The 72,089-nt window shown below is 38.4% G+C and overlaps 1 protein-coding gene across 2 annotated transcripts; it reads right to left on the bottom strand.

The window, feature by feature from the left end:
- Positions 1-55,083: 55,083 nt before the first annotated feature.
- On the bottom strand, positions 55,084-69,579 carry PCDH18 (protocadherin 18). 2 transcript variants are annotated; one of them, XM_061384180.1, is made up of 4 exons: positions 66,549-69,579; positions 65,646-65,734; positions 65,393-65,556; positions 55,084-57,311 (listed from the first exon to the last, which is right to left on the bottom strand). In XM_061384180.1, the coding sequence occupies exons 1-4, from the start codon at positions 69,033-69,035 to the stop codon at positions 56,644-56,646; spliced, it is 3,408 nt and encodes a 1,135-aa protein (XP_061240164.1). In that variant the 5' UTR covers positions 69,036-69,579; the 3' UTR covers positions 55,084-56,643. The 2 variants fall into 2 exon arrangements, with proteins under 2 accessions (XP_061240164.1, XP_061240165.1); XM_061384181.1 differs by having other exon boundaries at positions 65,646-65,731; positions 66,549-69,578.
- Between the last annotated feature and the right edge of the window lie 2,510 nt (positions 69,580-72,089).

The following is a 72,089-nucleotide window of genomic DNA, read 5'->3' as shown; positions in this document are numbered from 1 at the left end:
GACCCCACGGACTGCAGCCTTCCAGGCTCCTCCATCCATGGGATTTTCCAGGCAAGAGTGCTAGATTGGGGTGTCGTTGCCTTCTCCATAATGGTGCCAAGTGCAGGTTAAATATCAAGTGAGATTGGAAATAAAAAGTGCCATTGGATTTAGGAACGTTGAACTTACTGTAATGGAAGATGATTTCTTTGTTTTTATTATGCCCAGGGATTTAGGTTTCAGTTCAGTTCAGTTGCTCAGTCATGTCCGACTCTTTGTGACCCTATGAATCGCAGCACGCCAGGCCTCCCTGTCCATCACCAACTCTCAGAGTTCACTCAGACTCACGTCCATCGAGTCAGTGATGCCATCCAGCCATCTCATCCTCTGTCTTCCCCTTCTCCTCCTGCCTCCAATCCGTCCCAGCATTAGTCTTTTCCAATGAGTCAACTCTTTGCATGAGGTGGCCAAAGTACTGGAGCTTGAGCTTTAGCATCATTCCTTCCAAAGAACACCCAGGACTGATCTCCTTTAGAATGGACTGGTTGGATCTCCTTGCAGTCCAAGGGGACTCTCAAGAGTCTTCTCCAGCCCCACAGTTCAAAAGCATCAATTCCTCGGCGCTCAGCTTTCTTCACTGTCCAACTCTCACATCCATGCATGACCACTGGAAAAACCATATCCTTGACTAGATTTAGGTTTGGGTCTTGTTAAAAGACAAATAGACGCATATTAAAAATTTAAGTGTTTATGTCAGCAAACTTTGATTTCTACCAGGCAGGGCCAAACTGGAGGTGGTTCGCAGCTCTCCACCAACAGGAGTTAGGGGCAAGGTGTTTTAGAGAATATGCAAAAGCAAAGGGGAAATTTTTGATTGGTTATTGCTTAAGTGGTTGCATGACTTGGGAAAACCTAGTGCACTACTTGTGATTTCTTGTTCTTCTCACCCTTGAGGCTTTTTCAGGAAATGACTCTGGTTCAGGTTTCATTGCTTACTCAGGGTTCCAGGGTTCCAAACTACTAGAGCCACCTCTGTGTAATGGCCTCCTTGTTTGATTACTTCAACAGTTCTGCTTCTGATCTAATGTGTTTCTTCCACACTTATATTTCCTTGTTCAGTAACAGTGGACTATCACCACTGAACTTTGTAGAAACTTATAAGGGCATTCCTTTTTAAAAAGTTTTTAAACCTTACAAGAAAGAGTGAAAATAAAAGGCATTTGGTATCAACAAAAGCAAATCAGTTTCTCTTGAGAGCTTGGATTTTTCCTGTGTTATGCCAGTGAGAAAGGTGATTATTTTCAAGGGTGACTAGCTATTTACTACTGTCGAAAGGGAATGTTACCTGCTATTCCAGTCAATGAAGAATTTTTTTCTTCAGAAAAAATTTTTCAGAAGAACTGGAACCAGTCATTCCAGTTCTCCACAGATCCAGCCACCAGGCCCTGCAGCCTCCCACTTCCCCAGAAGGGGACCTGAGGGGAATTCAGCATGGAGAAAAACAGGAAACTTTCTGTGCTTGGATGCTGGCCCTGGATAGTTAAGATTCGTGTCTCAGGAGTAATTTCAGTGAGCCCAGGCTCTTGCATCTTCTCATACATAGAAAAGTCTTTCCTCATTAACTTGACACATCTGCTCCTTGTGATTAGCAACACTCTTTTGATGTTGGACTACATGTCTCCCCACCACCACTCCAACAAAACGCTCCTGTATATCCTGGCTCCTCCCGTAACTCTGCAGAGCAGTACCTCAGAGCTATCTGGGAGGCTTTCTCCCAGGCTACAGTCCTCAGTTAGATACCTGAATGAAACTTAAGTTGCTACTTTAACGTTGTGGATTTTTCTTTAGTCACACTACTTAGAGAGATGACTCAAAAACTTTCATCATATGCAATAAGATGACTGAAATTTAACTCTAGAACTTTAGGCCAAGGACAGTAAATTGAGCAAAGTTCATTTGTTCTCATTTATTTTCTCAGTTAACTGAGAAATAATTTAAATATAGTTGCTGCTGCTGCTGCTGCTAAGTCGCTTCAGTCGTGTCCGACTCTATGCGACCCCATAGACAGCAGCCCACCAGGCTCCCCTGTCCCTGGGATTCTCCAGGCAAGAACACTGGAGTGGGTTGCCATTTCCTCCTCCAATGCATGAAAGTGAAAAGTGAAAGTGAAGTCACTCAGTCATATCCGACTCTTAGTGACCCCATGGACTGCAGCCTACCAGGCTCCTCCGCCCATGGGATTTTCCAGGCAAGAGTATTGGAGTGGGTTGCCATTGCCTTCTCCTAAATATATTAAATATAAGTTAAATAATTTAATTCTCAGAGTTTGAGAATTTAATTTTCTCAGAATTATAACTCCTGATATGAAATGCAGCCCCATGACCAAGTAGATACATTAAATTCAAACTGATATCCATGCTTTCTGGGAATTCCAGTTTTTAAAGGTTTTATAATACTTTCACTTGATTCTGTTGTTTGGTTCTAATAAATATTTTCTGAAAAGAAATCCCGTATCTCTTATCTACAGAGACTATCATTTATTTCTTTACTCTATGAGCTAATATGTAATCAAGTTAGCAACTTTTTATGTCTTTTAAATCTTATTTTCCTTGTTTGTACAATTGCTTAACAAAGCCAGAGGTCCCCCCCTCCCCATTTTACTTCTATGAAGAAAAGTACCCCAAAATCATAAGTAAATTCAGATTTTGGTTGCAAGGACATTTTAACATCTGAATTGTACTTACAAACCTTTGAATATATTCTCATGGCCAATCATTGTCCTATGGGCAAGTAGTAGCTATTAGGATTTGTGAGTAAATAAAGGTATCAAGAACATTGTATAATAGTGAGAAGTTTCTGATTTCAGACTAGTTTGACCTTGTATCATCTACAGAATGTCACACGTTAAGAAATAAACTGCTGAAGTAGAAGACAACAAAAAGAGAGAACGTGAATTTAATCAGTGAGACATTTTACTGCCTTGAGGAACTAAACTATCTCATTCTACATGAACTGAATGATATTTATAAAAGTGCTGCTCCTTTGGTCTTATGCTGCCTCTCCTCATCAGCTTCCCAAGGCGTGCGGAAGCTGCTGCTTGTGCTGTTGCTCAGCTGCTCCGTTGCTCTTATTGTTCCAAAGAAGTTGCTGTCATGTGTATTAAATGTCACAGACATTAACTCAAACTAACGCATTCTTACTAGTTAGTTTCTAGTTTAATGAGACTTGTGAAGGACAAGCAGAGCTCTTCCCAAGTTTAATGTATTAAGTGCTAAAAGCTTAGAGTGAGAGCATATTCAAATCTGTCATGTGAAAGCACCAATATGGTAACACTTATGCCCCTATACTATAGGTGTAGAACCTATATAATTAGAAATGGAACATTAACATAATGTCAACTTAATTATCTAGTATTCAATAAATAACACAATTTTGAGCTATATTATAATTTTTTTCATATTTGTATAAAGGGGATATTACTTCAAGTTGAAAAAAAAAAAGATAAAGGAAAGAAATACCTGCTGTGTAAGTTGTTAAAAATGGTATTTTGGATAAATTTCTTCACTTTTGTCTTTCTTATCCTTCCTTTTCCACTGTATACTAACTCTGAATTTCTTAATCTATGTAGTTTCTTTTAACAGCCGAAGCCTCCTGGTCCACTTACTGTTGTTTTTCAGCAAATTCTTACAGGGTACTGTTCGTCAGATCTCCTCCTAGGCTCTGTTGACACAGCAGTGGACAAGAACAAGCATTGCCTGTGCCTTTGTGGTACTTAGAATCAGGTTGTAAAGAAAGAGCCAAATAACCTCTGAAATAAGCTACAAATTGTAGTTTTGCAGTTGTTGTAGAGGAAAGATACATAACAGAAACTTGGTAAGACCAAAGAAGTCAGGTAACGTGGATCAGCTGCACTAAGGAATCTGCTCAGAAGGAAAGCATATCAGATGGAACAGATGCGCAAAGGAATAAACATAAGAAACATAAATAATTTTGCTGTGACTGGAGCAGGAAAAAAAAAAAGAGCAAAAATCACACTAAAGAAGTGATTAAGCATAGACAGGGTACTATTTTGGGGGGGTGAGGTTAAGGATATTGTTTTTATGCTAAGAGTAATCGCAAGGCTTTGAACTGTGTTGAGCATGTGATAAAATTTTGAAAGGATTTTGACTACCTCGTGGAGAGTGGACAACATTAAGTACGAATAAACCATTGGATGTTAGTTTTGTGTTATCTAGGTGAAATGTAATGGTAACTAATCAGGGTGATGGAGAGCTCTTTAAGAGATATAAGGGAGTGGTGATGGATTAGATAGAAAAGCTTTCAGTAAATATCAGTGGTTCTCAAGTTAAACACTTGTTTTTTTGGCTCTGTTATTTAGTGAGATAAATAAGTCTAGCTTTATAAGGTTGAGTACCGTGGTTGGATTGTCTATGTATTTAGTTTGTTTAGCATCAAGGAAAAGTAACTGTTCTCAGGAACAGGGGTCAGAAACCTATAACCAAATCCAGACCACTGCCTGTTTTCATAAATATAAGTTATTGTATCTCAGCATCATCCATCCATTCATTTATGCATCATCTGTGGCTATTTTTACATAGTGTTAAAGTTGGTAATTTCAACAAAGATAATATGGCCCACAAAGCATATAACATTTACTGCCTGGCCTTTACAGAAAAAGTTTACCAGATCCTGCTCTAGAAGATGGAAATGGTTTTATCATATTTTAATTTTTATTGTTATACATCCTATTAATGTTTTTGACCAAAAAGTTTATTTCTCCTTCTAATAATCAGCATTAATTAATTTGTTTGTTCATGTCAAAGTTAATTCTTAAATTTCCACTACTTGGAGCACGGGCTGTACTGGGGCCCTGCTCCTATTAATACTTTAAGGCAACTCACAGTTGCATCCAGTCAGTGTGAAAGCACTGCATGCTGTGGCAGCTTCCTTTACAGAGCATCTTTGCCCAAAGAATATTCCCCCAAAGCAAAACAAATACACAAAGAGTCCACTTTTTGTATAATTTTTAATACTTTAGGAAATTACTCAAGCATAACAATTTTATTTTTTTCCTTCAGTATCTTGTGTTTTGGTAGTATGTCTTTCTCTACCTTGTAAGATAGACTGAGGCATAAAATACGCCAACGGTCACACAGCCTGACAGAGCCAAGATTCTAACCCGCAGTGTGTGTTAAGAAGCCATTATCTTGAACTCAATCTATTTCATGTACTAAAAGACCACTGTAGTAAAATTCTAAATAAAGATTTAGCCATGTATAAGAAATCACTGCAGATGGTGATTGCAGCCATGAAATTAAAAGACGCTGACTCCTTGGAAGGAAAGTTATGACCAACCTAGATAGCATATTCAAAAGCAGAGACATTGCTTTGCCAACAAAGGTCCGTCTAGTCAAGGCTCTGGTTTTCCAGTGGTCATGTATGGATGTGAGAGTTGGACTGTGAAGAAAGCTGAGCACTGAAGAATTGATGCTTTTGAACTATGGTGTTGGAGAAAACTCTTGAGAGTCCCTTGGACTGCAAGGATATCCAGCCAGTCCATCCTAAAGGAGATCAGTCCTGGGTGTTCATTGGAAGGACTGATGCTGAGGCTGAAACTCCAATGCTTTGGCCACCTCATGCGAAGAGTTGCCTCATTGGAAAAGACTCTGATGCTGGGAGGGATTGGGGGCAGGAGGAAAAGGGGACGACAGAGGATGAGATGGCTGGATGGCATCACTGACTCGATGGACGTGAGTCTGGGTGAACTCCAGGAGTTGGTGATGGACAGGGAGGCCTGGTGTGCTGCGATTCATGGGGTCGCAAAGAGTCGGACACAACTGAGCGACTGAACTGAACTGAACTGAAGCCTTGTAACCCTGTTGCCTCATTCGGTCCAAATAATGATAATTAGGATTATAACTAGAAAATACTTTAAAATCTAGTACATATTGTGTTGGCCAAAAAGTTTTTTTGGCTTTCACTTCTCCTAGAAACAAAGATTTTTGTTGAAGGTGTAAACCATTAAAACTGTTTTTGAATTCTCTATAGCAAAGATTGGGGCTTCCCTGGTGGCTCAGACAGTAAAGAATTTGCCTGTAATGCAGGAGACCTGGGTTTCATCTCTGGGTCAGAAAGATCTCCTGGAGAAATGAATGGCTACCTACTTGAGTATCCTTGACTGGAGAATTCCATGGACGGAGGAACCTGGCGGACTATGGTTCATGGGTTCACAAAGAGTCAGACAGGACCAAGTGACTAACACTTTTACTTTCATAGCAAAGATCGCATTTCTAAAGTAAGGTTATTGAATGTTTATGGAATGAAAAAATTAGCTGAGTCCTTTATTGATGACAACTCTTCCAGTCTGGCTTCTTAAATAGTCGAAGGGGTGAACTAAATTACCTTTCATGTAGTAGTACCTTTCAGTAAACCTTTATGACTGCGGTACTGTGTCTCTGGGGTACAAAAGTGTATCAAACACAGGGAAGCCTGATGTGTGAATAATAATGTTTGGGAGATATTCAGCGTCATCTTCTTGTATAAACAAAACATGTAATTGAATACAATCATATTAACAAACAGCCACTTACTCTAAAAACAACTGGAAGGAAATACAACAAAATATTAATTTGGTGCATTGTTTATTCTTATCTAATTTCTTTGTCTTCCAAATGCGTATTTGTGAAAATGCATTGACTTTTCAATAAAATACACTTTATATAAAAAGATTAAAAATATTATTTTTCAAGATTTGTACACATTAAATTTAAACATAAACATTGCATATCTATGACATTGTTAGAAAAGAAAATGATCAATTTGTAAATTATAAAGAAAATGTACTTTCAAGGTTAGTAGCTAGAGGCCAAAAAAAAAAGAAGTTAGCAGAACCCAAATCTTCTGATTTTTAACCCATGGATCCAATGATACTGGGGCTTCACAGGTGGTTCAGTGATAATCTGCCTGCGAATACAGAAGGTGTGGGTCTGATCCCTGGTTTGGGAAGATCCCCTGGAGAAGCGAATTGCTACCCATTCCAGTATTCTTGCCTGAGAAATCCCATGAACAGAGGAGCCTGGTGGGCTGAGGTCCACTGGGTCGCAAAAAGTCAGACACAACTTAGCGACTAAACGACAGTAACAACAGCAACCAATGATATTAGCTCTCCCTAATAGTATAGCATAGTGTCGTTTATGCTCACCAGCCTATTAGTGACAAAAACCATTAATAAGCATGAAAATGTGTTCACGAAAAAGCATTGTCATCCCTCACTTGCACCTTAATTGGAGTATTAAATGATAGTACAAAGAGCATCCTCACAAAGGTCTGGAGTAAACTGGATGTCTTTAATTTCTCTCTTGTTATTCCTAAGCATTGTCATAGCTTCTTCATCTTTGAAAGTGAGGTTAAAATCTTTTACATTACTCACTAAATATTAATTTGTGTTTCTAACAATAGTAGCTAAATTTTGCAGAATGTTTCCTATGAGACAGGCACCTTATATCTATTAAAATTATCTGTTTAAAGTGGGATCCTTGTTTATGGGTGAGAACATTGAGGATCAGAGAGATTAAATAACTAGGTCAAGGTCTTACAATTAGTAAGAGCATAGCTGGGAATCACACCCAGTCTCATTTTGAGTTCAAGCGCCTAACAACTATAGATAACATCCTCCTTTTCTCACAGAAACTTGCTTTGACTTTTCATCTCACTGATCTGCTAACCCTAATACTTTGGTTTCACTAACGTCACTCCAGTTTCTTTTCTATCAAAAAATGTCTTTAGGCTTTCAGATGCATAGAGATTCATAAATTCATCCAATCTTCCGCTTTTGATTACAAGTATTTCTATTTGACTTAGCTACAAAGATTTCTCACAAATGATTTTGTAGCAAAACTCTGTTATTTGTTTGCTGATAATTCAATTTGAAACAAAGCAAAGAAGAAGGAAAGTTTTTTTGTTTTTATTTTTTGACTTATTAATCCTTACCAAGTACATCCTTCTAGAAAGCTGCAGGGTACTATAAACCAGGTCATTTTGACTAAACATAAATACAGCACAAATTGGATGTCCCCTCAGGCCTTTGAACTGACTTGAAGCTAAGACTATACCCGAACCTTGGGTTTTATCTATGCCTGTTCTTGGAACAGAGCCAAATTCTCAGCAGAAACACACATTTGCAGGAATAGGACAGCTGCCGTAGGTTTTGAAACTAGGAGCACTAGCACTTTCTAAAAGCTGAAAAATACAGACCATCTCTGAACTTTAATTACTTGACTTCTGCAATGGCACATGAAGAAACTCCCGATGTCTTTGCCTAAACTATTTATTGCTGTGGGGTAGGATGGTGGGAAAAACTTTGGAGCTTGACTGGCTGTGCAGTCTTGGCTTGCCACTTAGTTGTAGCATATCACTGACATTTTATTCTAAGTTTTATCATACCTTAATGGATTTTTGTGAGTGTTCTTGAAATAGAGAGGAACATCAAAAAATAGTTTCATGGCAGCTGTTATGTTGAAGCTAACCACTTTGCATTACCAGCACCCTGAAGTGTGTCCCTTTAGATATTAATTTATTTCATAAAATTTAAAACATCTTTCTCCTTCTGTAGTTATCTTTTGTTTTCCAGTGGTAACAGTTTTCCTCTGTAGCTATCTATTTAATGACAATCATTTTGCCCAAACTTTGTATGGCAGGATCATATTTTAAAGCAAATAAAGCACTCAGATTTGTAGAACATTCATGAAATAATCTTAAAATGTATTTAAGCTGAAATGATATGGTCTCAAGTACCAAATTCCTAAATAAACGTAAATGATTTTGAAGTTCAATGAGAGGAAAGTGTTTCCCAAGTCTCATGAAAATAAATGCATAAAAGCAGTTCAATTGGGAAAGACAAAATAGATTTGCTCTTTAAAGTATACCAGTGGAAAGAGGCATCTTGCCAGATGATGTCTTCTGAATTCAGGTACATTTATTGATTTTTTCGAAGATTAGCTTATCTTATTGAATCTTGCAATTGTATCCTGTTATATCATATACTGTCCCAGTTTGATGGCATCATGGCTGTGTTCCCTTTCCTTAGGAAAGGATGAATAGGCTGAAGGGGATTGTCATTGTTACGTGTCCAGAAGTGGAGAGAGTACCATGTCCTGCTTCAAGGATGTAAACATAGCTCTCAGGCCTGCCTGCTAATAATACAACTTAAAAAATGACAAATATCAACTTTAGAAGAATACTGAAGGAATGAATTTGAAGTAACCGACAGAAAGCTATTTTCTTTTTCTGGATTCTTTCTTATTTAACAATAAGGTGCTTAACATGCTCTCCTAAGTAACCTGAAGGTCTTTCAAATTAGTCTAATAATTTACAGCCAATTAATAACTTAAGATACCTGAACTGTTATTGATTAAAAACATTGGCTTCCACCTGTGCTGAGTATTCTGGGGTTAACAGAACTTTCCAGCATATACAGAAGACATTCACAGCTGAAACTCTGGAACATAGAAAAAGACCTTCAAAGTCTGATGGATGATATGCCAACCCAAGGCCCTTGTAGCAGCAGACTAGCTCACAGACTGAGGGATAAATCAAAGCATTAATCGGTCTTGTCAGTAAAGCAGGTGTTTTGATGGCCTTTATGGTGCATTTTCATGCAAAAGGGTGGTGAGATACAGGAATCACAGGGGATTGCAAATAAATGGCACTGACAGCATTGATCCCACCAGACGAGGGGGCCCAAACCAGCCTGTCTTTTCATATTATGAAATACACCTAATAGCAGTGCCTCCTTAAGCTCTAATTCTTCAGTAGCCTATTTGTGAGCTCAGGATTTTCTTTCTCTTTCTTTTTCTTGTCTTTTCTCCTTTTTTGTTTGTTTCTTTCTTTTTTTAAATCATATGCCAAAAACCTTTCTTTTCTTTTCATGATAAACCATTGCAGCAGCCATAGCAGGTTTAGAATGTTAAAGAACCAGGGTGCACATGACTTGACAAAAGATTTTTGTTCTTAAAAGATTTCAAGACAGGATATGCAAACTGTGTAATCTGGTTCCAAGATGGAAGGGGAAGTGGGGGAGGAGGAGAGGCAAATCTGCTCTTCTACTTCAAAATTCAATGATAAAAGAATATATTATCCCAAAGATCCAGGAACATAGACAACTCTCAATACATGCTGCTACTGCTGCTGCTAAGTCACTTCAGTCGTGTCCGACTTTGTGCGACCCCATAGATGGCAGCCTGCCAGGCTCTGCCATCCCTGGGATTCTCCAGGCAAGAACACCGGAGTGGGTTGCCATTTCCTTCTCCAATGCATAAAAGTGAAAGGTTAAAGTGAAGTCGCTCAGTTGTGTCCAACTCTTAGCGACCCCATGGACTGCAGCCTACCAGGTTCCTCCATCCACAGGATTTTCCAGGCAAGAGTACTGGAGTGGGGTGCCATTGCCTTCTCTGCTCAGTACATGAGCTCATTAGAAATTATGTATCTTAAACTATGGCTAAATTTGGAGAAATAATTTAAAACTTAGAAAATTTCAGGTACATTTATGGTCAGTTTGGCATCTTATAGAAAGGCAATTTTGATTTAACATTTTGGGATTTTGCTAGATTTAAGTGACCAGTTATTGATATAGTAATAAGTTGAAAAACATAATTAAAATTACATTTGTAAATTCTCTGGTAGGTTTCATCATTTTTCTTCTGTAGAGTAGTATGTGTGAAGCCTGGGAAGCTTCATAGAGTAGTATGTGAAGCGAAAGTCTCTCAGTTGTGTCTGACTCTTTGTGACCCCATGGACTTTATAGCCCATGGAATTTTCCAGGCCAGGAAACTGGAGTGGGTGGCTATTCCCTTCTCCAGGAGATCTTCCCAACCCAGGGATTGAATCCAGGTCTCCCGCATTGCAGGCAAATTCTTTAACAGTTGAGATACGAGGGAAGCCCATAGAGTAGTATACTTTTGGATAAATCTCAAAATTACTTGTCAACTTATTAATAGGCAAGTATTGAGTAGTTATTATGTGTGTCGTAGGGATTAGTCTAAGTACTTTATATGTGCATTATTCATAAGCGCATGTGGAAAATAATATTATCTCCATAAGAAAACATAAACACGGAGAGGATTAGTAATTTTGTCCTAGGTCCTACAGCTTTGAGACTGGAATTTAAACATAGGGGAGCATTGAAACATGTATAATATCATGTATGAAATGAGTCACCAGTCCAGGTTCGATGCAGGATACTGGATGCTTGGGGCTGGTGCACTGGGACAGCCCAGGGGGATGTTATGGGGAGGGAGGAGGGAGGAGGGTTCAGGATGGGGAACACATGTATATCTGTGGCGGATTCATTTCGATATTTGGCAAAACCAATACAATATTGTAAAGTTTAAAAATAAAATAAAATTAAAAAAAAAAAAAATAAAATAAACATAGTCCATCTCCAGAGCCCTGATGCTCCTTCATAACACTCTTCTGCCTCTAGAAAATAACTCATAAGATCCCTTGTTCTCAATACTAATATTAATATTTTGGATTGTTACACTAAATATGTAGATCTTTTGCAATTCAGATTTTTTATTTAACAAAAACTGAATTTCTTAAGTCAAATTATGTTTTCCACATGATTTTACACAAAACTTTTAGTTCATAATATGGAATAAAATCTTACTGGAGAGTTCATACTATCTTTTCTAATAACTCTGAAGAAAATACAATAATTTCTTAATTTTCCTGAGTACTCTAGAACCTAGGATTTAGGAACAGGAAATGGCTGTTGGTGACAAAGAAGCTGAAAGGTAGCTTGGAGAAAACATTACCTCAACCTACAATCTGATATAAAGTTTGTTTAATTTCTATGTTATGAAACTAGCAAGAACTATCTTCTTGCTATCTCCAGAAAGAACTGGAGAATATTTGTTTGCAGACCTCTAGAATGATAAATTTCCAAGGAAACGAAATTGGTCACATCACCTGGAAAGTGCATTAGCACCATGCAGACAATCTGCATGAGGAATCTGCCCAAAGCCAGGAATTTGTTTGTTGACTGTAGATTCCCAGAGGAAGAGTAGAGTGGCCTAACACGAATGCTTTGTGACATCAGGTTAAGAATACCCCATACATCCATCACCACAAAAGGGAGATAGAATTCTTCAGTAAGAGTGATTCATTTTAATGATAGCATTTCCTGGGTTATTCACCTTTCTTTACAATCTGAGGTTAACTCTCTTTGATTGTCACATTATTTTTAGAGTTGTAAATATAATATATACAATCTTAGAGCAATTATAGCTTATTGGCCTGGTTACATTTTGTCTCCTTTGGAAAGAATTCTTAATATGAACATTCAAAGTTAGATCTTAAAGGCTCTCTGTTGAAATTGCATGCTAATTAAAATTAAATACGGAATTTGTATATTAAGAGCATATGAACTTGTGCATTTCTCTGAGAATATAATCTATTAATTGCATTATATTTTCAGAGAATGCATGTTTCCAAAAAAACTAAGAAAGCCTAGTGCAATGATTTTGTAAAATTCTGCTCTTCTTCATTCTGTGTTGCCAGCAAACATGATGCTTTAAGAAGAGACTGCAGTTGTTGTTAATATTGATTTTTTTTCCTTACTGATGAATAAAATGTATGCTATTTTTTTTTACTGTGATAACATATATGTGACATTTTACTGTTTTAACCATGTTTAAGTGTACAGTTCAGTGACTTTAAGTACATTCACATTGTTTTGTAACCATCACTACTATCCATCTTCAAAACTGTTTCATATCCCAAGAGATTGTTGTTTTTTAAAAACATCAATAGCATTCCCAATTCTAAGTATGGAAGAAATTAACTTTATTATTTTGGTTAAGACTATGATTTCCTAATTGATTTTAGAGACCATTCTCCCTCCAAGTGTATTATACTTCTATCTGAATTACTTCTGAGATTGTTATTAGATGCCTCAACATGAACATATATCATTTAAAAATTTTCAATTTAAGCTCAGATTAAAATAATATAAATCAAAAGTAGATATTTTTCTAATAACGTTAAGTAAGTCAGCAATGTGACTATGATTTCAACAGAAATCAATCCCTTAATTAAAAACCAAAGGTGAGAGTATGTTAATTTTAAAAACATAAAACTTTAATTTGTATTGTTGAAAAACATGTTACCCTATTTCTTTACTTTGTAAAATTTTGTACTATGTTAATAACCAATCTAATTGAATTACAGACTGGATCCTAATTTAAAAACAAAAGAAGTTCTTTTTTTCACTGATGACAATTAGTATAGAAAATGTACAAGTATGAATAAAAGGGGAAATAAAGGGAAAAAAACATAAGCTTATCCATAGGATCTCAAATTATGCTTTAAGGATGGCACCCCACTCCAGTACTCTTGCCTGGAAGATCCCATGGACGGAGGACCCTGGTAGGCTGTAGTCCATGGGGTCGATAAGAGTCAGACACGACTGAAGGGACCTAGCAACAGCAGCAGCAGCAACAGTTAAAAAAATGTTTGTATAAAAACTGTGTCAACTTTTCTGGTAACTTCATGTTTTATGTGAAAAAATTAAAATTCATATTGTGTATTTATGTTAAAAACTTTTTAATGTTAAATTATTTTGAACAGGGATCAACACCATCCCCATGGAAAAGAAATGCAAAAAAGCAAAATGGCTGTCTGGGGAGGCCTTACAAAAAGGTGTGAAAAGAAGAGAAGCAAAAAGCAAAGGAGAAAAGGAAAGATATAAACATCTGAATGCAGAGTTCCAAAGAATGGCAAGAAGAGATAAGAAAGCCTTCTTCAGCGATCAAGGCAAAGAAATAGAGGAAAACAACAGAATGGGAAAGACTAGAGATCTCTTCAAGAAAATCAGAGATACCAAAGAAACATTTCATGCAAAGATGAGCTCGATAAAGGACAGAAATGGTATGGACCTAACAGAAGCAGAAGATATTAAGAAGACATGGCAAGAATACACAGAAGAACTGTACAAAAAAGATCTTCATGACCAAGATAATCACGATGGTGTGATCACTGACCTAGAGCCAGACATCCTGGAATGTGAAGTCAAGTGGGCCTTAGAAGCATCACTATGAACAAAGCTAGTGGAGGTGATGGAATTCCAGTTGAGCTATTCCAAATCCTAAAAGATGATGCTGTGAAAGTGCTGCACTCAATATGCCAGCAAATTTGGAAAACTCAGCAGTGGCCACAGGACTGGAAAAGGTCAGTTTTCATTCCAATCCCAAAGAAAGGCAATGCCAAAGAATGCTCAAACTACCGCACAATTGCACTCATCTCACACACTAGTAAAGTAATGCTCAAAATTCTCCAAGCCAGGCTTCAGCAATATGTGAACTGTGAACTTCCTGATGTTCAAGCTGGTTTTAGAAAAGGCAGAGGAACCAGAGATCAAATTGCCAACATCTTCTGGATCATGGAAAAAGCAAGAGAGTTCCAGAAAAACATCTATTTCTGCTTTATTGACTATGCCAAAGCCTTTGACTGTGTGGATCACAATAAACTGTGGAAAATTCTGAAAGAGATGGGAATACCAGACCACCTGACCTGCCTCTTGAGAAATTTGTATGCAGGTCAGGAAGCAATAGTTAGAACTGGACATGGAACAACAGACTGGTTCCAAATAGGAAAAGGAGTACGTCAAGGCTGTATATTGTCACCCTGCTTATTTAACTTCTATGCAGAGTACATCATGAGAAACGCTGGACTGGAAGAAACACAAGCTGTAATCATGATTGCCAGGAGAAATATCAATAACCTGATATGCAGATGACACCACGCTTATGGCAGAAAGTGAAGAGGAACTCAAAAGCCTCTTGATGAAAGTGAAAGTGGAGAGTGAACAAGTTGGCTTAAAGCTCAACATTCAGAAAACGAAGATCATGGCATCTGGTCCCATCACTTCATGGGAAATAGATGGGAAACAGTGGAAACAGTGTCAGACTTTATTTTTCTGGGCTCCAAAATCACTGCAGATGGTGACTGCAGCCGTGAAATTAAAAGACGCTTACTCCTTGGAAGGAAAGTTATGACCAACCTAGATAGCATATTCAAAAGCAGGGACAGTACTTTGCCAACAAAGGTTCGTCTAGTCAAGGCTATGGTTTTTCCTGTGGTCATGTATGGCTGTGAGAGTTGGACTGTGAAGAAGGCTGAGCGCCAAAGAATTGATGCTTTTGAACTGTGGTGTTGGAGAAGACTCTTGAGAGTCCCTTGGACTGCAAGGAGATCCAACCAGTCCATTCTGAAGGAGATCAGCCCTGGGATTTCTTTGGAAGGAATGATGCTAAAGTTGAAACTCCAGTACTTTGGCCACCTCATGCGGAGAGTTGACTCATTGGAAAAGACTCTGATGCTGGCAGGGATTGGGAGCAAAAGGAGAAGGGGACGACAGAGGATGAGATGGCTGGATGGCATCACTGACTCGATGGACGTGAGTCTGAGTGAACTCCGGGAGTTGGTGATGGACAGGGAGGCCTGGCGTGCTGCGATTCATGGAGTTGCAAAGAGTCAGACATGACTGAGAGTCTGATCTGATCTGATCTGATCTGATAGACACCTGGGTTATTTTTTATCACTTATTTAACAAATATTTATTTAAACACATGACATATCTTTATATTATAATTATTGCAGAAAGAATTTCACTATTTATTGTTTTTAAACACACAAAATATAGATATAAGGACAAGAGATCAAGCATTTGTTTTCAACTTACAATGAATCAAAAGCAACTCTGAGAACGTTATGGCAGCCTGAAACTGAAAGTGTTACTCCCTCAGTCATGTCCGACTCTGCAAACCTATGGACTGTAGCCTGCCAGGCTCCTCTGCCCATGGGATTCTTTAGGCAAGAAGAATGGAATGGGTAGTCATTCCATTCTCCAGGGGATCTTCCCAACCCAGGGTTTGAACCTGGGTCTCCTGCATTGCAGGCAGATTCTTTACTGTCTGAGCCAACTGATTTAGAATGTTTTCACAGGATTGCATATTGACACTTTTCACACTTAAAGTTGATCATGAACAAGATTTGAAAATTTTGCTCTTCTAGAGCCTGTTCCAGAGAGTAACTTTTAAGATAAAAGTTGACATAAGAAAACAAGTGTAATGCATTCATTTTTATAGATAGTCTTTCTTCACCCACTCTGACATCCTAACTTTATGTTTATAGGCAAATTGATCAAGGCTGTGTAAAATAGAGTTCCTAACTCTGCAAATAACCTCTGTAAATAATGTACCTAGGTAAATTCAACTACAGGTTGTGTAACTGTAGAAGAGACATACATTGATTTTTCTTCTAAATCTGAACATCCAGAGAGTAATATGCATGTCTTTAGATATTAATATGAATGACAATGAGTTTAAAAATCTAATCCATTCAACTGGGTTTATGAAACATTTTCTAGCAACTTTTATAGCCAATTTCAAAGTAAAAGAGTCATATATTCTTAGCAGAGCCATTTATTTTGGGAAGGAGAAAATTATCAAGAATGGTTTACAAACATATATACAAATGTTTGGCTTACTTATGGGAAAATAAAACTCATTTAATAAAAGCAGAATTTCTCTAGGGGTATTAAAACATCTTAGGTAGATCATATTCATGGCAACCTGTATCCCTCACTGCCATATGCCTGCTTCACTGCCTCTTATTGTGGACCTGCCGAACCCAGAACAATTTAGAGGCTGTGATATGGGCCAAACAATCCAACTTCTAGTTTTTGAATTGGGTCCAATGATAGCCACACATGGCACTTTAATCAGAAACATTTAGCAGATACAGCTACTAATCTTTGAAACTGAATGTAGCTGTTGCCAGCCTTCAGTTTTAACTTGGACAAGAAAACAGAGAACATGCCTTGTGTACTAAACAGAGGAACCCCCAGATCTACTACTATAAGCATTTCCTATGGTAGCTGTAACAAATCACCACAGACTTGGTGGCTTACATCCACAAACTTTATCCACTGATACTTTTGGAAAATGAAAGTCCAGAATTAAGGTATAGGTGGGGCTATGCTCCCTTCCAAAAACTCTCAGGAGAAAATCTTATCTAGCATCTTCCAGCTTTTGGTGACTCTAGGCTTTTATTCTAGCAGAAGAGCTTTAATCTCTGCCACTGTCTCCAGATGGTCTTCATCTTTTCCCTCTGTCTCTTATTATATTTGTCATTCAGGTTGAGTCCCACCCAAGTAATCCAGATGACCTCGTGTCAAAATACTCAATTACATCTACAAAGACCCTTCAGTAAGCTCACATTCAGTTTCCAGGGGCTAGGACATGACTGTATGTTTTAAGGTGGCCACAGTTCAACCCAAGCAACTATTGTTTTTATTTATTTTTAATTGGAGGATAATTACTTTACAATATTGTATTGGTTTCTGCCACACATCAACATGAGTCAGCATAGGTATACGTATGCCCCTCCTTGAACCACGTCCCACCCCTCTCTGGTTGTCACAGAGCATCAGGTTTAAGCTCCCTGCATCACACAACAAATTCCCACTTGCTATCTATTTTACATATAGTAATACATATGTTTCAATGCTGCTGTCTCAACTTGTCCCACCCCCTTCCTCCCACACCATGTCCACAAGTCTGATCTCTGAGTCTGCATCTTCATTGCTGCCCTGCAAGTAGATTCATCAGTACCAGCTTTCTAGATTCCATATATATGTGTTAATATACAATATTTCTTTTTATCTTTCTGACTTACTTCACTCTGTATAATAGGCTCTAAGTTCATCTTCCTCATTAGAACTGACTCAAATGCATTCTTTTTTATGGCTGAGTAATATCCCATTGTATATATGTACCACAAGTTCTTTATCCATTCATCTGTCAATGGACATCTAGGGTACTTCCATGTCCTAGCTATTGTAAATAGTGCTGCAGTGAGCATTGCAACCCAAGCAACTATTATCACTACTTATGCTGCTGTATTGTGGTATATATAAATTTAATGGTCATGTTACACTTTTATTCTGTAACAGCTACCTGCCTGTCCAATACAGTGGCACACACACAACAAAACTGTTTAATGAAAATAATAATAACTGTGATAGTTAATATATATTGAATTTCATTTTGTGAATGACAATTTTTTAACTTATTTACTCTATAAACAGCAACTCCATAAAGCAGACATATCATTATGCCAGTTTTACAGATCAGTGCATAAAGACACAGAAATGTAAAGTGGGTTGTCTGATTTACACAGGTGAAGGAGCTGATTTCAGAACCCTTGCTCTTAAACTGACATCTATATTTTGCAGCCTTTCATGTAATTTGAAGATTATATAGGAAAAAATCTTATTCCTCTTTGAGAAAATTGCTTGCTCATATTTCCAGAACCCATACAAAGTTTGGAGCCACAATAATTTTAACCTTGAAAATTAACTACTGTATTTCAAGTATGAATAATATTGAAAAATACTGGAAGAGTTATTTTATCACAGATGGAGAAATAAAATTTCTCAAAAGCAGACTCCTAAGTTAATGAAGTTAACTGAATAAATCAGGAATTATAGACAGAGAAGTCAGTCTCATGTCTGACTTACAAGACTGTTTTTATTTTCTCTTTATATTTGCTAAAATAAAATAAAACAAATTTAAAATAAGGTTAAAGGGAATGTGGTAGACCTTTTTGCTCCAAAAATGGCTTCACTAATATATCTTATTTCTTATCCTTAAACTTGAACGTAGTTCATTAAGAGGTAGTGTCTATTATACTAGAGCCTGGGTAGAACTTGTAACTGCTTGACGAATGTGGCAGAAGTGACGCTATGGGAATTTGGAAGCTAAATGCTTTTTGTTTGTTTATTTATTCAAGTGCATTGAGTCTTAGTTGGTGCACATGGGATCTTTGATCTTCACCGAGGCATGTGGGGCTTTTAGTTGTGGCAGGCAGGTTCTTAACTGTGGCATGTAGACTCTTAGATGCAGCCTATGGGATCTGGCTCCCTGACTGGGGATCCAACCCTGGCCCCCTCCATTGGGAGCATGGAGTCTTAGCCCCTGGACCACCAGAGAAGTGCCTGGAAGCTGAGTCTTAAAAGGGAGTATAGATTCCATCAACAGTCTTTCTCCCTCTCTCCCTCTCATCTTTTTCTCTCTCCCTCATGATATTTGCCCTTGGGATGCAGACATTATACTCTGAGGAAGTCCCAGCCACCTGTAGAGGCCATGTGTGATTGCTCGGATTGGCAGCCCCTGACTGGTCCTCAGCTGATAGCCCACATCAGCTGTCAGACCTGTGAATGAGTAAGAGTTTAGATAATAGCAGCCCTAAGTCTTTGAGTTTTCTCACTAAAGCTGCAGACAGACAATCCATTCCTATTGTATTATGAGTTGTTTAGCACAGAACTATAGGAAATTATAAAAGGGTGGTTTGTTACACAGTGTTAGGTAATTAAGGTAGAGGAAATGTCATCATGACCTACTCTCTACATTACATATTAGTTTGCCATTTAACTTACTAGTTTATTTTTTTAACTAGTCAGCTTTCCATTGTATAGCTTTTAGTGTGTTAAATAAATATCTATTTAGTATCTTCCATGTACCAGGCCTGTGGTAGGCCCTAGTAGTATGACGATATAGGAGACAAAGTCTGCTGTTATAGAGCTTATGTTCTAACTTGGTCGAAATACAGTTCCTCCATTGACCCCATAGTACTTCATATCTAAATCCAGAGACATGGGACAGCCTCTGACAAAGAAGATAATTCTAGTCACCTTTTGTGTCCTAGCTGAAGTTCCCTGCGAGCAGAGCCTGAGATGTATGCTTGTTTACAAGTAGTAATTTATTAGGGAAAGAGTCCCAGGAAAAACCAAAAAGGAGAGGAAGAAGCAGAAAAAGCCAAGCAGTGGTACAAGTTAAACCTTCAGGCAATGTCCCAGACTCAACTTGATTAATTCCGCAGAGTAGCTCTGTGGGTACATTGCATGAAGGGTTTATCTCCATCAGATATGGCAGAGCTGGGCCTTTACACTGTCTGATCAGTCAGTCATCTTAAAGGGATGTAAATTGCCAGGCACTCTATTCTTTCTGATTTTGAGTAATATAATTCCAGATATGCAAGGGAGGTTTTGGGAAAAGACCTTCATAAGACAGGGGAAAGATACAAAGAAATAATAAAAGTGATGTTAAGAGATCTGGGATATGCATGGATACTATCTCCTAACTTATTGAGGATAAATAATTTAGGATACCAAAAAAGTAAAATAATTGAAACATAAAATGCGCGGAATGAAAATTAAGAACCAAGAAGGTAAATACTGATGTAGAATTCCTGAAAGTAAAATATTTTGCATCCCCAAAATAGAATCATAGCTTCTCAACCCAAATGTATTTATTATTTTGCATAGATTGTTATGTTTCTTTATTGTTTGAAGTTATTTAGTAATATGCTGTTGTGTGATGTCATATGATAGCTATTTAATGATATGATACTATAGTAATATAATTTTCCAGGAGAATCAAGAATAATATAGATAGATGAAGGGATGGGGCAAAGGGGGCATCCGTGTGTATATGCCGTGTGGGGGTTTGGTCACTAAGTCATGTCCGACTCTAGAAAAAAATACATATGCAGAAAATATTCAGACTGTCTTAAATTCTATTTCTCAAGTTAAATAAAAGTTAAGTAATTTCTAATCACTTTTTGAATTCTGTCTCAATGCTTTGTATTTTGTGTGCTCAGCCATTCTGACTCTGTGACCTATAGACTGTAACCTGCCAGGCTCCTCTGCCCTTGGGATTTCCCAGACACAACTACTGGAATGGATTGCCATTTTCTTCTCCAGGGGATGCACTCTATACAGATATTATTTGTTCCCTTTCCAATTTGGACTAGGTATGGATAAGTCTACTGATTATAATTAGTGTAACTTTTGCTTCTGCTACCCTTTGACTGCTTTCCACCAACTGGAAATTATTTCTCTCTCCAATAGGATCTTACTTCCCCAATCAGGGATTGAACTCGTGCCCCCTGCAGTGGAAGCATGGTGTTTTAACCACTGGACTGACAAGGTAGTCCCAGTGACTCCCTCTTTTGAGTTTGCCTCCCTGGATAGAGAAGAGGGAGCTCTGAATGTGTGTTTTATGCATTTATTTACTTATTTTAATCAGACAAAATTTTTAAATGTCAAGACACGTTTAAATTGAGAGGTAGTAACTGAACATAGGATATTTAGAAGGAACATGCAGCTCTGTGTGTTGATTTCTAACTATTCCTGTAGTATGGTAAAAAGAACCAGGCTTGGTGCTAATATTAGAAAATTCATTTGATTTTTCTAACAAGGGCTGAACTCATGTTCTTTACTCTTCACAGTTAAATGAATGAAAAAGTTTCCATTGACACTTTATTTGTTTATTTTTAAAACTTTAAAAGTTTATTTGTTGAATAACAGATGTTCTTGTTTGACTATTCATTTGTATCCATTAAGTTAAAAAGTTGGTCTTAGTACAAATCAGTCATTTCATAAAACAAAGCACAGTAGATAGAGCTTAGCGTGATTAAATGTATATATCATTGTATTAGTTATCTGTTGCTGCATAATAAATTAACACAGTTTTTGTCGGTCAATGATCTAGGCATGGCTTGCCTGGGTCCTTTGTTTTTCTCACAAAGCTGCAATCCAAATCAGTTCTGGGCTGAGGTCTTATCTGAAGCTCAGGTGAGAAAGAGCTCATTTCTAAGCCTAAGTATTCTTTGACAAAATTCCATCTTCATATTCTGTCCAGTTTAGGACCTCAGCTCTTTCTTTGCTGTCACCTAGAACTCCCCTTAGTTCCCGGCCACTTTGGCTTCTCTATTTGGCAGCTTATTCTATCAAATCCAGCAAAAGTCAATAGAAAAGGGTCTTCTAGCAAGATGCAGGATAGTATCTTAGGCAGTGTAATCATGAAAATAATATCCCATGGTCTGTATCATATTCTGTTGATTAGCAACAAATCACAGATACCACCCACCCTCTAAGGGAGGGGATTGTACAGAATCATGAGCAACAAAAAAGCAGGGAAAATCAGGGGCCGTCTTGGAGTCTATCACAACATCTTAGCATGGTGACAAAAATGAATAATTTCATTCGATGTATGAAACAGCTCTTTGTTCTAAGAATTTAAAATCTGGTAATGAAAATATGACAGTAAGCAGTAACCCTTGCAACCTCTTAGTAAAATCTTATATGTTGACATATTCTTATTTCATTTTCAACACGTGCATAATGGACATAATTTCAGAGGAACTGAGCAGCACAAGTTTACCACCTTACTTATCCAAAATGGCTATTAGGCAAAGAAGGCAGATTAACAAATAGGCACATGAGACCTGAAACAGTATTATCGGGGAACATAAAGAGACAAGAGCAACAGTTATATTGTTCCCTCTTGCCTGCCATACGCTAAGGCGGCACATAGTGAAGCAGTGGGACTGGAAGAGAGATCCAGTGTTCTGGGCTGGGAGCTTATATAAGCTTCATATTAGAAGAAGCTCAGTCACCTCCACCAGCTTGCCCAAGAGTGAAGTTCAAGACTTGAGCCTGCAGCTGTGTGATGTGCTGTACAAGTGACTGCCAGACCTGATCCATCATCTCAGCACTTTACTAGAATGGATTGTCTTAGCATTGAAGCATACAGCTGGTTTTGATGGAGTAGATTTCAGTTCCCAAATATGCTGCAAAGGGCCAATTCCCTCTTGGATGAGTTAATCCTTAACTCTGAGTCAACACCCCAGATTCCAAAGGAATCAGCAACCCCATCAGCAATCCCTGCTGTTTCAACCCACATGAGTTATTTGCTAACATTGCAGTGATGCAGCATTCTCACATGAATCTGAGTTCAACTCAAAAGCAGGTTATTTCGTTCATGTTTTGAAGGCTCCATATGATTTACATTTCTTCTATATAATTCTTTTATGGAAGAATATTTTAATTTTAGAAATTTTTATCATTCCTCTATAAAGTTGTTAATCACCTAAGTATTTTATTTTCCCTTTATATTATGCCCCTTTTATTAGACTCCACAATTTCTTCTAGAAGAAATGTTCTAATTTAACTTGAAAAATATATACATATGGTTCCTGACTCAACTTATGATTAGTTAACTTTATAACGGTGCAAAGTGATATGCATTCTGTAGAAACCATATTTAATTTTGAATTTTGCTCTTTCCCTGGTTAGTGATATGCAGTATACAGTACCCTCTTGTGATGCTGGGCAGTGGTAGCCACAGCTCCCAGTCAGCCACATGCGACCACGAGGGTAAACAACCCATACGTTTACGGACATTCTGTGCCTAGACATCCATTCTGTTTTTTACTTTCAGAATAATATTCAAAATATTACATGAGTTACTCAAAACTTTATTGTGAAATGGTCTTTGTGTTATATGATTTTGCCTAACTGTAAGCTGATATAAGTTTTGCCTGCGTGCTCAGTCGCTTCAGTCATGTCCGACCCTTTGTGACCATATGGATGGTAGCTGCCAGGCTCCTCTGTTCATGGGATTCTCCAGGCAATAATACTAGAGTGGGTTGCCATGCCCTCCTCCAGGGGATATAAGTAACTAGGAGCATGTTTAAGGTAGGAAGGCAATGGCACCCCACTCCAGCACTCTGCCTGGAAAATCCCGTGGAGTCGGACACGACTGAGCGACTTCACTTTCACTTTTCACTTTCGTTCATTGGAGAAGGAAATGGCAACCCACTCCAGTGTTCTTGCCTGGAGAATCCCAGGGACAGGGGAGCCTAGTGGGCTGCCGTCTATGGGGTCACACAGATTCGGACACGACTGAAGCAACTTAGCAGCAGCAGCAGCAGCAGGCTAAGCTAGCTTGTTTATTGCATTAGGTGTATTAAATGCATTTTTGACTTCCAGTATTTTCGATTTATGATAGGCTTATTGGAAAGTAACTCCAGTATAAGTCAAGGAAGATCTGTATCTTTCATTTTTCATGTCATTTTATTTCATAACTCTGGATAATACTTTTTAATACATTTTACTGAATGGGGTTACCTTATAGGCAGGAGTGTTTTATTATGAAGTTCTACTAGTTTCTGATGAATAGTGCTGTTTTCAGTTGGTCCAGGAGATTTGCTACTTATTCCAAGTTCTGTTGGAAACCAGTAATACTAGAACAAAGTTCCAATATATTTCGTTTTTTGTCTTTTCTAAAGGTTAATGCTCTAGTTTCTGAAACAGTGATTTAGGAAATGTTAACTTTATGCTAATTCAAATTATTCTCCAAAAATCTGCCCTGAAATAGCCTCTTGCCTTTTTTATCCTACACCTGGAAAAGAAGAAAAGTACTAAAATTCTGATGGTGGATCTGGCAAATGGAAAGAAAGTGCATTAAACATGTATTGCTAAACTGGCTAAAGGAAGGTTTTGGGTTTTTTTTTTTTTTTGCTAGAGCTACTTGGCATATATCTTGACTATTTCTTTTAACTGGAGAAAATTAAAATTAACCATCAGTGCACAGAGTCAACTTTTTTTGCCCTGGTATTTGTATCATAAAAAAAAGAAACCCACTTGGAAAACAAAGAAATGTTCAAATAGGTAATATGGAACTTATGGTTTGAGTGATGAATGCATCAGTTTAGAAGTATAAAACTGAGAGAACTGATGACCCAGGGCTGGTTTGGAGTATAAATTTAAAACTTGTGTTCTTTGAAAATTCACTGAAAGGAGATAAATGGATAGTGCTCTTTTCACAAAGTTTCAGGAATCCAAAATATCAAGATGAAATATTGCCCAAGGGGAAAAGGTTAAATTTTCCAGATGCCTCAGCATTAAAATATTGGAGCAGAGAGACAAAGATTTAAACAATAATTGCTAACTACCCTTTTGTCTGCTGTTAGAAAATTTGTATTCTTCAGACATTTCCTGTTCCATCCTAAAGGCTAAATTCATTAGGCTCTACTCATTTTATTTAAGCAAAAACTAGGAATATGAATAATATTTAGTTATTTCTTTCAAAATATTGCTGCTTAGATATTGCTGCTGTGTAGTGTTCTCAGAAAGCAATTAGCCTTGCAAGCAACAAAGAGTCAGTGCATTCCAAACTGCTCTAGACCATGTCTTATTTTGAAAAACAGACAAAAAAACTAAAAAGTAAAATTGAGTGCTCTCTTATAATACTTTGAAATGTTTAATTAATATGTAAATATTGAGATTATGAACAAATAAAAGTAAATAAATTTTGAATTCATATTGTATAACTCTGCATGACCCTTCTGTTAAATCAGAAATCTGTTATATTCCCCTAGCTCTTCCTGTCTGTCCCAATCTGGTACCCCCAGAAGAGAACCACTGTGAGAATACTGTTTTCCTGGGCTTGTCATTTGAGTTACACAAGTCTAAGCCACAAAGATGATTTGAGTTTAGATGTCTACATATCCTAACACTAGGATAGAATGCGTGGAATGAAGAGATAGTCAAAGAGCAACTGGAGCAACTCTCTGAGGTGCATCAACACTCTGTTGACGAACAGAGAAGTGTAGACAATATACTTAAGAAAAAGAAGACTGAGAGAAGAGACCTTTAGAAGTTGTGATTAGAGGGCTATGGTAGTTTTAAAATAAGCCCACAAATTATTTGAGCTCCTTCCTTCAAGAAGTAGAATATCATTTCTCTCTGCTTAAGTTTGGCTGGACTAAGTGATGCACTTCTAATGATAGGAATGACTAGAATAGAATAGCACCTTACCAAAGGTGCTGTGACTTCGTGAGTCACTCACTCTGAAGACTGCCAACTGCCATGTTATGAGGAGAAATCTGCAGAGTAAGGAATTCATTAAACAGCCGTGCAAGTACCACCATCCAATAACCATGCAAGTGAGCCATCATGGAAGCAAATTATCCACATCCAATTAAGCCTTCAGATGACTGTATCCCCAGCCTGACTGCAACCCCAGGACAGGTCCTGATCCAGTATCATCATCTGTGCCACTGCCAAATTCTTAAACCATAGAAACTGAGAGATAATAAATGTTTGTTGGTACAAGTCACTAAGTTTGGGAGTAAGTTATTGCAAACACTAAATAATTAATGTAAGAACAAAGAGAATAATATGATTTTTGAGAGATGGTATGGTTGATAACGTTAACTGTGGTTCAAGGTCATGTAAAATGAGGACCAAAAAGCATCCATGGACTTTGTCAACTTGAAGGTTCATCATAGCCTTAGGTGGAACAGTTAGATGGAAAAACGGGAATGAAGGTAAGAGACCATCCTACCTCATCTATCAAGAGGCAGATAGAAAATGTGGCTGCTGCTGCTGCTGCTGCTAAGTCGCTTCAGTCGTGTCTGACCCTCTGCGACCCCACAGACGGCAGCCCACCAGGCTCCCCCATCCCTGGGATTCTCCAGGCAAGAACACTGGAGTGGGTTGCCATTTCCTTCTCCAATGTGTGAAAGTGAAAAGTGAAAGTGAAGTCACTCAGTCGTGCCCAACTCTTCGCAACCCCATGGACTGTAGCCTACAAGGCTCCCCCGTCCATGGGATTTTCCAGGCAAGAGTACTGGAGTGGGGTGCCATTGCCTTCTCCGGAAAATGTGGCTAGTGAGTATGAAAAAAGTGTACTTAAGAAATGTGGTTATAGAGTACAGGGGACAGTTAGGGTGGTAACTGAAGTAATGCCTGTGTTCCAGAGAGAGTTATTTAAGATGAAATATATTTATAAGAATATATATTGAAGATGATATATACATATTAAATATATATGATATATATATTATTGTATATAATAATAGTGTAGGATTTGACATGTAGAGAGAATAAATATAGACGATGAAAATACCAGGGCGGGAAATGGGGCAATGTCCCCGTGAAGGGAAGGTTACAGTAAAGTGGTGGCGACACATCTCTTCACATTTTATTCATTTTTAATAAAAAGGGAGTATAAATTAAGGTTGCAGGTGGAAACAGATTTGCATGCAATAAGTTAAGGTATGTTTATTTTATTGATTATAGTAATTCTGCAAGCTTAAACTTAAACTTAGCACTTAACTTTGAACAACGTGTTAAATGAAATGGAAACTAGGAATTTTAAAATAGTGCCATAAAGATGGAAGTTTCCCCCTCTTTTGCATACCACACCAAAATCAATTAAAAAAAAAAAAAAGTAACAGAAGGAGTCGTGTCACCATGGTGGTGGGGTAGGAGATCATGGCCTCTATCCTCCCACGAAGAACAAGAATTAGACAGTTATCCATGAATGAAATAGGTCTGCAAGACCTCAAGAGTCCACTTAAGAAACTTTAAGAACAGAATGAAGTGAAAACTCCAAGAACTGCACCAAAGAGTAGGAAGATGTGTTTTACTTTGCCTGCATTGTCCCATTCCCCAGGCTGACACTGCTCAGAGCCAAGAGGGAACTCCCTGGAGTAGGAGCGCTCTCCGACTTGGGAAAAGGAGAGTCAGGTGAGCAACTAGCTGCCCTAGCCTTTCTGGCCCCAGTTCACTTTCACCCCTCCCAGAGACTGCCAAAGCTGAGATGTCTAGAGATGCTTGAAGCCAGAAAGGAAGGCAGCGAGTAGCAGTTTTGGCTACCATGTAGCTTCAGTGAACTCAGTTCCCAGCCTCCCTGTCAAGGACCTCCATCACCCTTGCTGATGCTGCAGACCGACCATCCTCCCAAACCACCAGCTTTCATCACAGAGGACCTCATCACAGACTATAGCAGGCTGCTCCACAGAGGACCCCAGCAGCTTTTGCCCCCAAGGAAGCCATAGCCTCCCCAGAGCCCCTGAGGTTTCACCACTGAGGTTTTTGCCCCCAGCATTTTCATGTTTGCAGATACTACCTGCCTGAGACCTTTCTCATTCCCTCTCCCACCCCCACACTGAAGCCTGAAATCAGCGCCAGCAGCAAGTCCGGTTCTTGTGATCACACATGCAAGACAACAGCCCCCATGGCATGCTTGTGCCTTGCTAGCATTTGCAGTCGTCAGTCCCTGCCAACAGTCTAGGCTCTCACAGCTGCATGGGCTTGCATCTGACCCCAACTTCTGCCATTGGCCTGCACCACACATGTGCCAGCAGCAAACTCCTGAAGCCATATATTGTACGTGGCAGGTCTGACTCCTGTCACTGGCCCCCACCACAGTGTGTGCACCTGTGACTAGCTCCTATAGCCACACAAGTTCACACTGATGACTAGAGCTCCTGCAGCTGCTCATGTACTCCCAGTTGGCCCCAACCACTTCTGCTGGCCCGTCCCTTGCCACTGCACTTCTTGCTGCAGCTGGCCTTGCCACCAGACAAGCAGCTGCAGCCAGCCCCCACAGCCAAGCGTATGCCATTGGCTCAAGCCAATAATACCACCTGCCTTGGCCTATGGCCCTGGACCTGAGTCACCCCTGGGTGCCCCAACAGCCCTTGTAGCCAGGTTCATGAAGTTCTTAAGCCTCTCAAGCAAATTCAATACAAAAAGATTCTCCTCAAGACATGTTATAATAAAACTGTCAAAAGTTGTACATGGAGAATCAGCAAGAGAAAAGAAGAAATCACTTACAAGGGAATTCCCCATAAGACCATCATGGATTTCTCAGCAGTAACCTTGCTGATCAGGAGAAACTGGGATATTATATTCAAAGTGCTGGAAAAAAATGTCAGACATGAATACTTTACTTGGCAAAGCTGTCCTTCAAAAATGAAGAAGAGAGAGACTTTACCAGAGAAACAAGAGGTAAAATAATTCATCAAACCAGACCTGACTCACAGTAAATGCTGAAAGGAGTTCTTAAAACTGTAATGAAATGAGGCAAATTGGTAACTTGAAAACCAATAGAATGAAAATGTATGGTAAAGCTATGTACAGATCAAATTCAGAAAAGTCCAGTACTGTAATATGGTAGACTTAATCAGCCCTAGTATAAAAGTTAAAGGGCAAAAGTATTAAAAATGACTATAACTACAATAAGTTTTAATGGATACACAATATAAATGTATGTAAATTGTGATATTAAAAGCATAAAATGTAGGGGAGAGGGATTAAAAGGGTAGAAATTTTGTATGCAATTAAAATTAAGTGATCAGCTTAACACAGACTATATTTTTATAAGATGTTTTATGTAGACCTGATGATAAGCACAGAAAAAAATCCACATAGACATACAAAAAAGAGAGAAATCAAAGAATGTCACTATGGAAAATGATCAAATCACAAAGGAAGACAGCAAGAGAGGAAGAAAGAGAGAAACTATTAAACATCCAGAAAACAATGAAGAAGATGGCATTAGTATGTCCTTACCTATCAATAGTTAGTTGAATTGAGGATCTACTCTGCACAGTGTTGATCATAATGAATCATACTGTGGTATATACCCGAATGTTGCCAAGGGAGTAATTTTTTTTTAGTATAATTGCTTTACAAGGTTGAGTTAGTTTCTTTTGTACAATGAAATGAACCAGCTGTATGTGTACACATACCCCCTCCCTCTGGGAACTCCCTCCCACCTCCTGCCCATCCCACCCATCTGGGTCATCACAGAGCATGGCACTGAGCTCCCTGTGCTATATACTAACTTCCCATTAGCTATCTGCTTCATAAATGGTCATGTATTTATGTCAAACCTAATCTCCCAATTCAACTCACCCTCTTCTTCCCCCATGCCCCATGTCTACACATCCATTCTCTACATCTCTACGTTCCTGCCCTGCACCTAGATTCATCTGTACCATTTTTCTAGATTCCACATACATGGATTAATATACAAAATTTGTTTTTCTTCTTATGACATGCTTCAATCTGTATGACAGACTCTAGGTCCATTTACATCTTTACAAATGACTCAACTCCATTCCTTTTTATGGCTGAGTAATGTTTGAGTGTATGTAGTACCACATCTTTATCCATTCATCTGTCGATGGACACTTAAGTTGCTTCCATGTCCTGGCTGTAGGTCTTAAATGTTCTCACTACAAAAAGGAAATGGTTATGATATGATGGGATGAAGGTATTAGTTAATGCTATGGTGGTAATCATTTTGCAATATATAAGTGATTCAGAGCAACACATTGTACACTTCAAACTTATACAATATTGTATGTGAACTACATCTCAATAAAACTTGGGGAAAAGGTGATAAAAAAGGCAAAAATAAAACTCATGTTCTGATAAAACATAGAGATATTTATAGCCTCAAATTATAAGTTATGAAGAAATGACCATTTTTTGCCGAAGTTGGAAAGGCCAATAGAAATTTGCTAAGATCTTATAATTGATTGAATTTGTTGTTGTTGTTGTTGCTATTGTTGAATTGCCAAGTCATGTCAGATTCTCTGTGACCCCATGAATTGTAGCATGCCAGGCTTGTGTGTCTATGGGATTTCCCAGGCAAGCATGATGGAGTGGGTTGCCATTTCCTGCTCCAGGGGATCTTCCCAAGCCAGGGATCGAACCTCTGTCTCCTGCATTGGCAGATGGACCCTTTACTGTTGTGCCACCAGGGAAACCCCTCAGAAGCTGTGAAAGTGACCTTATTCGAAAAAAGTGCTTTTAAAGATACAATTAAATTAAGGATCTCAAGATCCTGGTTTAAGGTTTGTTCTAAATCTAAAGATGGTTGTCCATTTAAAAGGAGGGGAGAAGATAAAGGGGAGAAGATCATGTGAAGGCCCATATGAAAATCTAGGCTAAGACTGAGGTTATTCTGCCCTATGCCAAGGAATACCAGGGGCCACTGGAACCTGGGAGAGGCAAGGAAATGTTCTCCTCAAGAACTTTCAGAGGAAGCATCGCCCTGCTGCCATCCTGATTCCAGACTTCAGGCCTACATTATATATGATAATTTATTTCTATTGTTTTGAGCCACCAGTTTGTAGTAATTTGATACCCCTATGAAACTAATGCACATCTCCTTGCTTTTAAAATTCAGAAAAAGAAGGCAGGACACATTTACCAAATAAGGGCCCACTCTGTGAACAGTTCATCAGTCAAAAAATTGTTTAGAAACCTAGTCAAACAGTGGGACATTAGAGGAACTGTTTTATATTAAAGCCTCATGATGCAAAGAGAACAAGCCTTAAAGAGGAGTCATACACACATGCTATAATTGCAAGGAAGAATTCTCAAGTTTAGCAAAGTGACCACCTTTATAAAAACAAAAAACATAGAGTATAGTTCAAAAAGCTCAGGCACTTATGGTGAGAATTCAGAAGGAATAAAATACGAACAGGCAAAGCACAGGAAGAAAGGCTAGAGAAGAACAAACATAGACCCACACATGTTCAAAACCATCAAAAAAAAAAAAAGAGAGAGAGAGAATAATGAATGGTAGGAAAGACAGGCAAGTGGTATCTATTTTGCAAAATTAGTGGCCCCAAAGAAAATGATTACTAAAAACGAAAACAATAAAATTATCCTAAGATAACACAAAACTTTCCAAAATGAAATAGTACAAACTTGCTAAAAATTAAAGATGTGAATCTATAGATTTAAGAACCAAAAAAGCACCTATTATAAGAAAAGCTAACACAGAACAATCAATACATGAATATTGTGATACAGACTGGTAGATTTTACTATACTTTAAACAAATAGAAGGAAAAACAGTTTAGGAATCTAAGCAAAGTAAGTCAAGACATCTGTAAGGGAATAAAATTACTCTGGTTTCCCTCTTCCTTGTTGCATCATTTAACCCTGGAAACAGGAAAGCATATCTATAAAGCCTTCAAAGTAGGAATGGGCAATATAAATAATCTATGTGGATTAAGTATCAAGGCAACCTAGACTAAAGAGCTGACAGTGGACATTAATTTATGTGAACAACTAGGATAAAGACAGATGTGAAAATAAGACTAATAATGAAAATACTATATGCTCTGAGAGTGTAGAAATGGTGTACTGGAAGGAAAATAGTGGGAACTGTGGTAAATGGGATGATTGTCTAATCTTTTATGAATACAAGTTGAATGAGCCATTTAATGATATAGACAAAGCTGTAAGTGTTACAAGTTTTACACAAAGTTACAAGTGTTACAAAGTTACAAGTTTACACATACTTTAACATATAAGGCTAAATAAACAACAAGATAGGAAAAGAGAGAATGAAAGGAAGAGAAAGGAAGTAAAAACATTGAATTATGCTCTTGCCCACAGCAAGAAGTTCATAGACATTGTCAAAGAAAAAGAATTTAATTTTTTTATATAAAGCTATAGTCATAAATGTATAAAAAATAAAAAGAAGATAAAAGAAAACTAATTAATACCATAATTATTAAAAAAAAAACATTAAATAGGTTAACCTAAACATAGAATTTGAAGAGACAAGGAAAACACATGTCAAATCACTAAAAAGAAATGCACTACCTACCTATTATTTACTAAAATAATAAAATTCTCAGGTTGGACCTCAAAGCACAATCTGGTATAATAAAACATTCTTAGCACAAAGATATTTATATTAACTAGAAATTAATAAATGGGCAAAGGCAAACCAGGCAATTATGCACCCCAAAAAAAAGTTTTCGGAGAAGGCAATGGCACCCCACTCCAGTACTCTTGCCTGGAAAATCCCATGGATGGAGGGCCCGGTGGGCTGTAGTCCATGAGGTCGCTAAGAGTCGGACACGACTGAGCGACTGAACTGAACTGAGCTGAAACCTATGAAAAACACAATGAAAATAGAAGAAAAGTAATATATATCAAAAGCAGTGTGCATTCAATTTTTAAATGTCCGAAAAAAGACAAATGTAAGAAAAGAGTGAGTAATAAAGATAAAAGCAAACATGTTGGAACCAATAAATAGGGCCTATTGTCCTTTTTGCTGTGAATAAAATTGATTGCACGAATAAAGAGAAAAGTTATTTATTATCAATGGCAATAAAGAAAGAATGACAAACATCATAGAAATTAGTAGAATTCTAAACACCCAATTGTTTAAAATTTTTGCTTTTAGTTTGAGAACATGGATGCTTTCCTTGAAAAATATAAAGCACTAAAACTGACCCCACAAAGTGGGGCTGGGAAACCACACACATGATTTACCGCTCAAAAGATAAAGTATCCAATAGCTATTGCCCAGATGGTTTCACTAGGGAATTCTTAAAAAACTTCAAGTAATGGATAACTGCAATTATATTTCAACTGTTCAAGGCATAGAAAAAAACTTTCTACCTCTTTTAGAATTATCATACATCGCATTGATACCAAAATCTGATTGATGGTATGCACATACAAAAACCCACAGAACTTTTAAATTTATTAATATAAAAGCATTTAAAAATTACCTAGCAGAAACCAACTGCTTATTTAATAAATAATAGAACAAATACAGTTTATTCCTGAAATGTTAATGTAGTTAAATATTAGAGTAGCTGTAAATTTAAATCAACATAATTGGCAAGTCAAAAGAGACATATACATCTAGCTATAAAGATATTATTTTAATTAAATTGACTACCTAATTCTTTATTTTAAAAATGATAATAAAGGTAGTTTCTATATGATCCTGTATATTTATGTAAAAATAGCTTGCATATGCAAATTGAGAAAAATTAGATATATTCTCTTTGAAACCAATAATGAAACAAAATTTGCTATCAACATTTTGATTATAAAATTTTCCAGAGGCATTAGGCAATAATATTGAGGAATGCATTGGGTAATAAATTTAGAAACAAAATTTGGAATGCAGAATTTTAAATTATTACTATTTGAGAATAATATATATATTTTTTTCCTTACAAAATCTAGAAGGACCAATTAGAAGACTATCATAAAGAATAAGACAAAGCAGTTGCAGGGCTCAGCACAAAACTGTTTCATAGAGAATAAATGGGTTTCTCATATGGGCGATAAAAAGGTATGAAAATAAGACACCAAAAGATAAAATCAAAACAAGAAACATGTACAGTTTTTTATGTAGAAAACTGTTTATGCCACTGAGAGACACGGAGGAAGACTTTAGCATAAGAAAAGATATTCTCAGAAAAGAAAATGCAACATCATAAGAATGTCGATTCTCCTTCAAATTAACTTGTAAATTTAAATGTGATCTTAGTAAAAATACCAACAGTATATATTTGCAAACTAGACAAATTGGTGCCAGTGTAAAACTAACAATAAAATAAGAATGTCCTAAAAATAGAGATACAAAAGGAGATAGAATTATGATTCTCTGTCCTTACCATTTTAAACTTGTCATAATAAAAACAACATGATATGGAATAGAAAGCCAATTCAATGTGCTTTAAGCATTACAAGGATGATATTTTTACATTATTATTAGTTTATTTTTTTAACTAGAATCTAATCAATTGGCCAGCATTATATAATTAATTTTTATGTTTTCAGTCAAAAAATTTTTAAAAAGCACAGTTAAGAGTTTTATTAAAACAACATTATACATGCTGAAGGAGAACATTTATCAAGAGTAGATTTTTGCCTACACTAGAGTTAAATAAAATGAGAAAAGTGTAAAGAGTCAAGGAAAGATGTGATTAAATCAAATTTTCTCATGATATTCAGGATATAATATCCTGAAAAGCTTTTAACTTTTTGTGGGCATGTTAGGAAAAAAAGGAAAATTGAAAAACGCTTAAAATAAAAACTAATTTTTTTCAGAAGAGTTGATCAATCCTGGAGTAAAATGGATTTTTCCGAATAACATTTTAAACCACCATCAAAACAATGAGTAATTAATGAGTACTTTTGAATGTGGATATTTTCATTGAAACTGAGAATTAAATACCAATGGAAATTTTTAATGCTAAATGAGAAGAAACAATCCCTTCAAATTAAAAGAAATTATGGAGTTGAGAGATTCTTTCTGTGGAAAGTCAGTTCAGTTCAGTTCATTTCAGTTGCTCAATCGTGTCCAACTCTTTGCAACCCTATGAACTGCAGCACACCAGGCCTCCCTGTCCATCACCAACTTCTGGAGTTTACCCAAACTTATGTCTGTTGAGTCAATGATGCCATTCAACCATCTCATCCTCTGTCATCCACTTCTCCTCCCACCCTCAGTCTTTCCCAGCATCAAGGTCTTTTCAAAAGAGTCAGCTCTTTGCATCAGATGGCCAAAGTATTGGAGTTTCAGCTTCAGCATCAGTCCCTCCAATGAACACCCAGGACTGCTCTCCTTTAGGATGGACTGGTTGGACCTCCTTGCAGTCCAAGGGACTCTCAAGAGTCTTCTCCAACATCACAGTTCAAAACCATCAATTCTTCGGCTCTCAGCTTTCTTTATAGTCCAACTCTCACATCCATACATGACTACTGGAAAAACCATAGCCTTGACTACATGGACCTTTGTTGACAAACTAATTCTCTGCTTTTGAATATGTTGTCTAGGTTGGTCATAACTTTCCTTCCAAGGAGTAAGCATCTTTTAATTTCATGGCTGCATCACCATCTGCAGTGATTTTGGAGCCCCAAAATATAAAGTCAGCTACTGTTTCCACTGTTTCCCCATCTATTTCCCATGAAGTGATGGGACCATATGCCATGATCTTCATTTTCTGAATGTTGAGTTTTAAGCCAACTTTTTCACTCTACTCTTTCACTTTCATCAAGAGGCTCTTTAGTTCTTCTTCACTTTCTGCCATAAGGGTGGTGTCATCTGCATATCTGAGGTTATTGATATTTCTCCCTTCAATCTTGATTCCAGCTTGTGACTCATCCAGCCCAGTATTTCTCATGATGTACTCTTCATATAAGTTAAATAAGTAGGGTGACAATATACAGCCTTGACAAACTCCTTTTTCTCTTTGGAACCAGTCTGTTGTTCCATGTCCAGTTCTAACTGTTGCTTCCTGACCTGCATATAGGTTTCTCAAGAAACAGGTCAGGTGGTCTGGTATTCCCATCTCTTTCAGAATTTTCCACAGATATTGTGATCCACACAGTCAAAGGCATTGGCATAGTCAATAAAGCAGTAGTTAGATGTTTTTATCTATCAATAACATCAAAACATCAATAAATAGATGTTTTTCTGGAACTCTCTTGCTTTTTCAATGATCCAGCAGATGTTGGCAATTTGATCTCTGGTTCCTCTGCCTTTTCTAAAACCAGCTTGAACATCTGGAAGTTCACGGTTCACATATTGCTGAAGCCTGGCTTAGAAAATTTTGAGCATTACTTTACTAGCATGTGAGATGAGTGCAACTGTGCAATAGTTTGAGCATTCTTTGGCATTGCCTTTCTTTGGGGTTGGAATGAAAACTGACCTTTTCCAGTCCTGTGGCCACTGCTGAGTTTTCCAAATTTGCTGGCATATTGACTGTAGCACTTTCACAGCATCATCTTTCAGGATTTGGAATAGCTCAACTGGAATTCCATCACCTCCATGAGCTTTCTTCATAGTGATGCTTCCTAAGGCCCACTTGACTTCACATTCCAGGATGTCTGGCTCTAGGTGAGTGATCACACCATTGTGATTATCTGGGTCATGAAAATCTTTTTTGTACAGTTCTGTGTATTCTTGCCACCTCTTCTTAATATCTTCTGCTTCTGTTAGGTCCTTACCATTTCTATCCTTTATCAAGACCATCTTTGCATGAAATGTTCCCTTGGTATCTCTAATTTTCTTGAAGAGATCTCTAGTCTTTCCCATTCTGTTGTTTTCCTCTATTTCTTTGCATTGATTGCTGAGGAAGGCTTTCTTATCTCTCCTTGCTTATCTTTGGAACTCTGCATTCAAATGGGTATATCTTTCCTTTTCTCCTATGCCTTTCCAGTCTCTTCTTTTCTCAGCTTTTGGAAGGCGTCCTCGGATAATCTGTAAAGCACTTGCTTTGTGTGTTTCTTCATCTGGGACATTAATATCTGGCCTGTCTTTGCTTTTATCAAAATGAAAGCATTATAATAAAAATGAGGGATATGGCGGAGGAGATTATTCTTTTGTTTTCTTGGCTATTTCTTTATTTGCTGGTTTTCATAAAAGAGATAACAGTGTGAATTACAAACCTTCAACAGTGACTCACTCAATGAGAAAGTTTTTGCAAACTCTTCCCAGTTGTGAATAGCATATTGTTAATTTCATGTGCACTGCCTAATACTCTTTGGGCAGTTTGGATACCTAAGGCTTGTTGTAAGTTCTAAACTGACACGTCATCATCAATACTAGGAACAATTGGTACGTACTTTTGATTATGAATATTTTCATTTTGACAGATTTTTCTGCCTGTTTGTTTGTAATTTTAGAGCAACAGTCTTATTGCTACTCAGACTCTTCATGTGATAGCTTTGGGTAACTCTCAGATTTCTCCTATAGCTGATGTGACATATTCTAAAAGGACTCTCAGAAAATTTAGTGAGAATTCTGTTACATACATGATGTATGTTACACTACACACACAGCCTTCCCTGATAGCTCAGTTGGTAAAGAATCCACCGGCAATGCAGGAGACCCCCAGTAGATTCCTGGGTTGGGAAGATCTGCTGGAGAAGGGATACGCTACTCACTCTAGTATTCTAGGGCTTCCCTTGTGGCTTAGCTGGTAAAAATCCACCCACAAAGAGGGTGACCTGGGTTCAATCCCTGGGTTGGGAAGATCCCCTGGAGAAGGGAAAGGCTACCCACTCCAGGATTTTGGCCTAGAGAATTCCATGGACTGTATAGTCCATGAGGTCACAAAGAGTCGGACGTGACTGAGTAACTTTCATTAAACACACACACACACACACACATACAGGCTGTATGTTCAGGCCTCCCAAGAGGGCTGTTCTCTTGCTCTCTGTATATCTTTTGACCAGCACCTGCTTCAACCTAATCACAGGACTGACTTTCTTACATACATGCTCTGGCCCCAGCCAGTGCTTTTTCTAACTATTAGATTAGAACATCTCCACCTGATAGCTTACTAGATGATAGACCAACAAAGGTCTGTCTAGTCAAAAGTTATGATTTTTCCAGTAGTCATGTATGGATGTAAGAGTTGCACTATAAAGAAAGCTAAGTGCTGATGAATTGATACTTTTGAACTGTGTTGTTGGAGATGACTGTTGAAGGTTCCTTGGACTGCAAGTAGATGAAACCAGTCCATCTGAAGGAAATTAGCCCTGAATATTCTTTGGAAGGACTGATGCTGAAGCTGAAAAACTCCAATACTTTGGCCACTTGATGCGAAGAACTGACTCCTTGGAAAAGACCCTAATGGGGGAAAAGATTGAAGACAGGAGGAGAAGGGGACGACAGACGATGAGATGGTTGGTTGGCATAACCAACTCAATAGACATGAGTTTGAGCAAGCTCTGGGAGTTGGTAATGGACAAGGAAGACTGGTATGAAGAAGTCCATGGAGTTGCAAAGAATCAGACAGGAGTGAGCAACTGAACTGAACTGAACTGAACCTGATAGCTTACTAGATGGGCAGTGAGGGATGTGCTCCTCTGCTAGTTCCCCTGGTAACTGATGAGCCAACATGATGTCAATTCTCCCTATAATTGGTAACCTCCCTCTCTTTCCAGAGTGAAGACTGCTGCCATGTCCTGCCTGCTGACAACAGCACACACTGCGGTGTCAGTCCAGGACCTTGCTCAAACACGTAAGCCCTCCCATCCATTAAACCATTGATGTCTCTGTCACCAGCTCTGGGCTGTTTCTCTGGTCTTGAGGATGGGGAAATGTAGGGCTTGGAGGGCTCTGCAGTGCAGCCCAACAATTGGCGGAGCAGCTGGGAGATAGAAGAAACTCTTTTGAGACCCATGGTGTCAGAAAATAAGGATTGGAAATGGATGGTTGTGGGGGATGTCCACTAGCATGTGGGGCCTGAAAGTTGTGGGGATAATCCTGGGGTGGCCATTCATGAAGATGCAGGGTTGCAGGGGAAGCTCCAGGGTCCCATCCACCATGTGGGGCCCTGTGGGGCCTGTCTTGATAAATGGGGGCTTCAGGAGTACAGAGAACTCATAGACATCCCTAAGGCTTTTGCAGAGATATTAGCTGCCATTACATGGAGAAAAAAGAAGTGGAAAGGCCACAGAAGCTGAATGTGAGTGAATGTCTGTTACTGTTATTTGCTTAAGCTGAACTGGCAATTTGAAAACTGAAAAAGAATCCCTGAAGATATCCTCTTTTGACAATCTAAGACTGGATTTTGCATATGCCTTTAGAGGAAGTCAGCTTTAAGGAAGGAATTGGTATTTCTCTTTCTGTGCCTTTGAGAAGTAAATGATCTACCTGGGCTTTCAGGAACTTTAATCGTTTGTGTCTCTAAAAGTGAAACGGAAAAAAAGAAAAGACTTTTAAAAACTCTGTAGGAATAATTTGGGGTATGTCTATCTAAAATAATCTCTCCAGATTTTGGTAGCTTGAAACTCAACTAAGTTAAATGAAGAGAATCATTGATTATTTGAGTCATTCTGTTAGGTAGTTAGTATAGGAAAAAGAATCAGGCCAAGGATCAGGCCAATGAAAACTGTTAGCACAGGTCAGGTATTTAGCAGATTTTCCCACAGTTTATGAAGGGGATTCCTTGGCACGTGTTTCTCACTGCTTTTTCCTCCTGTCCTTCAGCTCTCTCTCCCAGGACTTGAGCCCAGCCAAAACCCATGGTGCCTGGCTTCAGGACCTAATGAAGCTCAGGCTCTGATGTCTCATTGCAAAAATTCAGTTAGAGACACAGCTATAGGAAAGAGGTGGATTTGTTCTGATATAGAGAGAAGCACACTCTGCAGGGTGTGGGCCATTGCAAAGGGCAAGTGCCTGGGCCATGGAATGTGATGTGGCTAGTTTTTGTTTTTTTTTTTCCCAGATAGGTGAATTCATATGCTAATGAGTTGAGAGGATCATCCCAACCATTGGGGAACCACCCACACCTCTGTCTTTTGACAGGTCCTTGCCACCTGAGTGTGTCATTTAGCTTGCAGATTAGGGATCAAGGTTTAGTTGTGTCAGGCAAGTGTAATCTCCTTGGTTCTGTCTCGTCTCAACAAAAATTTGAAGCGACAGACATTAAAGCCCTCAGCACGTTGCAGCTCTTGGACAGACCGTGTTATAGCTCTCGGGTCTCGAACAGACAGTGTTACAGCTCTTAGACCGATCAGTGTTACAGCTCTGTGTTACAGCTCGGTTTTATTTAGAAAATAGCAGGAAAATACATCCTCGAGGCGTGAGGGCATGCCGACCCAAAGACGTGAAGAAGAGATAGAGAGAGAGAGAATGAACGCGCCTGTGTGTGGGAGACAGAGAGAGACCTGGCCCTTTGGCTCCTCTTTTTATATGTTTTTTCCTCCCCCATGGGCCTGCCCTATGTAAATTGGGCTAGCCAGGAGTGCTATTTGTTCTACCTGAGGTCCTCACTCCGGTCTTCGGACCTTACTTTGTTCTATTTTCATGGGCTTTTCCCTTCCTTGTCTTTTAGCCACCACCATTCTGGACTCCTTTTCCCTATTCTAACTCCCTAACATTCCCCACTCAAAGAGATGAGGGTCCCAATTCTTTGGGAATAAGGGCTTCGAGGTCTCTCTGGCTACTTCCTGCTGACCTGGGGCTGGAGGGGCATTGGGCCTCCCCTCTTGCCAGTCTCAAGCCTCAGAGTCCTTATAGCAGTGTCCATCTAAGGGTGAGTGATATTTTCTGTGGTCAGCTGTAGTTTTATATATCCTTATTGAACTGACAACGCATGTCGTAGCTTGTTGACCTGGTGGCAGAGGTTTAGCCTCTATGGTCTCAAAATTGGAGACTAATGCATATCCAGCTCTTCTGTTTCCATGAAAGATAAAGCTGCTTCCATCAGTGTACCAGATTTCCTCAGGATTGGTCAGAGGATCTTCCAACAATCCCTCTCGGGGTTTTGCCCAGTGGTCCAAGGCAAGAGTGAAAGGGGAGAAAGCCCTCAGGGGTAGGCAGGAGGGTGGCTGGGTTAAAATCTCACAAGGGGATATAGTGAGGCCTGAATTTTCCATCAGCACTACTTGATATCTGAGGATTCTTTGATCAGACATCCATAATGGCTTCTCCCATTTAGGAGGTTTTTCACTTGGTGGCTGGTAAAAATAGTTAGTTTGCCCCCAAAGGAGAGTTTTAAAGCATCTTCTATCAGGATTGCAATAGTTGCAAGATTTTGAAGGCAGTGGGGCCAGCCTTGGGCAGTTGGGTTGAGCCTCTTGGATAAGTAAGCTACGGGCTGGGGCTCAGATCCCAATCTTTGAGTTAACACTCCCATGGCTATTCCCTCTCTTTCGTGGACATAAAGTTGGAATGCTTTTTCTGGGTCTGGCAATCTCAAGGCAGATGCCTGAGGTAAGCCTTGTTTTAGTGTAGCCTCTGCCTTCTTTTGAGGAGTTCCCCACATCATTGGGATTGAATCATCCTGTCCCTTTAAGATAGGCAATTAGACCATAGTTGGTTATCCAGATTCTACAAAACTGGGTTAGCCCCAGGAAATCTCGCAATTGTTTTAGAGTCATGGGGGAGGGCAACTGGAGGATTCCTTGTACATGATCAGAGGACAGCCTCCTAGCCCTGTGTGTAATCTGAACTCCTAGGTAAGTGACCTTTGTCTTGACCATCTGTGCCTTAGCATGGGAGACTTTATATCCCCTCTCTGCAAAAAAGTTTAGAACCTGAATTGTATATTGTTGAGCATTTTTCTCATCTGGAGAGCAGATTAGTAGGTCATCTGTGTATTGTAATATTTTTCCATTAGGTCCCAGGTCCAGATCTAGGAGATCCCTGCTAAGGGCCTGTCCAAACAGGTGGGGCTATCTCTGAACCCCTGAGGTAATACTGTCCAAGTCATCTGTTGGTGTTTTTCTTCTGGGGCCTCCCACTCAAAGGCAAAAAGGTATTGGGATTCTTTAGCGAGTGGTATTCAAAAAAAAAAAAAAATGCATCTTTGAGATCCAAGACTGTAAACCACTTGGCCCTGGGTGGGATTTCTCCCAAGATTACATACGGATTGGGTACTGTGGGAAGGATGGGGACTACAGCTTCATTTAAGATCCTGAGAACTTGAACCATTCGCCAGATTCCATCCTTTTTCTCTACTGAAAGGATCTGGGTGTTACAGGGTGAATTGGTGGGGACCAATAGCCCGCAAGCAAGGGGATATTGTTTCCCGTTGGGAAACCGAGTGGGATCTCAGAGGACAATGACGATCGGTTCAGCTTGGTGGGCTTGTCCAGGAGTCCCCTGGTCCCACACCTGGTGGTTAATTTTGTCCTCCCAGAGTTTTTGGCCCCTCTCTATTGGAGAGGGTGTAATGGGTTCTTTAGTAGTAACCAGAAGCTGTAGGGCTCTAGGAGCTGAAAAGCTTCCCATCACAAGGGTGGCCCCCAATTTAGTGAGTATATCTCTTCCCAATAAGGGGGTAGGACACTCAGGGACCACCAGAAACATGTAGGGGGAATGTTAGATAGGTAGCATAGGAAAAAGGAGTCCAGAATGGTGGTGGCTAAAAGACAAGGAAGGGAAAAGCCCACAAAAATAGAACAAAGGAGGGTATAAGGACCAGAGTGAGGACCTCAGATAAAACAAACAGTACTCCTGACCAGCCCAATTTACATAGGGCAGACCCAGGGGGAGGGGAAAAAAACATAAAAAGAGGAGCTAAAGGGCTGGGGGTCTCTCTTCTCTCTCTCTCTTTTCTCTTCGCGTCTTTTGGGTTGGCATGCCCTCATGCCTCAAGGATGTATTTCCCTGCTATTTTCTAAATAAAACTGAGCTGTAACACAGAGCAGTAACACTGGTCCATCCGAGAGCCGTAACACTGGTTGTCCAAGGGCTGTAACGCTGGTCTGACACTTCAAATTTTTCTTGTGATAAGACAGAACCAAGGAAATTAAACACTTTCCCGACAATTCCAAGTAGGATAAAATATTGGAACATTAATTGCTGGGTGGGTCTGAGTTTACCTAACTTTGCCTTTTTAGGAGAGGAAGGCTAAAGCATAAGTTTTCCAAACTGGAAATTCTGATATAACAAAGAGTTCACAATCACTTGCTTCTTGGTTTTTGCCATAGATTAAGGTTTTTAATGGTTAAGATTAAAACTGACCATAATTCTAGTTATTGTCATCATTTCTTTATTGATTACCTTGTAACCAGGTGTTTAAATGTGGCTTTTAAAGTCATTTGTTATTTATAGCCAGTTATTGTTATACTCTGATGCTTTTGGAAAAGTTCTTCATCTTTAAGAATAGCCATAGAAAGGGTTTTTTATGAGTTCAGGTTCCTGATGAATTTCATATTCTACTGTTGAACTGGATAAGAAATTAAAGACACGTAAGGGGAAACCTGATGAGTGTACAATAAGTTAACAAAGGATTGGTTATTGAGTGAACTGATGAATATGGTATAATTTTTATGGTTTTTGTCTAGATTATTACCAATTTTGATCTGTGTTTTCAAGATATATGGAAGCCCTTCCCCTCTAGTTAGTTATGATGTACAGCAATTTGGCAATTCTACACCTGTGGGTAGAACTGAAACATTTTTCTTTTCTCTTGCCCACTCCTTCCAGAATTGGAGACTCTGAGTTCTGAGCAGTCTTATGAGGTGAATGGGAAAGGGTGTCTCCTGGCCAGTGCAGGAGTTTCAATATTTTGGGGACCTCTAGAAGAAAGAAATCCACTGAGGTGAAGCCTGATGGCAGGCCTTTGGCATGGCATTCCTGTCCTTGAGAGGAGTTTAGTCTGAGGTTGCACCACTGCCAGTTTGGAGGATACTATGCGGTTAATTAACCAGAGTATTTTACAAACAAAAATAACTTATTTTTCAAATTGTTTTGATTTGGCTTTGTTTGGGGAAGATGAGGGTAATTTTAAAGAGAAAAATAGTTGATTCAGTGGATATTAAATTCTAGTTCTGCTAATTGAGAATTAGCAGAATTTGTTCTGCTAATTGTATTTATGAATGTTTTTGTGTTAGCCATACTTTTTCCCCGATGTTCAGGATGGAAAGAAAATTATCTAGTGAGGTTGTCACAGAGTATAATTACTCATGATATATCACTGCTTGCTTTAACTCTGCCACTGAAAGGACATGTACAATGTTTGTGTAACAGTTTGATATGATAAAATGTGATAATATATTATTATAAGTGATAAAATGTATAGCCTGTAATGTTTTTCTCATTAACATTCCTCTGTGCTTCCTCACAGTATCTGATCAGTGTTCCCCCAGTGTAGATAACTAGCCAAATATTAATACAAAGGAGGCATAGGATCAAGGGACATGATCTAGACACAGGGCAGGCAACATTCACCCTGGTTTCAAGGGATGTATACTTTGGTGTTTTGAAAGATTTGCAATCAAAAGGGGAAATGATGGAAAAATCTTCATGTATGGAGGTATGGGGAAGTCATTCTGGTTTATATATGGTTTAACTTAAACTTTACTGGGCAGAGTGGCCTGTAACGTGTTCTATCAAACATGCCTTGTACATCTACTTTGGCCATTGAGGAGGGGAATACATTTGAAAGTCAAAATGGAGTAGCTGTGGTTCAGACATTCAAGATTAAAACTAGGTGGTCATTATAGATGTGATTTCAGACACATTCCTATCTTACTAAAACCTTGAGTTTTCTGAGCTCTTTTGTAGACCAGGACAAAACCCACAGATGGGTATGGTATTATCTCAGAATGTGGTTACTGCTAGTATTTTGCTGATTGCCATAATCTCCTCTGCGTTGTTGTTAGATGTCTTGTACTTTATCCTTAGCCTGAATGGAGGAAATCTGTTTGAGGACTGGGAAGCAACCATGGCCTCACTGCAAAATGAGTCTAATTGCTGGGTCTACAGTGAGATACTGTTGTTATCCTCCTCTGGATGTCCATGAAAAGTCAGCCTGGCTAATGGGAACACCTGACCATGAGAAGATTCTCTCCATCTTCCACTTGCACACGACAGTACATCAGATGGACCCTCATCAGTACACATTACTATACAACTGACTGCTCATGAATACCCCTGAACTCTGCTGTGTTGAGTGGAATAAGGTGACTTCTGGACACACAAGTCCAAGTAGTGAGTTAATTGTTTCTTGTTTGGAGAGACCTAATGGGTACACCCCTAATGGCACTCAATATAGAATAGGGTAAAGACCTGTCAGAGAAGGCAATGGCACCCCACTCCAGTACTCTTGCCTGGGAAATCCCATGGACTGAGGAGCCTGGTAAGCTACAGTCCATGGGGTCGCAAAGAGTCAGACATGACTGAACAACTTCACTTTCACTTTTCACTTTCATGCACTGGAGAAGGAAATGGCAACCCACTCCAGTGTTCTTGCCTGGAGAATCCCAGGGACAGGAGCCTAGTGGGCTGCTGTCTATGGGGTCGCACAGAGTAGGACATGACTGATGTGACTTAGCAGCAGCAGCAGAGACTGTACTTGTGACTTCTGACTCCTGGCTAGGCCAACAGAATGTTTCCTCCCTGTGAGGGTGGCTCTGGGTTTGTAAAAAACAGAAGTGGCCTTACCTTCATTACATAATTGGATAAAATGCTACCATCATTGACTCCGTCTCCACTGACCTGGTAAACACTTGGCTTCAAAATTTGCCCTCATCCTGATAGATGACATACTTGATGTCTTTCTCTTCGTACTCTTTGGCTGCTACTGGCTGTATTGTATTTGTGGTATCTGATTGCAGTGCCCCTGTACATACCTCAGCCCAGGAATATTGCTGAAAAGGTGCAGACCAAGATTATAAGGGTCTTACAGGGTGTGTAAATGTGGAGTGTATGATCAGGCCACCTAAGATGGCCATTCTTTTGCTCTCTGTAGATCCTCAGTTTCAGGACCTTGCTTCAGATGCTTAAGCTCCCCCATCCATTAAACTATTCTTTGGTCTTAAAGCTGGGCAAGTACGATGGGGGTACAGCCCAATATAAGTACAATCACAATATATTTGCAAGGGGAGAGGGTGTATATTTACTCTCACATAATGTTGCTATCTTGACAATGCACACAGATTGCTCTCCTATGTCACAATTTGTGTTTCTGTTAAAACTAAATAAAATCATAAGTTATTTTCCCTGTGTATGGAAAGCTCATTAACTGAAATTTGGTCTTCAGCATTCATGGTGGTTTCTTCAGTGCTTCTCTTGTCACACCCGATGGTGTAAAGTGAAAATGATTAGATACCATTAGCTGTTATCTTCTCTAAGAAACCTAAAGTTGTAACAGGAAGACAAGTAGCTAGGTCATAGAACTGAGTCACTCCTAATGCTGTATGGTCTAGAATATCCTGCTGAGGACTTTCTCTGAACTAACTTCCTGATGAATTAGAGAAGATTTGATTTGATTCAGTGAGAAGTCTTCATATTCTCCATTTTTGCTTTCCAGCATCATTGAATTGTGATTTTTCTCATTTTATTGAGATATAATTTACAAATATTAAAATGCACAGATGTTAAGTGTAGTTCAGTGATGTTAAGCGTAAGTTTGGTGAATTTTGACAATTGTAATGGACCACCCCCAATCCAGATAAAGAACATTTCTTTACCATAAAGGATTCTATCTCTCTACTTTGCATGCAGTCTCCACCCTCATCTCTCCCTACCCTAGAAAGCACTTTCTTGATATCTATCAGGATTTGGGAAAAATAGTCATATTTATTTTATAAAATGGGTTGATTCTGATAACAGTATCTACCAATCTTCCCATCACCACTGTATCTTCTACCAACCTTACCAGCCACAAAAGATTACTGTGAAGGATTTAAGTGTTTTTTTTAACATTAAAAATTTTTTTTTCTTAATTTTAATTATTCATAGATTGAGTACCTTTGACAGGTCAAAGACTATACCGGTCTCTGGAAACACAAAAAAGGATTGAAAACAAAAATACACACTTTCTGTGTCAAGTCACTGAGATTCTAATGTGAGAATTCCAATAGTGAGCTGAAAATGACTGTAGAAATTATGTGGATGACTCGTGACATTGTGAGAGTGCAGGCATTCCTGAAGATTGCGTGGTAGAGACTGTGCTGCTGACAGAATATAGCAGGCAGCATTTCATAGCCTCCCTTTGTGGTCACGTGACTCTTTCTAGCTAGTGCGCTACCAGCACACAATTAGGACAGTTCCAGGCTTGGTTTCTGGTGATCTCCTAGTTGTAATACTCCATGACCATTTCCCCTGTCTGTCTGGAAAGGAGCTCCCTCTCAAGGTAAACTTGGAAATGATGGGTTAATGATAGTAGAGTCCTCATGATGCTGGTCTTCAAATGACCTTCACTTTAGATTGTATTAAGTGGGAAGAAACTCACTACATTTGAGAACTTACTCATTTTGAGTTTGTATTTTGCAACTGTTAGCCCTCTCCACTGACAGTGTTGTGAATCATAGTTTCTTTTCTTTATATAAAATTATTTTTTTCTTTCAAGCCAAATAGTGAAATCTCAGATGGCAAAGAAACATTATTTAATCCCCCCTCTCTGCACCAAAACTAATGAGCTCTTCTATAGAAAACCGACACAAGAAAACAGATGGTTCGTATTATAAATTCTCTGTGTTTTCCTCTTCTAATTTAAAGGTTTTATTATTTTCTTCACTTGAGGCAATTGTGCTATTACTATTGTATTTATTAACATTGTAGTATAAGTGTGGAAACCAGATTTTTCACTGATCATGTGACTTATTGAAAGCATGTTGCCAGATAAGAGTGGCTTTGGAGCATCAGCTTTGAGATATAGACTGCAACATCCAGTCCAGACACAAATGCCCAAATATAAGGACAAAATATTCCAAAATACCTAAATGTTCCTTTAAAAAAGTGAAAAAGAGACCTAAACAATTATATTTGGTCTCAGTTTTTCTTGATTTCCAATTCATGCTGTTAGGGGAAAACACTGAATTTTATTTTATTACCACTATCTTAGTTTCTTGGGTCATGCAGAACATATCTTAGTATGCTTGGATCATAACTGAATATTTAATGGTAGTAATATTTTTTCAGTCCTTCTCTCTGACTAGCATTCAGGTTCAAGGAGAAGCATACAGTCATCCTTGCATTCTACAAGTATTTGTTGAGAATATATCAGAGGCCAGCTGCTGTTTGGGGGCTGGAGGTGTGTTGGTTAACAAAGCAGGGCCTCTATTCTGTTCTCTGTCCTGTTGAAAATTATACCTGATATGAAGTGTCTGTCTGCTCTGGTGCTGTGTATGGTCTTTCTGTCATGACAGTTAGAGTCTGGGGCTTTCTCTCTGCTGGCTTTGCCATTTACCCCTCTCTCTCCCTCTTTTATACTTTGTTAGTTTAGACCAGTTTCTGGTCAATAGCACAACTTAGAGAAAGGTACAGAGATTTTCTGTACACCCTGTGAACCCACACATGCACAAACTCCCCCGTTAACACCATCCCTCAGATGGTACATCTGTAACAATTGATGAACCTACACTGACATACTATAATCACCCAAAGTCCAAGGTTTACATTATGCATCACTCTTGGTATTGTACGTTCTGTGGGTTTGGAAAAATGTATAATGGTATATATCCATCTTTATAGTATTATACAGAATATTTTTCCTGCCTAAAAATTCTCTGTGTTCTGCTTATTCATTTCTGCTACTAGACCTCTGGCAACCACTGACTTTTCACTGTCTTCATATATTTGTCTTTTTCAGAATGTCATATAGTTAGGTGTCATGCAGTACGTGGCCTTTTCAGATTGTCTTCTTTCACTTAATACACATTTAAGTTTCCTCCACATCTTTTCATGACTTGGTAGCTCATTTCTTTCTAGCACTGAATAATATTCCATTTCCTGGATGCACCATAGTTTATTTTTCTGTTCACATACTGAGGGGCATGTTGGTTGCTTCTAAGTTTTGGCAATTACAAAAAACATCCATAAACATCTGGGGTAGGCTTTTGTGTGGACGTAAGTTTTCAGCTTCTTTGAGTAAATACCAAGGAGCACAATTGCTAGATCATGGGCTTCCCTGGTGGCTGGGCTTCCCTGGTGGCTCAGACAGTAAGAATCTGCCTGCAGTCCAGGAGACCTAGGTTTGGTCCTTAGGTTGGGAAGATATCCTGGAGAAGGGAATAGATACACTCTCTAGTATTTCCAGGAGAATTCCATGGACACAGGAGCCTCGTGGGCTACAGTCCATGGGGTCACATAAGAGTTGGGGACAACTAGTGACGAACACACTGTGGTAAGAGTATGTTTAATTTTGTGAGAAACTCCATATTCTCTTGCAAAGTGCCACTTTGCATTCTCATCAGCAATACATGGGAATTTCTGTAGCTCCATCTCTGTGTCAGCATTTGGTATTGTCAGTGTTCCAGATTTTGGCCACTCAGAGATACCAAAGGAACATTTCATGCAAAGATGGGCTGGATAAAGGACAGAAATGGTATGGACCTAAAAGAAGCAGAAGATATTAAGAAGACATGGCAAGAATACACAGAAGAACTGTACAAAAAAGATCTTCCCGACCCAGATAATCACGATGGTGTGATCACTGACCTAGAGCCAGACATCCTGGAATGTGAAGTTAAGTGGGCCTTAGAAAGCATCACTACAAACAAAGCTAGTGGAGGTGATAGAATTCCAGTTGAGCTATTCCAAATCCTGGAAGATGATGCTGTGAAAGTGCTGCACTCAATATGCCAGCAAATTTGGAAAACTCAGCAGTGGCCACAGGACTGGAAAAGGTCAGTTTTCATTCCAATTCCAAAGAAAGGCAATGCCAAAGAATGCTCAAACTACCACACAGTTGAACTCATCTCAAACGCTAGTAAATTAATGCTCAAAATTTTCTAAGCCAGGCTTCAGCAATATGTGAACCGTGAACTTCCAGATGTTCAAGCTGGTTTTAGAAAAGGCAGAGGAACCAGAGATCAAATTGCCAACATCCACTGGATTATGGAAAAAGCAAGAGAGTCCCAGAAAAATATCTATTTCTGCTTTATTGACTATGCCAAAGCCTTTGACTGTGTGGATCACAATCAACTGTGGAAAATTCTGAAAGAGATGGGAATACCAGACCACCTGATCTGCCTCTTGAGAAATCTGTATGCAGGTCAGGAAGCAACAGTTAGAACTGGACATGGAACAACAGACTGGTTCCAAATAGGAAAAGGAGTTTGTCAAGGCTGTATATTGTCATCCTGTTTATTTAACTTATATGCAGAATACATCATGAGAAACGCTGGACTAGAAGAAACACAAGCTGGAATCAAGATTGCCGGGAGAACTATCAATAACCTCAGATACGCAGATGACACCACCCTTATGGCAGAAAGTGAAGAGGAACTCAAAAGCCTCTTGTTAAAAGTGAAAGAGGAGAGTGAAAAAGTTGGCTTAAAGCTCAACATTCAGAAAACAAAGATCATGGCATCCGGTCCCACCACTTCATGGGAAATAGATGGGGAAACAGTGTAAGACTTAAGTTTTCTGGGCTCCAAAATCACTGCAGATGGTGACTGCAGCCATGAAATTAAAGGACGCTTAGTCCTTGGAAGGAAAGTTATGACCAAACTAGATAGCATATTCAAAAGCAGAGACATTACCTTGCCAACAAAGGTTTGTCTAGTCAAGGCTATGGTTTTTCCTGTGGTCATGTATGGATGTGAGAGTTGGACTGTGAAGAAGGCTGAGCACCGAAGAATTGATGCTTTTGAACTGTGGTGTTGGAGAAGACTCTTGAGAGTCCCTTGGACTGCAAGGAGATCCAACCAGTCCATTCTGAAGGAGATCAGCCCTGGGATTTCTTTGGAAGGAATGATGCTAAAGCTGAAACTCTAGTATTTTGGCCACCTCATGCGAAGAGTTGACTCATTGGAAAAGACTCTGATGCTGGGAGGGATTGGGGGCAAGAGGAGAAGGGGACGACAGAGGATGAGATGGCTGGATGGCATCACTGACTCGATGGACGTGAGTCTGAGTGAACTCCGGGAGTTGGTGATGGACAGGGAGGCCTGGCGTGCTGCGATTCATGGGGTCACAAAGAGTCGGACACAACTGAGCAACTCATCTGATCTCATCTGAATAGGTGTGTAGTGATTTTCACGTCTTTGTTGTCTGTTTTGTTCAAGGAACACCTGGATCGGTATCTGATACAAAGTGCACAATAAACATTTGTTGAATTAAAGAATGGTTTACATAGTGCCTGTGTACTCAGATGCCACCCAAGGAGAAAGTAAGAAGAAAGGGAAGAGAGAAAAGCAGTGCGGAAATGAGTCAGGTGTCGTTGTTGGGACTTTGTAGATTTTTGGTACTTTCCTCATTGCCATGTAGCCTTGTCATATATTTGGCAGTCTACATTTTTGGCAGTTACTAAAATCTCTAGCAGAAGTTCACAAAATCCACACTGACAGCCACCAGGCATAGGTTTGCAGAAAAGATACAGATCCCAAGGCAGAGACTGGAAAATATTTTTCTGGTGAGAATTTTTGAAACATTCTTAATGCCACTTTTGGATTGAATAGTATTTACTGCAAGTTGTATAGATGATTTGGCACCTAACACAAAGGTCTTCTTCCAAAGAGAAAATCTGTGCTTTTTCTGCCTAGAATATTTTGTGGTTAGCTGTTTTCAACTGCAGAATGTACCATTTAATAAAACAAGAATGCACCTGAGGATTTTAGAACAGTTTCGTTCATTTAGATAAAAGTACTTTGAGAGGTAAATACAGTTTATAACATCAGCTTCTCCCCCATTTTGGATAAGAAAGAAAGTCTGAATATCCTATCGTTCACCCAGAGGCAGTGAGGAGGAGAAACGATGCCCAGAGGCACGCCTGCACCTCTTCCTTCCAAGTCTGCACTCCTGCACAGGGTGGGTCAGGGAAAGGGAAGACACCTTCCCCAAACAGGACCCAAAGGTACTCCTTTGTTGTACAGCTTTTTCTGAAGATCACTGGAGGTGGGAATAAAGACACAAGCATCTGCTATTTTACCCTTCTCACGTTATTCATCTCTAGGGCTTTATGCTCTCAATTGCTTGTTATCTTCCTTTTCTATGGTTATGGCCCTTTCTTACTTACTATTCATTTTCTTGTACTTAACTTAGTAAAACTCCAAGCTTACCTTTCTAGCCTAACCCTCAGTACGTAAACAGAAGTGTTTCATATTTAGGAATAAAATATTTCCTCCCTCAATGAAAGTAAAGTTTTCTACACTAGTTTGTCTGTAAGCACTCAAAAAGTTTTAATTTAAAACATAGAGCAAATAAAATGACCCCTTTGTTAATCATTTGAATTTACCCTGCTATTAAACTAGTGAATCAGAGGAGCAAGGTTTATTGAGAATGAAAAGGTATTAGCTTCATACCTCAAAAATATGATTCCTATTATATCAATAACAAAGAAAGACATAAAAAAATTGATAAAACCTGGGTGGTTATATAAAGAACTATATGCATGCAAAAATTTGGAGAAGATTGCTATAAAATGTGGACAGTAGGATAAATTATCAAGGAGGAGAAGCATAAAATAAATAAATTGAAGAGATAAAATCTGAAAAAGCAAACAAGAATAAAGAGCAACTTGCAGAAGTCATAAAAGGAAATAGAAAACTATTATTTTAAAGTGTCAGGGTAGAATGTGTTTTGCGGTTTTAAAAGTCAGGAAGTATGTAAATTTTGGTGGCAATTTTTGCAATGTCAGTGCCTCATAAAATTATTTTAACAGCTCCACAACTTGTATAAGCTATCTTATAATAAAAATACAAATTAATGAGAACTATAGACTATCACTTTCAGATCTATTGTATGGTGCCTACCTGTTAATTATTTTTTGGTTTACATTATATTAAAGGTCTTATTATTTCTGGTATACAAATATATCTACTTGACTGTATGACTACAGTTACACAGATGAAGAATGAAACCACAATTGGGCATTTTTTTTTTCAATTGCAATGTAATACTTTAGGTATCATTCAATTATTTCCAAAAAGTTACTTACAGCTTGTTCTAGAAACTAAACAGAGTGACGTGACTCTTCAGTGGTCCTAATTTACTAAAATGTTACGTAGCCATATAGGATTATTTCCAACATTCACATGTTAGAGACATCCTAATATATTAAAGGGACTTCCCTGGTGGCTCAGTGGTAAAGAATCTTCCTGCCTATGCAGGAGACCCAGGTTTGATCCCTGGGTTGGGAAGATCCCCTGGAGAAGGAAATGGCACCCAACTCCACCAGCATTCTTGCCTGGAGAATCCCATGGACAAAGGAGCCTGGCAGGCTACAGTACATGGGATCTTAAAGAGACACACTGCTGCTGCTGCTGCTGCTGCTGCTAAGTCGCTTCAGTCGTGTCCGACTCTGTGTGACCCCATAGACGCCAGCCCACCAGGGTCCCCCGTCCCTGGGATTCTCCAGGCAATAACACTGGAGTGGGTTGCCAGTTCCTTCTACAGTGCATGACTGAGCTACAAACACTTCACTTACCATATTAAAATTATCACAATCAGTTTGGCACCTTACACTTTCACAATATATAAGACAGCTTAGAAATATAAGATAGCTTTGTTTTATGAATTTAACTTGCAATGAAGGAAGTCAATATACAGGCATTTTTAAAAGAAAAGTTCTTGCACTGTTTTTTCCCTTTAATATTCAACACAAGTCTTTAAGACTTTCACATGGTTTGGCTTTAATTTTACATAGTGATATTTATTGCCTATTCAGTGTATCCTTAATCTTCAATACTGTGATGATATGTTATCAAGATATATTGAATTGGAACAGAAACATCAAAACTTTTCAGTAATTTGGCAAATTGACTGAATTGTTTTGGATCAGTTCTGTGAGCTCCTGCAGGATTGCAAGTTGCTATGTCAGGCAATCCATTTTTCATCCACAGAACTAAATTTCACATAGATCCACTTTTCCCTGAATTTTAATGTGTCAGTAATTCAAACTCAGTTTTGAATATTTTCTGACCTTAGCTGGTATCAAATGGATGAAACAATGAAGCTAAGCTGATTTTCATAAATCACACTTCTTTTGTGACTCCAAAGATGGTATAACTAACTCATCTTTTACCTTAATTGTTATCTATTGGTAGGTGGCAAATTTGATATAAGTGTGATGGAATGAACAAGAATTTAAATGATTAACACAGTTATAAGCCCCATCTGCTAAGTACCAAGAAAGAAAGAAATGATAAATGAATAACCGTTTTAAGAACTTGTAAGAATTTGATGAAAGTCAATACTAATCCACCCTATAAATAGGCATTTTATTAAAAGAAGGATTTGTTAATCACCCTATAAACAAGCATTTAAAAGGAAGATTTGTCTAATCACCCTATAAATAAGCATTTAAAAAGGAATAGATTCACTGTCAAATTATACTTTTGGAAGAAAATTGTCTTGATGGATGATTATGATTGAAGAACATTGAGAGGAATCGAGTAAAGTCAACATTTAAAGGAATCAAGTAAGGTGAAATCCAGTAAGGAATGGAAAAAGAAATCTCCTTAAGTGCTTTTTAGTTGTTTCAAATAGAGGAAGGGCATGATATCAAAAGAGAGGAAATATAAATCTGATGAGATAAGTTGCTATGATGGAACAGATATTCCAGCCTTCACTGAGAAATTATCTGTGAAAAGTGAAAATTTTGCACTAATATCCTTAACCTGTGGCATGGGAAGTAATAAGAAGTGAGGGAGACTGGAGAAGCAAGGAATTTGAGATGAAATGCTCACTGTATAGACAATAGACAAAGGTCTTCTATTTAATACAATAGTGCATTTTATTTATTTTACATCATCCAAACATTGATTTCCAGCTTTGCTTCTTAAATTACTGTTGATGCTTTAAATTAAGAACAGTGAAATTATAAAAGTCTTTTTCTTAATGATAATGTGTACTGAAAAGAAATGAAGTTGAAAAGCAAAATGTATTTCAGTGTGGTTAGCATTTATATGTATAACCTGCTGAAAAATAAACTGAAATTTCACTTGTAATTGCAATCCTTTCTACAAAGGAAGATGTGCCTTTTGAAAGATATAACATATCTATATGATGTGGTACTCATTTGAGAATTTAAATACCTGAGTTTCAGCCATTTTAAGGTTATTTAACTTTTCCAGTCTTTTATTTCCCTACTAGTAAACCAAGGGAGATAAAATTTTCACCTCTTGGAAACACTCTAAGGGTATAGACTTTTTTCCCTGACACAGTGTAACACAATATGCTCTGAGAAATAATTTGAAAAGTGTTCAAGCAGTTACTATTGATTATTATTTTTTTATTTATACTTCAAATGCATTTAAATTCTTTAATCAGCTGGAAATATGGTAGACTACTTTCATTCCCATTACAGATCTCAAATTCATTCCTTTTCCATTGTAGTTTTTCTTGTTTGCCAAGCCAATTGAATGTTCCCACTCTACTATTCAAAACCCAACACTGAAATACGCTCTTATGAAGGGTATGCTTCTTGCAAAACTTTTGAATGTATATGTAGGAACAGGACTCTGATTTATGGACAGTTCTTTAGCTTTACTTTAATTTTCCTTTTATTTTCACTGACAGTAAAATTTTCTGGAGAGTACAATCAAGATAGTGTATTCATAGAAATAACATTAATAGAAGCTTGGTCATAAACGAGAACAGTCATAACACCAATGTCCCTTACCAAGGCATTCCACACAGAGACATAACAGCACAATAAATAAAGAATTTGCCGTTTGTCACGCAACAACTAAAACAGAATTGCAGTAAAAAACTGTAATTTTATCAATGTTCCTATACTAAAAATAAAAGCAAAAATATGAGATCATGCTCTAGAGACAAAAGCTAAGAGTGAAGAGTTATAGAAAAAAAACATTGCAAAAAATAAAAATGTTCAAGTATTGTTAGAGAAGAGGGGAAGATTTGAATGGAAGAGTTTCAGGATTAATCAATTATATTTATTACTACCCTAGGAGGGACACCGACATAATTGTCTTTGTCCGTGAATACCTTATGCTGTTAAATTAAAATATACAGTTATCCATTTAAAGGACAAGATTCTATTTCCTTGGGACACCTCTCATATTACAAGGATGGAATAAAATTCATTGTTTACCTTGATTATAAGTAGATGATAATACTTTAGAAGTATTCTCAAGAACAGGCCAGTGTGACACCCTGCAATAGTAGGAGCCTGGGAGTTAAAAACGGATTCTACTCCTATTTCTTTAAATCATCGTCTGTGAAAGATACTTCCCAGTCCTGAAATAAAATTTCACTTCATGTTTCAATTTTACTGTGGGAACTGAACTATTAGAACTAGCAAGAGCAATAAAAACAATAATAACAATAATAAAATAAACAGTTTACTGATGCTTACTTTTTCCAAAAAAAGGTAATGAAAAAAGCTGGATCACTTAATGGAACTAAGAATTGAATAATGCTTTAGTGGGGTTATTCCTACAGGATAACAATTTCTTCCCCAACATAACTAATCTAAGCAGTGCGTTTATTCTTTGTGGTTGAATATTATATCAGATTTAAACAGTGGCTAGTTTCTACATGATTAGGAAAGACATGTTTGTCATGGGAGTAAAAAAATAAAATTTGTCTGTTAAATTACACATAAATATAAGGTACAAATGTATTTTTAAAATACAGATTAAAATAATCACACTTGCATTGTGTACATACGAAAATACAGTATTTAATATTCAATATACACAGACACATTTATGATAAATGCAACTATTGGGCAGTGCCAGTTCTTTGAGGGTTTTTGCTGTCTCCTATTTCCATAAACATGGAAACAAAAATGCTCTGCCAACATTCCCTAGCTCTGGCGGACATCCTGAAGCAGTTTGTTAATCTCAGCCACTAGCTCACTGGCATCCATGAGTTCATGTTTGCCGTCATTGAGGTGGTTAAGCACATTGTCAAAATCATCCTCTTCATAATTCTCAGGGATCTCCTCCATGGCCGGCAGCCATTTTGAAGAAGGCTGCACACTGGAGTGAGTTCCAAGTGGGGGCCCAGAGTTGTTGGTCGGGTTTTGAAAATGCGTACTGGCTGCCCAGGCCGCCACCCCCTGTGGGTAACCCACAGTCTTGGCTGGCAAAGGTCCCTTCCGGCGTTCCAGTGAGTTGGATCGGTCCATCTCAGTGCACTCAGAATAGGTGTCCAGAGAAGCGGGCAAGAGGCGCTGGAACACGCTGCTCATCTCCGAGAGCAAAGAGGAAGTGCTGGTGTCCCCAGAGTCCTCCTCACTTGGGGAGTCCTTCCCAAACGTGGAAAAACTCTTCTTCTTCTCACCAGAGTCTACAGGCTGCACGTCATCCTCAAGACTCTGATGCGGATGCTGCTGCTGGGGCTGCGCTGGGAATTCCTCCCCGGGGATGAACATGTTGCTCCTATAATCCGAGGAGGGTGAGGGCAGCGGCGGCATCCAGCACTGGTCGGAGTGTCCCAGGACCCTGCACTCTTCCGTGCACAGCCTCATAGCTGTACTCAAGGAAAACAACAAAAGCAACAAGGATTCAGTGTTACATGTCGTGTGACTCAAACATAATAGAAAATTTCGTAATTTTTTTTTCAAATACACAATTTTAAACCATCATCATGATACTAACCTATTACTTTACACATTAGATGGACTATAATTACGACTTGAATATGACTGCTGGTTTTATGGACCTAGTGTATGTGTATGAAAGTCTCTTAGTCGTGTCCAACCCTTTGTGACCCCATGGACTATATAGTCCATGGAATTCTCCAGGCCAGAATACTAGTGCGGGTAGCCTTTCCTTTCTCCAGGGGATCTTCCCAACCCAGGGATCGAACCCAGGTCTCCTGGTATATATACTTTTTCTTGTCCATCAAATAAGAAAGGAGGATTATGACTCATGTACTTCTCAGGAATATCATCTGCTCCTCATGCAATAATAAAATGGATGGATAACTTACAAATGAAAATGTCTGGAAGAGAGCTAAGGTGTGAGTGATGAAATATTTGCTGAACATAAACTCTATGAAAACCCAGAGGTATACGGTGAAATCCATAACTTTAGAATGCTACCAGATAAGCCTTGAGTAACACCTTTGAGTACCTTCTATAATGTAGTCTATCTGACCTACTTTACTTTTAGTGGAGGCACTTATAATAAAATAATAAGTAATTATACTTATCAATCTCTCATAAAAATATACTGGATTATTTATTGACTGTTACTTAAAACAGCAGTGCAAATTATCCTCAACTACCAGCCATCTGCAGTTACTCTGTTAAGAAGAAATCTTTTAGAGGTTTTAAATTCAAAAAGTTGGAAAAGTTATCAACAGATGAAGAATATGAAAAAAACACTGGTTAGTTCTTCCAGATGTTATGATGCCCCATTGGAATGTGAGTGGCTACACTCAGAATATAATCAGTGATATGAGAAAACCAGAAAAATGAAGAAGAAGGGAAAAATCTCTAAATTTGGCAAACATATTAACTACATAACCACCAAGAAATGTGAAGATGTAAAATACACTCCACAAACCATCCATCTCTTTCAGTGATCATTAGGTCCTTTCAATATCATGATTTCATTTTAGCTCAAATGACAGTATGCAGAAAATGCAAACTAATTATCTTATATTTGAATTAAAACTGGATTGATATCAGCCATCCTTATACATTCAGAGCTAATTCTGTAGATCTGGCTGCTTAAGAATGATTTCTCTTCCAAATTACTGCTACAAAGGATGACTCTTGAACAATGCCAAATCCCCTGTCAGGGGAAGCAAGTTGTTGAGTGTGCTTTTTGCTATATCCCCAGCACTAGGTAAAGTGTCTGAAGTGTTTGCATAGACTAGGCAGTCGCTACATATTTTCTAATTATCAGGGAAATGCGAATCAAAACACACAATGAGAAATCACCTCCAACCTACCAGAATGACTATAATAAAACACAAACACAAAAACCCAAAGGACAACAAGTGAGAGGAGTGTGGAGAATTGGAACCTTTGTACACTGATGTTGGGAATGTAAGTGGTGCAGGTACTTTGGAAAATAATATGGAAGTTTCTCAAAAAATTAAGAGAGAACCACTATATGATCCAGCAATCCCATCTTTCGGATTTACCCATGAGAATTGAAATTAAGATCTCAAAGAGATACAGCACTCCCCCTGTTTACAAAAGCACTGCTCACAATAACCAAGATGTGAAAACAAACTAAATGTCTATCAACTGTTGAATGGATAAAGAAAATGTAGTATATGCATACAGTGGAATATTATTCAGCCTTAAACATGAAGGAAACTCTCTAAAATGTGACGATATGGGTGAACCTTGAGGACATTAAGCTTTGTGAAATAAGCTAGTTAGAGGAAGACACATACTGCATGATTCCTTGTATTTGAGGCATCTAAAATGGTCCAACTCAGAGAATCCAGGAATGAAATGGTGGTTAACAAGCATTAGGCAGACTGCTGCTGTTGCTGCTGCTGCTGCTATGTCGCTTCAGTCGTGTCCGACTCTGTGTGACCCCATAGACTGCAGCCCACCAGGCTCCCACGTCCCTGGGATTCTCCAGGCAAGAACACTGGAGTGGGTTGCCATTTCCTTCTCCGATGCATGAAAGTGAAAAGTGAAAGTGAAGTCGCTCAGTCGTGCCCAACTCTTAGCGACCCCATGGACTGCAGCCCACAGGCTCCTCCATCCATGGGATTTTCCAGGCAAGAGTACTGGAGTGGGGTGCCATATGCCTTCTCCATTAGGCAAACTGGGAAATTGCTAATTAAAAAGCACAATTTTTCAGTTAAGCAAGATTAAGTTCAAGAGATATGCTGTACAACACTCTACCTACTGTTAACAATATCACACAGCTAAAGTTTTGTTAATAGAGTAGATCCCATATTGAGTGTTCTTATACAATAAAATTGGAGAAGGAAATGGCAACCCACTCCAGTATTCTTGCCTGGAGAATCCCAGGGACAGAGGAGCCTAGTGGGCTGCCATCTATGGGGTCACACAGAGTCAGACACAACTGAAGCGACTTAGCAGCAGCAGCATACAATAAAATAAAATTTTGGAAAAGACTTATGCACAAGAAAGTGAAGAGTAAATGTCGCCTTTCAGAAAAGGAGATGTAAAGGACTTTGTTCAAAGGTGTGGAAGTCACTGCTCTTCATCATGTGCATCTCGAAGATAATTCTGTTCTTATACCTCATCCATTCTGGGCCTCAATTCTTAATAGAGAAGGAGTCAGTTGAAGAACATAAATGAGAGTAAGAACTGTAAGAAAAAATGTCTGATTGTTAGGAAGGCTAGAAATTCAAAGTATGGAAAATGATGGATAGTGTGAATGCCAATCCCGTGGGAATCACAATGGGGTGAGAGAAAGAGCAATACTGAGAATCCTTGTGTCATTTTGCTGTGAAGAAAAGTGACATTTAAATCAGCAAGAATAAAAAAGATTTAGATGTGCTGACTTCAAGCATTATTACTATTGGGGGATATTTACCAACTGTTGTTGTTTATCATATATGGACAAAATCAAAAGGTGTTGAAAGTAACTGGAATACCTCCATAGCCATGAGGTTTTCTAAGCACTGAAATAACTATCAAATGGTAATTAATTTTTTCCTTAATTCCCTGGGTCTCTAAAAGTGGAAAGGAGATCTGTCTGTATTGTCTTACTCACATCCTTTTAGAAGGAAGAGTAACAGACCTAAAGACATCTCTTCAGTTGTTTTCTGGCCTTTAATTCTGTGGGACGGTCTTAATTGTTTGATCGAATCTGTTTTGTTTTATGTTTAATGATGGGGGAGAAAAGGAAAAATTACACAAGCTTCTAAGAATCCTGAGCATGATCAGCTTTCTAGAGAACAGAATGTAATGAAAATCACAATCAATACCATCTGAGTAATTAAAACAACAGTTTGTATAAAAAGTAAATTTGGTCATAGGAATTTTTAGGCAGAGAATGCTATCTTATAACTTCACAATAAACAAACTGGGCTTTAGTTATAAAATAATAAATTAACATAAACTTTTAAAACTCAAAAATATGAAAAATTAATGAATAAAGATTAATGGGGATAAGGAAAGCTAAAATAATAGAGATGGAGGAACAGTGTGGCACAGAAGGGGCATTTCTTAATTTCATTGATATGCAACCTTTACCCCAAGACTCAACTGTGCGAAATCATTCTCAGTGTGCATACAGCTTAGTGTCACAGGTGTTCTACATCATTTCCAACGAATCAGGACTTGTTGGCTAGTGGTGCAAGGGGCTAATCTTCCTTTGTTCCTGGAAAGCTCCTGTCCAGTGATTAAACTTTCTCTGAAGAGGGAAAGTCATGGGGAAACAGAAAACTCTATTTTCCCACAGCAAGATGGTGAGTTTTGTCTCTGTACTAGACCTTATAGGCAGGACAGGAAAGAGGCATTGAGTATAAGAAGATAAATATATGCCTAACTCCTATCAAGCCATTAGTCATTGAGTTATCAATCTATTAAGAGCCTGACATATGTAAAATGGTGTGATAGCTCCCCTCTCTCAAATGGTTTCCAGTACTAGAATAATCAAGTGTGACAAATGAGGTCATAGATGTCTAAGGTGTCAAATTATATGATGCTGAGACAATATGTAAAAAAAAAAAATGTAGGATGTCACTTACATGTGGAATCTAAAAGCTATAACTGGTGAATATAACAAAAAAGAAACAGGCTCACAGATATAGAGAATGAACTAATGGTTACCAGTGGAGAGAGGGAAGAGGGGAGGGGCAAGATAGGGATAAGGGATTAAGAGGTACAAACTATTAGGTATAAAATAAATAACCTACAAGGATATATACAGCGCAGGGAACATAGCCAATATTCTATAATAACTATAAGTGAAATATAACTTTTAAAAATTGTGAATCACTGTATTATATACCTATAACATATAATATTGTATAGCAACCATACTTCAATAAAAAAAAAAAGAGTATAGGTGGATGCTGAAGCAGTTAAAGAGAAACTTGAAACAAATTTTGAGAGATGAATAGAATTGAGATAGGCAAAGTAAAGAGAAGCTCGTTTTTCAGGTAGAAAGGTGAACATGACCAAAGGATTGCTGTGTTATGTAGAAATAACCCTGCCTATTGCAAAAGATTTAAAAAAAATAAATTTAATAAGCTAGGATTGGATTTCACTGGCCTTGAAATGTCAAGACAAACAGCTAATTAGGTGTTGCCAGGCAACAAAAGTCAATAACTATTTTTGAACTAAAAATTATAAAACGTTCTGAAAAAGTTGTTCAAGCTATATGAAAGAAAGGTTTGACAAAGGAAGAAGCTATTGGAGAGTGAATACCACTTCATGTGCTGATACAGAAAAGCAACCAGAAGTAGGGTACCAGCCATGAGAATGGAGAGGACAAGGAATTAAAGAGGAATGTTTGAATTAAGTAATCATAGATGTTACAATGATAAAAAAAAAAATGAAATGAGCTCAGTTAAGGAGTATCGCAAGGACAGCCTGGTGTAGCTAACACTTTGGGAAAAGGGAGATTTTGCAAGCATTTGTATAGAGTTGTAATTCAAAGTTGAATGAGTAAGGAAGAAAGTATGCTGACAAACACGAGCCAACAGACAAAAATGCGTGCTGACTTTACTGTTCAGAATGCAGGGTCCTCCTGTGGGAATTAATAGAATGAATTAATAGAATGAATGACCAGAAATGACCCTGTTGGCAGGCAAAGCAACATAACATAATCTATATTTGATCACAGTCTAATGCAGAAAAAACAGTTGGAATAAGACACTGAAATTCTAAAAATATCCATGCTTTAAAAAAATTGTACTGATTTCTGTTAATGGCATTCAGATGTGGACTTAACATTTTTTTCTACTTGGAATATTTCCTGGGAATATAAAGTTTACAAAGCAAAACTTTTACACACTAATGTGTTGAAAGAAACTGCAAGTGTGAAGAATAAACCAGAATATGGGTAATGTATCATCAGAATGATGGTGATAATTAAGTATAGATATTTGATTATGCACATTTCTATACTAGTCAAGCATACAAAAAGCTTAAGATATTTTATGGATCATTAGTGATTTCCTGGTGCTCTGTGCCTCTAAAATAGTTTCTACAGTACCCCACATAGAGACAAGAAGCTAATAAGGCAGAAGCATATGTATTATAATACAATCTATTATAATATAGTTACATGGCCTAGCAAAAGATCTCTCCCACCACACACCTAGATTAAGTATAATTTTGTGGAATTCCTTTTTAAAGACTTGTCTACATATTAACTGGTGTTATTAATGTTAATATAAAAATGAGCCTCTAACTTTCAGAAGAAATGTGACTTACAAGGAGTCTAAAGTCACTCACTAAATAAGGCTCTAGTATCTAGAGTTTATCAATATCCACCTATTGTTTCCCCAATTATTCTTTATTCTTTAACATTTATTTTAATTACTCTAATTCAAGCATTAGATAACTCTCCTGCTATGAACATAGGTGGCAGTGGTAACTATAGGCTAGAATGAAAGAGGAGTCCTGACCTTTTTTAAAAAAATTAGACCATGATTAGCTATTGAATTAGAGAATTTCAGAGTTAAAAAAGGATTTTAGGTATCACTTGGGCCCGGTAAGGTTATCTAAGCAGGGGCAGTTGTTCTTTTAACTATAGTGATAAATGAATTGTGTCAATGAGTCAACCTTCTACAACTGAAAAAATAACAGGAAATATTGATATTATACCCATGATATGTTTCCATTTTATGAAATAATTTAAGTTGGGAAATTATATTATTGAAAATTAAGGATCAATATTCAAAATTTGAGTTCCATCAGTATTATAGAATCATAGAAATTCAGCCAACTTTTTCATTTCATGGGTAAGAATAACAAAACTGTTTCTCTATGAGCAAATTATCTGAGGCCATATATATTCCACTAGTTTTTTCAAGAATTTCTCTTTAAATTGGTTTAGAGAATTTATGAATTTAACAAAAACAAACAACCCCCCCCATGAGTGACTGTGTAAGTATCAGCTTTCAATGTACATTGATTGTAGCCCTTAATGCCACTAGAAGTCCTTCCCATACATCATCCTGTCAGAAATGCAGTATCTATTACAGTAATAGCATAATTAAATAAGCAGCATTTCATTGGTTCTCAGACAGGTAGTAAGACTTTAGAAAGGCAAAACAAATATGTCACTCAAAGTATTAAAAAAAAACACTTACTTTATATTATTCTTGATAGACATGTGTTTATGAGTAGAGGCATGGGTTCAAATCTCACCTCTAAAATATACAAATTGCTTGATTTTGTATACTTTTTTTTTAACCTTTATAAGCTTCTGTTTTCAAATCTTAAAAAAAAACAAAAAACACTACTGTTATTACCACCACCACTAAATGCTATGCCAGAGTGCTGGGTGAGGCAGTGCAGATACAGAACTCATGAGCCCAGAGGAAGCACTGGCGCATCACTGGTGACTGTGACTGCCTGGATTAATAGTAATACTCCTGCAGCTCCTGCCACCATTACGACTACAGTTTACAAGAGCTAGCATTTCTGTTCACTGATTTCCACTGAGTTTCGGTGGCTCTCTGAAGCTCTCTCAGGTCTATTTCCTAAACTATCTTATTTATCTGTATTTAGGAAACAGTTGTTCATGCACTCACACAGGTAATACAGTTTTGTTCTCCCTTTCTTTCATTTATCATTTCATTTATTCATTTATCAAGTGGCAGTTATTTGATCAACATTCAGTGGAATTTAGAAATATAAGTAGCCATAGGAATAGGTTCTGAAGGGTTGATGTAATATTATAGTCTTTAGTAACAGGGTTGCTACAGTGAGGCAGTCAGTATTTACTCAGCTGGATCTGAGAGTTTCTACTGCAGGATTAGAGAGGAGGGACTCTAAGGAAAACGTGGCTCACAACTTAATAGGGTCTCCTCCATCTAGCTGTGTGCTTATAAATTCCCCTCCTGGACTCCTGCCCCCTCTTCATTACAGTGGAGACATGAAATGAAAGGTGGCAAAAAATATTCCATGCTTGCCACCTACAAAGATGCATTCTTTTGCCTATTTTTAGTGATTGAAGTATACCATTCCCTAGTGTATTTTCATCTCTGATTATGTGAGTTGGTTCCCATCACAGGAAATGTGTCCTCCAAATTATAGTCCTGCTTACCACTAGGCACCAAAACAGGCTGTCTGAATAAAAAACAACCACCCAGTAATTTGACAGAATTGCTCAAGAGTGCCCTATGGCAGTAGTGGATAGGGGAAAAAGAGGAGGGAAGTGGTGTGGTTTTCTATCCTCCTCTGCCCACTCCTTCCTTCTTGTCCTCTTAAGCTTTCCTGTTTATTCCCTTTCTCTACCAACTGATTACTATGAATTTTAATTAAGCAGTATAAAATTGTTTCAATTTATGTTCATTACTGATAGTGTGCATATAGCTACTTTAGTACAAAGAAAAAATAAAAGCATGGGAGAAACCACTCACTCCACTGGTGCAGTAGACCTGAAAAATAAAGATTTATCTATTTGTCACTGTGGTGACACTCTTACCTGCTGGAATTCTTCCATCTGTAAGAAACAGATCACTGAATCCTTCACCCAGCAGCCTGTCTATTGGAGAATCTCGCCCCAGATCATAATCACTGTCTCCTGCTTCACTGTCACCACGGCCACTGTCTTTCAAGCTAAATTTGTCCATGTCTTGAAGGGCATATCTAGAAAGAGAAGTCAGGGAAAGTAGAGATTTTACTCTTCAGCATTAGGTTATTGGAGATATAATAGGTAACAGGAGGGTCATTCATACCTATAGCTCCTGGAATATTTGTTTCCTCTAAAACTTGGCCTTGGCTGATATTGTCCCTGGTGAAGCATTGAAAGAAGCTGGGAGACCTGCTAGAAACCAAACAGACTGTATTGATTCCTGGAAACAAATCCCCCAGTGCTCAAAAGCTTTAAGCAAGCAATTACAGTTACTACTCACTATTTCATCCTAATTAATTGAACATATTATCTTCATTTTAAAGACCTATACATGCTAGACTCTGATAGACCATGCAACCAGCCACCAAACAGAACTGAAGTAAGTCCCAGAGAGATTTAGATGTTATCATACAGCTGACATTTTCTTTTTGAAAGAGGATTCCTTTATTTAAAAAATGACTGATTACCTCTATTTTATTGTTCAGGTTAAAGTGATCAGTTATAAAAATACATGGGAAATGCTCCAGAAATACATGGGAAATGCTGTAAAATGCTGTAAAATACATGTAGTCAAAATAATGTCAGAAAAATTTCAAAAGTTGAACAAATACACATGCACTGGGATGGGATTCTGGAAGCCTCCATTTTAAAATTTTTCTTAGAGACCATAACTATGAGAATTAGAGCAAGCCCCTTTGTTTCTGGCTTGAAGTATCATAGTCTGAGGATAAGGGGACTCTAATTAGATAGTCCTTTGCTAGCTTGACATTTACTTTTCAACATTACACATAGTACATGCAAGCATATTCTTTATGAAAAACTCAAGACCAGCATGCTGAGGTGTGTATATTTGCTTTATCCACATAATGTAACGTGCATCCTATTTAATTTCCATTTTGTTAGTACTGTTACTTAGTAATGGAAACATTTAAGAACTAAGGCATAGACAACTTCTGACCACTAACAACTGAGTGTGTCAGTGAATAGGTACAGGGTGTGATCTTACCTCAACAGCAGGGGTGGCATGGGTGAGTTCTAATGAGAAATTCTCTGGCACGTGGTTTGATGAGATGGTCACCAAACTGTTGAGGGACTGGTGACTGTTGTGACTCTGCCGGCTGCCCATTTGCCCTCTTTCTAAGGTAGGAGATGAAGACGGAGATGACCTGTGATGAGATCTGATGGGCAGGGTGCCATTAACGGTAGGCACCAATGTGATGTCCCCTTTGTGGATCTGCCTGGAGGGTCTTTTGGGGTGATGCTGGTATGTCGATTCTGCTACCCTACAGTTGTAGGATCTAGTGTCTTTTTTTTCTCGGTTACACCTAGTTGCAAACAGCACCATAATAACCAACAATACTGCACAAATTGCTCCTAAGGAAATGATTATAATCATGGAGACATCCAAGGGTGCTTGGCTTACTGAGGTCATTGCTGTACTTGTCACCGACTCTGCATATTCAAAGATCACACACTTCAGAAGGACTTTGGTATGCAGCTGAGGATTGCCTTTGTCCTGGATGACAACTGAGAGCTCCCATTCTGTGTAGGGAACAGATTCCATGCTTACGTTGGTATGGATGTCACATGATCGTGGATCAATTACAAAGATATTCTCCTCGTTACCTGCTACTATGGAGCAGCTGAGTTCTGCATTCACGCCAGAGTCTCTGTCAATTGCCCTAATTCTTGTGACATGAAAGCCGCTTTCAGCCCCTTTGGGAATGGAGATTTCTGCTGTGTTATTGCGCAGTGCAGGCCCTATAACAACAGGGACATTGTCATTTTCATCAATGATGGTGAGCACCACTGTGGTATTGCTTACAAGTTGCTTTGGACTTCCACCATCTCTTGCTTCGACCACAAAAGTGATCTGACTCACCTCCTCATGGTCAAAGATTCTGAGGGCGTAGATGGCTCCATTAGATGGGTCAATGGTGACATATGTAGTAATGGAACTTCCCAGGATAAAACTCTCCAAAATGGTATATGTCACTTGCCCATTTTCTCCAAGATCAGGATCTGTGGCTGTAACGGTGGTGATATATGCCCCGGGTGAGTTATTCTCTGAGATTGCAAATTCATATCGACTTCTCTGGAAGTGGGGTGGATTGTCATTTATATCATTGATTTGAACAGTAAAATGTTTTACTGTAGAGAGACTGGGTGTCCCCTTGTCCTCAGCGATTACAGTCAAACTGTATTCAGATCTCTTTTCTCTATCCAGCGTGGCATTCGTCAAGATTAAATAATTGTTTTCATAAGTCTTCTGAAGTTTAAAGTGACCATGTCCATGAAGCTTACAAACTATTTCTCCATTCAGCCCAGAATCCTTGTCCTGAACCCTGACCAAGGCAACAAATGTATCAATAGGATCCCCTTCAAAAATATAAGAAATTTCTTCTTTTCCAGGGGACATGAGGTTTATGCTAATTTCAGGTTTATTGTCATTAACATCCACAACCTTAATTATAATTTTGCAATGTGCTGGGATTGAATTTGGACCCAAATCTTGAGCCTGAACATCAATCTCATAGGATTTGGTGATTTCATAATCCACCTGCTTGAAAAGAGTCAAATGTCCTCTTTCTGAATCAATCTTAAAAGTCTCTATAATTTTGGGAGACACATGACTGCTGAAGGAATAGACAATTTTCCCATTAGCGCCCTCATCTGGATCAGTGGCATTCAGATCAAGGAGCAGAGTGCCAACGGGGGAGTTTTCTAAGAGTTGTATTATATAAGACTGCTGCTCAAAAGCAGGGCTGTTGTCATTAGAGTCTGAAATGCTGATTTTTAGTATGGATGAGCCAGACCTCTGAGGCACCCCCATGTCGGAGGCGGTGAGCTGAAGCTCATAGCTTGACTTCAGTTCCCGATCCAGCTCTCTGACCACTATGAGTTCTGCATACTTCGCTCCATCAGTCCTGGTTCGAACCTCGATATTAAAAAAATCATTGGCAGAGAGAGAGTACGTGTGGAGGGAATTTTCCCCAACATCTGGATCAAATGCACTGTCCAGAGGGATACGGGTCCCCACTGCCGCGCTTTCTGAAATCTCAATAGGTATGAGAGATCTTGAAAACTGGGGCGAATTGTCATTAATATCCAGCACTTCAACTTCAATATGGAAAAGCTGCAGATGCTCAGTGGGCAGAGTGATCACATCAAACTCTATGGAACAGTTCAAGTTTTTCTGGCATAGTTGTTCGCGGTCTATTTTTGCTCCTATGCTGATTTCCCCGTTATCCTCGTTGACCACGAGTAGAGGAGTATTTCCCCGTTGCATGGCTCGGAAGCGAACAGTAGAAGGATTAGGTAGCTTAACTAACACATCAGCCACATCCTCTGATAGTCTTGCAATTACCGATCCAACCCTCTGCTCCTCATAAATCCTGTATTTCAAATTCTTGCCCAGCACATCCAAGTTGAAAGACACCACCAAGAGTGCAAAAACAAACGTAAAGTGCATTTTAGCATTCATTTGGTACATCGGTCAGTTTATGAGATTCCGCTCACAGATCAAATTAAAACAGCAAACCAATCCCCTCAACTTCCTTTGGCAACTTAAAGCTAATCTACATTTGGTACCGGAAACTTGAAAGCGTCTCTTAATAACACAGCACAGCAATTAACAGCTCTCAAACTTTTGCTTTATACACACCGTGTCACGCCTTCCAGATATTACCGGCATGGAGTCCAGTCCTTGCATTTGTTTGGCCGTTCGTCCTCTTGGCAGGCAAAGAGAGTGTCACCTCCGCGTTTTCCCCCTTGTGTAGTCGGAATCCATCTATTGCAGGGTGCCGCCGGAGTCCGCAATGGATCTTTCCCGAGCGATTCTCTCTCCCTTTCTCTGCTCGGCTGCAGACTAAACGCCCGTGATTGCTGACTCCAGTCTAAAATCTGTACAACTTCACTTCAACTCAGACAAAGCTCTCTTGCCCGGCGTGTGTTGAATCGCTTCCAGCCAATCAGCGTCCTTCCAAATCAAAAGCTGATGGAGTCCCCAAAGCGAGGGCTGGGCAGACTGGAGAGGGTGGGAGAAGGAGAGAGACAGGGAGGGGTGGGGGGCGGGCGGGGGCTGGGGGTGCGGGAGAGAGCGAGCCTGGGAGAGCAAGGCCGGTGGGGGCTGGGGGAGCAGGATACGAGAGGCTCCGTGACTGCTCCTGCCTTCCTCCACCCCTCTCCCTTCCTCCTCTGCATCTACTGCATTCACTTTCTCTGAGCGTGCCACGACAAAGGAGAGACAAATTACAGAAGAAAAACTTTAAATCAACTTCTGGTCGCCTTTATTTATTTGGTATTTTAAATTGGCCTGGTTTTCTTAATTGCCCTTTCTTCTTCCGCAAACATGTAATCATCTTGCTTTTCATAGTCCTTAAGTACTGGTTTAACTTAAAATACCTCTAAGTGCATTTTGTTGGTGGAGGAATTTAATAAAATTTGAAAACTTGCTTCCAATTATGCTTGTTTGCCCGCCTCCTTCCCCTCCCCCTCTGTAAATACTTGGGTCTTTCTCCTTTTGTGAGCACAGGCAGATTTTCTTGTGCTCTGTTTTAAAGAACAGAACTAGTAAAGAGGTTTCATTTTCTGTTTTTCTTTCATCTTTATTCTTTGAAGATAAGAAAAAGGCTATTTTCCACTCTTGATTTCTCTTAATTAGCAAGATTTAAAGGAACACCTTAAGATTTGAAACTAATTAACAATATAGTTCTACCTTCTAACACTTCTTGCCTGGAGTTTGGTCAAAATTGGCTATGATATTTCTTTGCCCTGTACTTCAAAAAATCCTATTTACCTTTGGTAAAAGACATTTCATGGTTTAGCATGTCAATTTCTACGGAAAAGGTACTAGACTATCTATACATGGTGAATCTTCGCAATGAATACTGGGGGGACATGGACTCAGAAATTTACAAGTCAAATTTTTATAATATATGTATTATTTATGAAAACACTTTTAGGATTTGTATTTTAAAAACCCAAAGCTTGTTTACATTGAAAAATAAAATGCCTGAGCTGAAAATTGCATTTTGTGTGCATCAAAATGCTAAGGAAATATCATGGGAGGTTTGTGCTCTATCCAGGTCACAGAAACTGATATGGTATTCTTATTTGAAAATATGATTATTTATGATGTTCTTTCTGCTCTGCAATTCCTTTTAAGTTTATCATCATGGCTCTATTCTTAATGCTTTTTTTCATACCTCTTGCATTATTCCTCAGCTGTCTTCATCCACTTGCATATTTGCTGTTTCACATAATCTCACTGTCACTTTTTTCCCATTTATTTTCTCCCACTCTCTCTTTTGCCCCCCAGAAACATATAAAAAAAGTAATTTTCTGATTTTTCCACTTTACTTACTCTCAGCAGAGCTCAGCTAAAGTAAGTAAGAAGATTCTTTCCAAAAAAGAAAGCAGAGGAGTCTCAGCGTGAATTCTCCTTCTTTTTAGGCATTCAAAAGCATTTTATAAGCCATTGTCTTTTTCTCCCCCCTCCAGAAACCAGTGCTGTGTGGCAAATTGTGCAGAATAGAAATGTCTATAATGAATGTATTTAGTACTGGGTCATGCTGATGAACATTCTGCCCCCATGAATAATACTGTTTTACAAGTTTGTAGCCCTTTCAAATTGCTGATCCCAAACCCTATAGCAAAACTAGGAAAACTACCACAAGCAACTGGGACTTTAGAAACCCATAGCCATCTGTCCTAGATCTCTAACAATCTGAGCCAATAATTATATCAATTCAGGCTTTAGTGAACCCCTTTGCCGACACCAAAAGAGCAAAGAAAGGAATTAGTGACTATTCAAAGTTGGGGTGAAAATTCAAAGGTAATCTATTAGTTCTAGGAGAGTTTTCTTTTTGGATTTGGTAAGTCTACCTCCCAATATCCCAAGAGCAATGGTTTTGATTATCTTAATGTAAAAGACATTTTTCCTATGCTTAAAAAGTAAAAATATCTTAAAAATCTTTCACTTATTTCTGACAGTGAGCTTGAACAGAATTAACTGTTGTGAAAAAGAGCTTCAGAAGTAACTGAAATATTTGAAATCGATTAGAAATTAATATAAACTGATAAGAAATGTGTTTGCATGAGTAAATCATTAAAGAACGTTGAATCCTTTCATGCAGGAGGGCTTTTTTCTCTTATTGTGTCATCCTTACCAAATACTGCTTCATTTTCAGCTGATCAGTCTCTCCCTGAGGAATTATATATATACCTACATGATGGTATTTTGCTTTTGATTTCTCCTTAGTGTATATTACCCTGCTTTTTCAAACTCGTTTTCAAAAAGTACAAAATAGAAACTAAATCTTTCCTTCGAACTTTTGATTAGTTCCAGCAATTCAAAATGTCCTTATTTGGTAGCCCTGAATAGAAAATCCTAAAAAAAAATCCGTCCCTCATATCCCTTGCTGTTTAGTAAAGGGTTTGTGTCAGGGGAGGAAAACTGATAAACTTCTGTTTGTTGTCTAATGATGATTGGATTTAACTTTCTTCTTCTTGAATTTTACAAAGTCATGAAAAAGTGATAGACCCT

The sequence above is a fragment of the Bos javanicus genome, chromosome 17, assembly GCF_032452875.1.
Source record: "Bos javanicus breed banteng chromosome 17, ARS-OSU_banteng_1.0, whole genome shotgun sequence".
In the NCBI taxonomy this organism is placed as follows: domain Eukaryota; kingdom Metazoa; phylum Chordata; class Mammalia; order Artiodactyla; family Bovidae; genus Bos; species Bos javanicus.
This window is presented reverse-complemented; position numbering and strand designations above follow the sequence as displayed.

Bases quoted from the DNA above. Each gene is read 5' to 3' on its own strand.
- PCDH18 (XM_061384180.1), bottom strand. From the start codon at position 69,035: ATGTACCAAATGAATGCTAAAATGCACTTTACGTTTGTTTTTGCACTC. The intron at 65,557-65,645 runs GTATGAATGACC...TTCTCTTTCTAG, and splicing joins AAATATTCCAGGAGCTATAG to ATATGCCCTTCAAGACATGG. The intron at 57,312-65,392 runs GTAAGAGTGTCA...CCTTGAGTACAG, and splicing joins AGATGGAAGAATTCCAGCAG to CTATGAGGCTGTGCACGGAA.